We start from the raw sequence: 72,089 nt of genomic DNA on the forward strand, positions 1-72,089 counted from the left end.
GGGTTAGGTTGTTTATTTGAGATGTTTCTTGTTTCTTTAAGTAGGATTGTATTGCTGTAAAGTTCCCTCTTTGAACTGCGGTTGCTGCATCTGATTGGTTTTGGGCTGTTTTGTTTCATTGTCATTTGTTTCTAGGTATTTTTTGATTTCCTCTTTGATTTCTTCAGTGAGCTCTTGGTTATTTAGTTGTGTATTGTTTAGCCTCCATGTATTTTTCTTTTTTACAGATTTTTCCCTGTAATTGATATCTAGTCTCGTGGCGTTGGGGTCACAAAAGGTACTTGATACGATTTCAATTTTCTTAAATTTACCACAGCTTGATTTGTGACCCAAGATATGATCTATCCTGGAGAATATTTCATGGGCACTTGGTAAGAAAGTGTATTCTGTTGTTTTTGGATGGAATGTCCTATAAATATCAATTAAGTCAGTCTCATTTAATGTATCATTTAAAGCTTGTGTTTCCTTATTCATTTTCATTTTGGATGATCTGTCCATTCGTGAAAGTGGGGTGTTAAAATCTCCTACTATGATTGTGTTACTGTTGATTTCCCCTTTTATGGCTGTTAGCATTTGCCTTATGTATTGAGGTGCTCCTATGTTGGGTGCATAAATATTTACAGTTGTTATATCTTCTTCTTGGATTGATCCCTTGATCATTATGTAGTGTCCTTCTTTGTCTCTTGTATTAGTCTTTATATTAAATTCTATTTTGTCTGATATAAGAATTGCTAATCCAGCTTTCTTTCGATTTCCATTTGCATCGAATATCTTTTTCCATCCCCTCACATTCAGTCTGTATGTGTCCCTAGGTCTGAAGTGGGTCTCTTGTAGACAGCATATATACGGGTCTTGTTTTTGTATCCATTCAGCCAGTCTGTTTCTTTTTATTGGAGCATTTAATCCATTTACATTTAAGGTAGTTTTCAATATGTATGTTCCTGTTACCATTTTTTAAATTGTTTTGCGTTTGTTATTGTAGATCTTTTCCTTTTCTTGTGTTTCCTGCCTAGAGACATTCCTTTAGCGTTTGTTGTAAAGCTGGTTTGGTGTTGCTGAATTCTCTTAGCTTTTGCTTGTCTGTAAAGGTTTTAATTTCTCCATCAAATCTGAATGAGATCCTTGCTGTGTAGAGTAATCTTGGTTGTAGGTTTTTCCCTCTCATCACTTTAAATATGTCCTTACACTCCCTTCTGACTTGCAGAGTTTCTGCTGAAAGATCAGCTGTTAACCTTATGGGGATTCCCTTGTGTGTTATTTGTTGTTTTTCCCTTGCTGCTTTTAATATTTTTTGTTTGTATTTAATTTTTGATAGTTTGATTAATATGTGTGTTGTCGTGTTTCTCCTTGGATTTATCCTGTATGGGACTCTATGTGCTTCCTGGACTTGATAATAGTTTTTTCCTTTCCCATGTTAGGGAAGTTTTCAACTATAATCTCTTCAAATATTTTCTCAGTCCTTTCTTTTTCTCTTCTTCTTCTGGGACCCCTGTAATTTGAATGTTGGTGTGTTTAATGTTGTCCCAGAGGTCTCTGAGACTGTCCTCAATTCTTCTCATTCTTTTTTCTTTATTCTGCTCTGCTGTATTTATTTCCACTATTTTATCTTCCAGGTCACTTATCTGCTCTTCTGCCTCAGTTATTCTGCTATTGATTCCTTCTAGAGAATTTTTAATTTCATTTTTTGTGTTCATCATTGTTTGTTCGCTCTTTAGTTCTTCTAGGTTCTTATTAAACATTTCTTGTGTTTTCTTCATTACATTTCCAGGAGTTTGGATCATGTTTCCTCTCATTACTCTGAATTCTTTTTCAGGCAGACTGCCTATTTCCTCTTCATTTGATTGGTCTGGTGGGTTTCTACCTTGCTCCTTCATTTCCTGTGTGTTTCTCTGTCTTCTCATTTTGCTTAACTTACTGTGTTTGGGATCTCCTTTATGCAGGCTGCACGTTTGTAGTTCCCATTGTTTTTGGTGTCTGCCCACAGTGGCTAAGGTTGGTCAGTAGTTTGTGTAGGCTTCCTGGTGGAGGGGACTGGTGCCTGTGTTCTGGTGGATGTGGCTGGATCTTGTCTTTCTGGTGGGCAGGATTGTGTCTGGTGGTGTGTTTTGGGGTGTCTGTGACCTTATTATTATTTTAGGGAGCCTCTCTGCTAATCGGAGGAGTTGTGTTCCTGTCTTGCTTGTTGTTTGGCATGAGGTATCCAGCAGTGTAGCTTGCTGATCATTGAATGGAGATGCGTCTTAGCATTGAGGTGCAGATCTCTGGGAGAGCTTTCACCATTTGATATTATGTGGAACTGTGACGTCTGTGGTGGACCAGCGTCCTGAACTCTGCTCTCCAACCTCATAGGCACAGGCCTGACATCCAGTTGGAGCACAGAGACACTGTCAGCCACATGGCACAGAAGAAAAGTGAGAAAAAAAGAAAGCAGGAAAAAAATAAAATTAAATAATTAAAATAAAAAAATAATTAAAAATTTAAAAATTGAAAATAAAAAAAGAGAATTAAAAAAAAGAAAATAAAGAAGAGAGCATCCAATCCAAAAAACAAATCCACCTATGATAACAAGTGCTAAAAACTATACTTAAAAAGCAAACAAACAAAAAAAACCGGGCAGACAGGACCCTAGGAGAAATGGTAAAAGCAAAGCTGTGCAGACAAAATCACACAAAGAAGCACACACATACACACTCACAAAAAGAGAAAAAGGAAAAAATATATATATCTCTATATAAAAAAAAAAGAGAGAGCAACCAAATCAATTAACAAATCTACCAATGACAATGAACTCTAAATACTGAACTAAGATAAACATAAGACCAGAAATAAATCAGATGCAGAAAGCAAACCCCAGCTCTACATTTGCTCCCAAAGTCCACCGCCTCAATTTTGGGATGATTTGTTGTGTATTCAGGTATTCCACAGATGCAGGGTACATCAAATTGACTGTGGAGGTTTAATCCGCTGCTCCTGAGGCTGCTGGGAGAGATTTCCCTTTCTCTTCTTTGTTCGCACAGCTCCTGGGGTTCAGCTTTGGATTTGGCCCTGCCTCTGTGTTGTAGGTCGCCTGAGGGCGTCTGTTCTTCGCTCAGAGAGGACGGGGTTAAAGGAGCAGCTGATTCGGGGACTCTGGCTCACTCAGTCCGGGGGGAGGGAGGGGTACGGAGTGCGGGGCGAGCCTGCGGTGGCAGAAGCTGGTGTGACGTTGCACCAGCCTGATGTGCGCTGTGAGTTCTCCCGGGGAAGTTGTCCCTGGATCCTGGGACCCTGGCAGTGGCGGGCTGCACAGACTCCCGGGAGGGGAGGTGTGGATAGTGACCTGTGCTCACACACAGGCTTCTTGGTGGCTGCAGGAGCAGCCATGGAGTCTCATGCCCGTCTCTGGAATCTGCGCTGATAGCCGCGGCTCGCGCCTGTCCCTGCAGCTCGTTTAGGTGGTGCTCTGAATCCCCTCTCTTCGTGCACCCTGAAACAATGGTCTCTTGCCTCTTAGGCAGTTCCAGACTTTTTCCCGGACCCCTTACCGGCTAGCTGTGGCGCACTAGCCTCCTTCAGGCTGTGTTCTCGCAGCCAACCCCAGTCCTCTCCCTGGGATCCCACCGAAGCCCGAGCATCAGCTTCCAGCCCCCGCCCGTCCCGGCGGGTGAGCAGACAAGCCTCTCGTGCTGGTGAGTGCTGGTCGGCACCAATCCCTGTGCAGGAATCTTTCTGCTTTGCCCTCTGCAACCCTGTTGCTGCGCTCTCCTCTGTGTCTCCGAAGCCTCCCCCACTCTGCCACCCCCAGTCTCCGCCCACGAAGGGGCTTCCTAGTGTGTGGAAACCTTTCCTCCTTCACGGCTCCCTTCCAGAGGTTCAGGTCCCGTCCCTCTTCTTTGGTCTCTGTTTTTCCTTTTTTCTTTTGCCCTACCCAGGTACGTGGGGAGTTTCTTGCCTTTTGGGAGGTCTGAGGTCTTCTGCCAGCGTTCAGTAGGTGTTCTGTAGGAGTTGTTACACATGTAGATGTATTTCTGATGTATTTGTGGGGAGGAACGTGATCTCCATGTCTTACTCCTCCACCATCTTGAAGGTCTTGCCCAAGTTACTTTTAAGATATGTTACAACCAAGTGCTTGCTTGACTCCCTAACTCATCAACTGAATGATTTGCTATAGCGCGGAAGAAAGAACACAGGTTGATCAAACTTGATCAAAGTGGTTTCATGCTATTTTCTCATAGATGAGCTACAGAAAAAGACTGTAGAAATTTGTGAAAAATGTGTTCTGATGAAAACCTTTTATATCTAGCTACATAGATCGTGATAGTTTTAGAGATAATGAATACACATTTCTAGCATTAAATTTTAAGTCACAGGAAAACATGTGTCAAGCACCCAGTATTTGCAGAGCATGCTGCTGAGTGTAAATGGAAGATCATTGAGAATTAGTAGATAGAGACCTTGTTTTCAAAAATGTTTCCATCCCTCCCATGCTCCCTCCTTTCCCCTCTCCCCACCTGCTTGCTTTCTTTCTACCAGGCTCGGGAGTAAAGCTGTTGGCGCATCTTGTGGTTGCTGCTTTCACCTGGGTATAATCCTTGGATTTCCTTTTTTTCCACAAACCTTGCTACCCTTTGCTATTCTCCTACTGCTATTCCCCTTGCTTTAGGAAAGCAGAAAGGAAGTAATAGAAATAAACAGGGAGAAGTGACAAATGTTCCAGAATTTTTCAAAGTCCTTATGAACCCATTATAAAAGAGTAACTAGAAATCCTATTGAATGGCTACTCTTTTATTTATACGTGAGTGAGGGGACTAAATAACTTTTACTCCAGTTCCCCTGACTTAACGGTCAATACCACTGGGGATCCAGGCAGGGAGAAAAGAGATGAGCTTTCCTTTGAACACATTATTAAGCAGACTAGTAAGGGGTCCATTTTCATTAAGGGGACAGTTTTCCTTTCTGAGGACTTCTAGACCTGTGACTTCTATTCCTATGCTACTCACAGAATTCACAGTTTTGAGAAGTTCCTCATAGGACCTTGGTAGATTATATTAGTACCCTTGACTTATTCAATGGGCTTGACTCAAAGTATCTTTTGTCTGTTTTTAAAAATCAAATACAATATAGGATTGAGATTCATCACAAAAATGCCAATTAAAAGTATGCTATAACCTTAAAAAATGTGGTTTGAGTTCTGAACCCATTCTAGGAGGAGTAGTTCTATTCCATACCAGTTTTTGCTATATTAGAGGCACTGGAAGGAATGTAGCTTTCTACAGCCAAACAGCGAGAGGCACAGCACTGCTGCAGGCATATTTTTCCAGATGCTTGTCAAGCAAAAATGTGATGCTTATAGATAATGACAGAGGTCCAGAAAGTTCTCCTTTAAAGAGGGCATCTATATAAATTAAAATTAACTGTCTATTTATCGTTTCATTACATAAAAAGACTGAATGTTTTCACCACATTAGATATCATGCTGAAAGTGGTCTGACTCAAAATACTGAATAGATATATAGAGAGTACGCTCTGGCCAACATCGGGCAGGGGTGCGTCTGAGAGATGGGCAGATGTTGTCCAGATGGATGATGATCATCTGGCCTCACATATATGCAACCTTATGTTGTGCTCTGGGGTGATTTATATCTTTAAGAATGTTTAACGCTACCCAGAGCAATGCAGGAAAGTCAGTTTCAAAGATTCTCAAATTTAGTTCAGGGCCAACTCATTTTGATTTATCTGCTCCTTTTTGAAAAAAAGATTAACAATTCTAAGTGATGTTGATTTTGGTTATTATGTAATTATTTGGAATGAATTACTGGTCATTCTGAATGAATAAGTGGTCACTTCTGTTGTATAAATCATATTACTATTTTTTGGTTCACTGAAGTAGAAATAAGAATACTTGCCCTCAGATGACCCATACTTTAGTCCTGACTATTCTTACATAAATCTGGGTCACTTAACTCTTTTTCTGAAATGAGATAGAATATAAATAAATAATGTTTCTGTGTGCTTGGGAAATTACGAATATAAACTCTTTGAAACTGAGTTTTATCATTTACAAAGTGGGAATAACAGTAGCTTCTCATCCTACCTCCTGGAATTGTGATGAGAATGTCATGAAGTAACAAATGCTCTGTAAACGATAAAATACAAACTGTATGGTACTGTGGTCATCACATCGTTGCCTTTGTTGGATTCCTCAAGAAACAGACCTTTCTGCAAAACAGACCCTTGTGTGCAGAGTTTGTTGCAGAGTGCTTTTGGCAACAGGTTTTATGAGAGAAGGGAAAGAGCAAGGATTGAGCACAGGAAGAAATTGAACAACGATACAGTTGCAGACAAGACCTCAGCCAATTACAAGGGAGCATTGAATTTCTTTCAGAGTCCTGAAATGAGGCAAGGGGGCCAGACTCTTGAACCTCTGAATCTATATATCATTAGATGTCGGCTGCCCTGTGTGATGGGATAATCTTGGATGAGGCAGTTCCTATGAGTAGATAAAAATTCCTAAGGAAGGATTCATCTGTGAACCCTCAGTGGGAAACATTACCAGCTGCTGGGGAAGTGAGTGACTGGGTCCTGAGGGAGTATCTTGAGGGTGTACCATAGCATCCATCATGGTGCACCACTCAAATCCATTCGACCCGTATAATAAGTTCACACCATCTGAGAACAGCTCCTCCAGAGTTCTAGTTGGTCTCTTTTACTGGGAGAAATTGACAAAAGGAAGTTTAGAGATGTACTATATAGCCCCAGCTACTGCAGCTCGTCTCAGTTCTATGCAAACAAGCAAACAAAACAAAACAAAACCCCACCCCACCAAGATCCTCCTTTTCCACTAGTCATTCTAGATTCATTGTATCTTCAGCTAACACCTCTTCTGGTAAGTTGGCTTACACAGTAAAGTCACCCAGTCCATCCCTGGGGGTTGTTTTCTCAGAGTGCCTCCTTCACTTTTCCATTTACTTGTCAAAATTGGGCAAGGGAGTACTGACAAGCATCCTAGTGGATTTTTGCATGCCAAATGTGTTCTTCTCTGCCTCTATTATTCTGTAACTAACCTTGATGATCAGAATAAATTATTCCACCAGGCTAGTGACTCTTCTCCTTGCCTGTTAGTCTTTTTGGCACAAGAAACCCCAAAGACTAGGCAGAATACGTAGCTTAAAATTTAATGGAATTCTTGTTATATCCCCCGGTGGATGCAAGACCTATTAATGCACAGAATCTGGAGTTGTAGCACAGGAAGCACACATTTTCCCAAGTAAATCCCTGGCAATGATGGTAAGTGGGCCACTTCTGCTTTTATCCCTCGTTCCCCTGACCCACATTTTCTAAGAGCTGGGAACACAGCACCATAATGGTCATTTATTTATGGTATGCTTGCATCTTAGATGATGGATCTATGTCTTCTAGGATATCATCTTTAAGATGGTACCACAGGTATTCCTTCAAAAGGCTCTTTAGTTATATTATCAAGCCAGCAGTTTCTGGGTGGTATAGTATATGATAGGATCAGTAGATTTCTTGGCCATATGTCCACTGCCTCCCTTCTTTTTCCACAAAGTGGGTTCCTTGGTCTGAGGTGGTTATATGGCATAATGTGTCAGTGGACCAGGCTGGAAACCCTAGCATCACCATGGTAGATGATAGAAAAGGCTCAGAGAAAGTGGGCATGCAGGTGTGAGTATACTACAGAAAGTTATAAAAAAAAAAAAAAAAGTCACCAGCCAACTATGTTCCTGCAAGAGGCTCCAGAAGACACTTCATTCACCAAAGCAATTGGGAATATTCTGGTGAGAAGGGCGCCAGCATCCCTTGGAATCTTCCTTCTCTGTGGGCCAGAACTATTGGTAGGCAATGCTGTTTATAGAACTGGGCTTCTTGACAGCGGTGGAGATAATAGAATCCTGAAATAAGAGGCTGAGTAAATGGCAGTTGCTTTGGTGAGCTGTGGACGCAAATTTGTCTCAGGGAGGGGGCATGACCTTGGGCAAGGAAGCACCTTTTGGATGAGGGTAATGTCTAGGTAAAGACTTGGCTGTGAGCTATCAACAGTCAATAGAACAAATCCCAGCATCTGGGTAAATAAGTGCATTGATTGTTAAGGGTAGGGGGATTGTGCAACACAGCATAGCATCTGTTTCGGCCTTCAAAAACAGGTGGGCAATGCCACTTATTAATTTTTAAGTAAAATGTGATGATGGTACAGCTGGTACATAGAGAGCATAGGTTACTTGAGGTGCTTAGCACCAATATGGGAGCATTTAATATAATAAATTATTGTATTGCCTCTTGGAAACCTAATTAAAGCCTAAACCTAATTGTTTCATGTACAATTTAAGTGAGGAAATGCAATAAAGTAATTAAATGAAAATTATTTAAAGAATATAACCACTGATCCTAGAGTTCACCTGTCCACTGTGTTGGAGAACACTGGTTAAAATGAGTCTAAACCAACTGACTTCAATGTGGAACATGGTTTAAGAGAGGTTTGCAGAGAGGTCAGGTAAGAAAAAAAATCACTTCAGTAGTCCAGAGATATACAGACTAGCCATTTATTATTAAATTCCGTGAGATACAAGCATAAGCAACCCTTGCTTCTTTCTCTTTTCATGAATTAGAGGGGAAGGAGTATGAAGAATGGATAGGGCAGAGAATGTATTGCTTGCAAGATATTTGGCAAGGTGACATTTGATTTTTAAGAAGTAAATGATTTTCATTATTATAGATGTTGTTTAGCTGCTAATTAAATGTTTTCTGGGGCAAATACTTTTATTCCTGCCAGTGTTTTGAGCGCCTAGCATTTCTTCAGACTAGTGCATGTCTTCTGAATATTCCTGTTTGCCAACCTTTTGCTGCCACTAAGAAAGGTTTATTGGTTATCTCTGCCCTGGGTTTTCTAAAATTAGTGTCTCCCTTGTTTGAAGTTCAATGGTAAAGTTCGATGGTAAAGTAATGTGAGCAAAATATAGTCTTATAGGTGCTGGTATTAACTTGGAAAGGGATTCAATTCCAAATACTTGGAAGTATTTTGCCTCTGAGAGCATACCAATCTGACTCAAGTTATGACATTTTTATATTGATTTATTCATTCAACAAATATTAAAATATGAAACACTAGAGATGTGCCTGCAGTCTTTTTTTTAATATTCCCATTTGATTTAAGATGAACAAAATTTGAAAATTTTGGCACAGATGATTCCATTTTACAACGTTAGAGTGCATATATTCCTCCAAATATTCTGGTATTCACTCAGGGAGCAAACTTTTGACAGTCTTCCCTACTCTAATTTGATGTTTCTTTGGTGAGGGATCTGACATTTTCTCACAGCTCTTGTTTAATACTGACACTGTGCTTTTAATTATAGGAGAAGCCACAGGCAACAAAATGCAATTATAATAAAATGAATTACAGACCTTTAGACCACTTTACCTTTTGCTGCCTGGTGAAGATTGTATAGTCACAGCATCAAAGCATCTGATGCTTATTTCTAATCTCCCTATTTGGGTGAGGCGAGGAGAAAATCTGATTGAGAAATTACCTGTTGTGCTATCACAAGATGAATTTTGAGACTGACATTCTGTGAGATGTAGTGTGATGTGTTATCCTGCTTACTTCAAGGCGCAGTTACCTGCAGAGAAAGAGCTGCCTGCCTGGCTTTTTACGTACTACAGTCCTACCTTTTTTTTTTCTTGGTTGAAGAAAATTTAAGAAGAAAGATGTAAATGCTTACGTTCTTGTACGTAGTTTTGAGTAAACTTACTTATTCCAACAATTAAGTGGTTTTGGAAATTAGCAGTTAAATTGATATTTGGCTGCCACAACATAATTATTATCAGTGTTTGTGTGAAGTTCCACTAAATAGATCATTTGGACAAAAATGAGAGATAAAGGACTAATACTTAACAATTTCTTACTATAAAGAGCATTTACCCATTGTGAAGTACAGTTACCTCTTGGGTGAGGCAGTTCTGGAAATCGTGCAACTTCTTACCGTCTTTAGACAATTCTCATTTGGCAGGTTTTGGTGAGTGGAATTAGGCATATACTGAAGCTAATTAACTGCCAAGTTACTTAATAGAACAATTTGTTCTCCTGATTATTCTGTAGTCACTAATCCATTCTTGAAGGATTAAATTTCATTATCTCATATTTTTTGGAGAAGCTGTTTAAAAGGTCTTGTCCTTGCAAGGACATTGAATTGTTCATATACTTATAGCACTTATATTTTAGCATTTTACTTTCTCATCTTGGGACAAATTTCCTTGTGGAGTTATAATATATCAACAGCAAGGACAGAAGCTTCAATGGGAGAGGAAACTCCAGGAAAGTAGGTGATGTTTCTTAACTGATGAAATGACAGATCTCACTCATGAAAGAGTCACTGTCTGGGGAAAAAGTAAGGAAGGCAGGCAAAATATGGAATTTTTTTAAATCAAAAAGAGAGTAGGAGAAATTAGAGCAGAAAAGGAAAGAAGTTCTCTGGGGAAAATGCGAGGTGAAGGATAAGTTGGAAAGGGAGAAGAGGAGAACCACTACCAGGGAGTAATCACATAAACACTGTTTATTTCTGTAGTTTTTGAACCTTTTTCCTAGTTTACCTTCTAAAATAATTTAAAAACAAACTATGTATTCTCCCATCCAAATTTAAGTTGACGCCTAAATTTGTCATTGTAATTTTACATAGCTGCAAATGATAGAACTTCCAAATTTTGTAAATATTGACAATCCAAATTGTCAATTCAAACTCAAAATTTGTGTCCATACATGTTTATAAATATATCCAATAAATTTAAATACAGTAACTTATTGATAAACCATAATTTAAAAAATGTATAAACATTCATTTTTACTTCCATAGTCAATTTTTTATTTCTCTTCCTTTTTTGAACTTGTATTCCATTCCATTTGTCCCACAGTTTTTTTTCCCCCCCCAAGGTAATATATTTTTATGCTTGGAAGTGTTTCATTCATTACTCTTAATAATTTTCTGCAAACAAAATATGTATATAAGTTGAAATTAAATTTCCAGTGGCAATAGGGTTCTAAATGTTAAATTTTCTTTTTCTGGATGAAGTCATCATTAAATTATCAGTTCCCAATTGATCAAAGCAGCATAAAAAATGACCAATTTGGTAAATAATTGCTATTCTAAAATATTTATTGGAAACACATTTCTTAGTGAGTTAATTTCCCTAATTAGTTCATATACCTGTGAATAAATATTACTGATAAAAGAAGAAATGTTAATTTCTGATTTTTATTTCTGTAGATGTGACAACTGAGAACCTAGTTCATATTAAAAAGTAAACTGGAATAGAGTTTTGTTATAGCAGCAAGTGCTATTTATTTACTATTGTTTCTTATTCCTAAACTTGCTCTCCTCTATTCTTCTGTGGGATGCAGGGGATTCAATTCAGAATACATAAGTCCCCTACATATGAACTAGTTCCATTCCGAGAGCACATTCGTAAGTCCAATTTGTTCATAAGTCCAACAAAGTTAGCCTAGGTACCCAACTAACACAATCGGCTATATGGTACTGTACTGTAATAGGTTTATAAAACTTTTCACAAAAATAATATTGGGTCTGCCAAAAAGTTCATTCAGGTTTTTCATAACCTGTTATGGAAAAACCTGAACGAACTTTTTGGCCAACCCAATACATAAAAAACACACGCAAAATAAAGAAAACATTTAAAATCTTACAGTACAGTACCTTGAAAAGTACAGTAGTACAGTACAGCAGCTGGCATACAGGGGCTGACATCAAGTGAACAGGCAAGAAGAGTTAGTGACTGGAGGAAGTAGAGGAGGTGGGAGATGGTAGAGCTGAAGGATCATCAGCAATAGGAGACAGAGGGCAAGCTGCAATCTCACTCACGCCTGATGGTGATAGCACAGGTTCTGGTTCCTTGCTGGATTCAATTCTATCTACCCTCTTGAAAAAATGATCTAGTGATGACTGGGTAGTAGCTCTTTTTTTTATTGTCATAGATGACACAGTAGCACTGAATTGCATTCTGAACAGCTACTGCAACCTTCATGTTCCATTCTACACTCGGGTCCTGTGCCTCAAAAACTAACAGTGCCGCCTCAAAGAAAATCGCTTGCTTCCAGACATCTTGGGCTTGAAATAAAGATACTGTACTGTTGTACTCTATACAGTACTGCACATTAAAGTACACAAAAGCACAACCACTTGTAGGGGATGCACGCACGTGACAATGTACACCAGATATGTGAACTAATCTACTTGATTGGACATGCGAACGCACATTCGAATCTTTGAAAGTTCGCAACTTGAACGTTCATATATAGGGGACTTACTGTGCTGCATTTCCCAGACCCCTCTGCCTGCTGGATTCTAGGGGGAGACTAGAAGGCAGGAAGAGGGAAAAGGGTAATTTCTTCTTGTTTTCTCTGTACTTCTCAGTGATTCTCCAGCTGCGGCTGGTTGTTCTTTTAGTTTCTTTTGATCCTCTCAGAAGCAGCCCTGCTGTGCCCTTCTCCTCCTTGGAGATTCCACAGTGGTTGCATGGTAGCCCTTCCTCCTCAAAGATCTGTGCACCAGCTGTATGGGTCCCCTCTTTTGGGGGTTTGGTAAACCTACCTCTTCCCCTTTATTCCCCCAGCCCTTGAGGTTGTAGCTGCTTCCTGCAGTTATCTCTGAGTTACGTCAAGTTTTTTTTATTTTTTTTCCTAGTAGCTTTGACAACAGTGAAACGAATTCCCTGTATTAAATCTCCAATCTCCTATTTGAAATGTCTAGTTTGGTTTTTCTTTTTGACTGGACTCTGACTGACATAGTGGGTCATTCAGTTCTTTGAACTCCTTCCTGGTTATATGCTAAATATCACACAGTGATCCATCATTATAATTTATTTTTAAATTGACAATTGGCTGACAATTTGATGAGGTTCTGCTTCAGTTCATTTTTTCTTTTTGAAAGCCAAGAAGTGACGTACAAAATTATTAGTCACTCAGTCATTAGGAGTATTCATTTTCTGTTTCTGGAAGGTTTTCAAAATATAATTTATCAAGACTGATTAAACGGCTATTAAATATAGCTGTAACTAGTGGTACCTTGTTTATTGTACATGTTCATAAAGCATTGGGAACTATTGTTAATTTCAGTACACCTTTGCCCCTACCATATTTTTGATAAAATGCTTTTATCATATCATGTACTCTAAATATAATTTTGACCTTAGATGAACAAAATTAAATTAAAAATTTATGGAAGATGTTTGTTATTAACCTAATTGAGAAAGTCATTGTCTGCCAATGAATCAAATCTGACCCATGTCTATCAAAAAATGACTATTTTTCAGTTTCTGTAGGTAAAAAACTTGTTTTCAAAATTTTTCTCTATTAATAAGTAACATCAGGAAACACTTGTTTTCTCTAATATGTGGAATATTTTGTTTTGTTGAAGAAGATCTCCAAGGAATTATAATGAAAAATGAAATTAATTCTCACATTGATCGTTAAAAGTGTCAGAGAGGGTGGGGGAAGGAACAGAAGCAGCAAAACTATTTCAAGTTTCTTAAAGGGAGTAGAATAATTTTTCTCTCCATTTTCTACATCTACAATACTTAGGGATTTTCTCTCCTTTGATTGGAAGGATATTAAATTTTAAAAATTCTCAAAATAAGATTTTTTCACTTTGCAATGGTGTCCTTAATTTGTCACAACTACTCTATTCAAGAGAAGAAGTATACTTAATGGATTTTAAAATGTGGAAATGTAACATGTCACACTACTGTACAGGCAAAATATTGCTCTAGTGTTACTCTCTAGAGAGTAGCATGATATCCTGGGAGAATCCGGGATGTTGAAGTCAGTTAGATCACTGAGTCTAAGCGGTGGTAGCACTAGCTGATAGGAAATTCATTAAGTACTTCAAAACTTCACTGTCTTTTCTATAAAATGGGCTAAAAAATGCCAATGTTGCAGGATAGTTTTAAGGATAAAATGACGAAATGTATGTAAAACACTTAGGACAGTGTTGGGCACATGGTAGGCATTTTGTTAAATGGTGGCTATTATTAAAGGCTGCTCCTTGATCTTTCACACTGTGGACATAGAATATGGATCATAATAGTTTGGTAGGGTACACTCCATTCATTTTTTTTTTTATTCACTCATTTTTTTTTGGCCACACTGTGCAGCATCTGGGATTCTGGTACCCCGACCAGGGATGTAACCCAGGCCCCCTGCCATGGAAGTGTGGAGTCTTAATCACTGAACCACTAGGGAAGTCCCCACCCCGTTCGTCTTGATGTTCTGCTGATCATCACCTTTGTCCTTACTGTTTCTGCCCTCTTCCATTCTGCTTTGGGACATATTTTACTTCCATTTGTCAGGACAGTCTTCATACAGTTGGCTTTTGGTGGAAGTTTTTGTTTGCCTCCAGCACATCCTCAAATTGTCTTTCCCCTGTTGTGTGCTTCCACATGCCTCTTCTGTTCCTTGCTTGGGTGCCTGTATCATCTTCTGGATGCTGTTATATTTCCTATGTCTTACTGTTTAACCATTTCAAACCCACTAACCACTATGAAATATAGATATCATTAGATTATCTAATTTTAGAACTTGATATAATATGGCCTAGGGGGTCACTTTGATTAAGACCATGTCCTTTCCCTCTTAAAAGAAGCGATTTGCTCTCAGTCTCTTATGCAATAAAATATTAGGATGTTCTCCTATCTGTGGATCTTTACTTGTGTCATCACTTTTTCCATGTAAGCAGAAGAAAAGAAAAAATTAAAGAAGTTAACTTGAATATTTGGTGTCTAAAGACAAGTATAGTATTTTAAAACACAGTTGAAAAATGACTACAATTTTTTCAACTCCAGTTGCTTTCCTGGGTCTAGGGCATAGGGTGACTTTTAGCTCCCTTTTAATTGCATCTCAAAAGTGGATATTTTGGGAATTTAAAAAACTAATATACTTCAGATTTCGTCAACCCTCACTACTTTCAATCTTTGGTGTTAGAGTAACAGATGAAATTATCCTTCCGCTTCCTCACAAATCCCCTTATTCGTATTGTCATCCTCATGCTGCTTTTGGACAAAAGATTCCTTCTGATCTCCTTTTGCTTAGACAGACCTTTGCCAAAATGGACTGGCAGAAAGGACGGTGAAGAGCTTCACGTAATGTGATTGTCTCCGCTTCAAGTTAAAGCAGGAACCATGCCAGGAATACCCCTGACTTTTGACTGTGACTGTAGTACCCCAGTGGATTTGGTTGCTTTTAAGGAAAAAAAAAATCCCCATGAGCATCACTAAGAAATAAAGAGTAAAGGAAGAAAATTTGGGAGGAATTTATGTAAGCATTTATGCTGGTTATGAACATAGGAGTTTTTAAAATTTGAAGCCTACTCTTTAGAATTACATTTTCAGGGACATCAAAGAAAGCCTAGTTTTTCAGTTCTCGAAATAGCTCATGTGAATTTCTCGAACATCTTTCCAACTTGCACACTGATTTCCCTTCTCTCACATTTGCTAGGTGTACAGATAATGTTTCTCTTCACAATGCAGTACAGTAAAAGTGAAACTAATTACTATGAAAAGCCCTTCCTTTGTTTCAGTAGGATTACAAGGTTTCCATCTCCTTAGTTTCTATTTCAGTTTATCTTTTGAAATTAAATTAAATCAAATCTTTTTCTTTTGAAATGCCAGGCTCCATTTGTGTTAATAGTTTCTGATAGTTCTAAGCTTTCACCCAAACTTCTCAGTGAAAATGTGTTGGATGATTTCTTTGTTCTTAATAGTATAATTTAAAAATGAAAAACAAAGACAAGATAATATTTTATGAGAAAGTCAAACAGATCATTGGCATTTTCTAGTACGGAGAGTATAGTATCTTATCAATTTAATTAAGTTTATAAGACCTAAGTCTAAATAAGTTTTTGGTCATACTGTTAAAATTCATCTATTACTACAATCACACTGAAAAATTAAAATGAATACTTAAATGTGGATGGTCACAGTTAATTACAAGCCTTGTGTGTTTTCTTCTAAGAAAAGATTAGGAAGGGCATTTTTTTTTAACCTAAGACATTATAGCTATAACACAGTTATTTGTTCCCTTTATTTGTGAAAATGTTGGTACAGCTCTCTCTGTTGGCCCGGCACAAAGATTAAGGCATGAATAAGAATGAAATTTGGGGCATCTAATATGACCTACTAAGGTCTAGCACTCACAATTTAAAAAAAGATTTAATGTGGCAAAATATATATAATAAATTTACCATTTTAATAATTTTTGATTCTACAATTCAGTGGCATTAAGTACATTCACCTTGCACCACTATCCATCTCCAGAACATTTTCATCATCCCAGACCAAAACTCTGTGCCCATTAAACAGTAACTCCCTGTTTCCCCCTCCCTCCGGCCCCTTTTAACCATTATTGTACTTTGTCTCTATGAATTTGACTCTTCTATGTACCTTATATAAGTAGACTCATACGATATTTGTGTGTCTGGCTTATTTCACTAAGCATAATGTCTTCAAAGTTCATGTTTTAGCAGGTGTCAAAATTTCTTTCCTTTTAAGCCTGAATAATATTCCATTGTATATAGATAACGTGTTTTGTTTGTCCATTCCGTTGATGGACATTGGGTTGTTTCCATCTTCTGGCTATTATGAATAATGCCTCTATGAATAGTGGTATACAAATATCTTTTTGAATCCCTACTTCAATTCTTTGAGATATACACCCAGAAGTGAAATTGCTGGATCATATGGTAATTCTATGTTTATTTTTTTTGAGGAACCTCAGTACTGTTTTCTACAGTGACTGGACTATTTTACATTCCCACCAGCAAAGCAGAAGGGTTCCAATTTCCCCACATCCTCACCAACACTTATTTTCTATATATGTGCGTGTGTGTGCGTGTGTGTGTGTGTGTGTGTGTGTGTTTATAATAGCTATGCTAAAAGGTGTGAAGTGATAGCTTGTGGTTTTGATTTTCATTGCACTAATGATTAGTGATGTTGAGCATCTCTCATGTGCTTACTGATATTATCTTTGGAGAAATGTCTATCCAAGTCCTCTGCCCATTTTCAATCTGATAGTTTATTTTCATTGAGTTTTTTATATATAGTTGACCCTTGAATAACACAGGTTTGAACTGTGTGGGTCCACTTATCTGCTGATTTTTTCACTATATGTACTATAGTACCACATGATCTATGGTTAGTTGAATCGTGGATGCAGAACTGTGGATATGGAGAGCCAACTGTAAAGTTATATGCAGAGTTTTGACTGTGTGGATGGTTGGCACCCCTAACCCCACGTTGTTCAACAGTCAACTGTATTCCAGATATTAATCCCTTATCAGATATGATTTTCAGATATCTTCTTCTATTCTGTGGATTTTCTTTCCAGTCCGTTGATAGTGTCCCTTGAAGCACAAGAGTTCTTAATTTTGATGGTCTAACTTATCTATTTTTCTTTTGTTCGTGCTTTTGGTGTCATATTCAAGAAATCATTGCCAAATCCAATGTTATAAAGCTTTTCCCCTATATTTTCTTAGCAGTAATAATTTGAAGAAGTGGAACTTTATAAGTGCTCTGTAGTGTATGCCACTCAAAGATTTTTGGGCTTGGGCTGAGCCCAGTGAAAGTCACAAAAATATACTCCAGGCCAGAGAAGAAGCAATCGAAATGGGAGGGAAAGCAAGACTTTTCCACGAATCCTCGATACACTTCTGCTTCAGTCTATTGGCCAGAACAACAGGTCACATTGCCACTTCTGCCTATAAGGAGAGGGTGGTTGGGAAATATATAGGGGTTTTGTTATTGTATGTTTTTTAAGCTGGCCACATTGCCATCTAGAGTGAAGATGAAGAAAAAAATTAATAGGCAACATGGTGTCTGCAACAACTCTTAAATGTGTTGGTGTATCTGAAACTTTCTTAGCAGAACTGTTTAAAAGTTTGAGGCATGTAGGCAGTGTTTTTCTCTAGAGTCCAGTGTTGACATATAATTTCACCTGTTTCTATATTTAAGTCTATTTCTGGAGATGGGAAGTGGGGGCCAGGGCAGGGTCCAATGACACCTGGGGCAGGATGGGAACTTACACCCATATCATGTTCTTTCCTGAAAGTCTATAAAATACACCTTTGGACCACATTGATGAATGATGAATTTGTGTTCTTTTTTCTAAGAAGAACTTAAATATTCCATTTTTTCAAGTTTTACGTATTTGGCTGAGTTACTGTTATAACTGTGGGTGTTTTGTAGAACATCAAGCAACCTGCCTATGCTGCAACGAACACTTAAATACTATTCTCTGGGTGCTGGCCCCTTCTTCCGGGGACTCCCACACCAAACAGGGTACACCTAATCAGGCCAAGTGTAGAAAGCCTCTTTTTCTACATGTTGCCTTGGACCTTGCTCTCTGCCTTCTTCTCTTGGAAATCCATTCTATTCCTTCTTAATCTGGTTTGATGCTTAGGCATCAAGTATAGCTGCTCATTGGGAAAATGCTCGTCTGGCCCTATTTTTCTCTATAAAACCTTTGGATGTGAATTTCCTTTCTGAATCATAGAGCTTGTATTACCTCCTTGAAAATAATAGGTTTTTGATAACAAGATATTGCAGGAGTTGTGACTTTGTATGTTCAGTGTTTGTATATTGAGTTATGAAGAAGAAAAGTTAAACAGAAAAAAATTCAATGCAAAAGATAACAATACATGGAGAAAAATAACAAATATTTCTACTGCGGGAATTTTTTTTTAAAGGCTTGAAAGTGATTTATGTTTTTTGGGTTTTCCTAATATTAGGTCTTACATAAAATGTATGATATTACCTCTCTGTATAGAGAATTCTCACATATTTACAGTGAACTATTTTACAGCCTTCAATTTTTGTTCTATTTAATTTTCCCTTAAAGATCTTTTTGAATCTTTTTTGACTATTTTATATTACCCTGAAGTTATGGAAATAATCATGTGTTGTGTAGTTTCCCTTTCCTGCATGGCCCTCACAGCTGTGACCACTTACCTTTAAATGGAAATTTCAGTCTCTACAGCCTCTAGCCTTGGGAACAGTAGAGCCTTAATAAAGAGAAGCTCAAGAAATTTAAGTGTAAGTAGCTCAACATATTTATCATTTTGGCTTATTTTACTCTGATTTTGTACCTTAATCCTAAAGCCTGGAACTTGGCTTTTTTTTCTTTATGCACAATATCCCATTTAAAACTCTGTTTCAAAAAATGAGTCCCTGTTTCACATCTCTCTTCCCAGTCACTGACTTCTCTGGGATTAAGTTCCTGTACTTAATTTTTTGGGCCTCAGCAGCTGATTCTCTATATTTTGGCAGCCTTGCCTTAATTTCTATAAGTATTGTGGGAACTTGGAGAAAGCCTTAGACAGGTTAACCCCTTGGTGGTTTGAATTTTGAATTAGACATTCCTTGAGAAACTGATTTGGGAGAGGAACTCTTTTAATTTAGTGTTGCACATTCTGCAGAGGTTTGACCTGAGTACAGTAGAGTGATGAGTTAGTGCAGAGAAGTTTGAAATTAACAAATGAAGGTCTCATAAAGTATGCATACCCCTTGCCTGTTTTGTTGTTGTTGCTATATCCCAACAAAAACTGATGTGTATTCCTTTCACACAGTGCAGTGAAAAGTTAATGTTGCAGTAATGTTCTGTTTTGAAATTGAGTATGATTGAGTCTTCCCTATAAAATTACATATTTTGCTACACATTAACTCAGTACATGCTTGCATACAACTCCTGTGAATACTATGCTGTGGAGTTCTCACATCAATTTTTTCCTTCACTTAGGAACTTTTAACTAGGGTGACCAGAAGATGTTTTCTATTTTGCTTTGATCTAGAATCCTACTTTGTCTGCAAAGCAATTATTCAAAGTTTCAGCTCCTAAGCTTTTATTTGTTTCTATACTACAGCATTACATCTCCTCTGTTTTCTGTTATATTTAATAGCTATATTTAGTTTCATTCTGACTTTCTTTTTAAATCTTCAAGTGTTGAGTCTAGTTTTCTGGCTTCAAAATGTTGCTGTGATGATGAGGGAGTATTTCAAATATGTTTTGGTGAAAAAGTTCATGTCTACGTTGTGTTCTGAGGTGAAAACAGATTTCCCATTCGAGAGATGACAGATTTCCTCTGTTATCATAAAGCAAACTGTTTTTAAAGTAACTCAGGGGATTATTTTTCTTCTCATCGTTTTATTCATTATTCATTCAGTAAATATTAATGAGATGTCAACTAGTGCCAGACATTCTTCTAGGCACTTGGGATTCAGCAATGACCAAATGCCTACTTCTGTAGAGCTTACATTCTAGTTCAGTGGTGCTCAAACTTTGCTGCATATTATAATCTCCTGGAGAGACTTTAAAACTCCTATGTTTTGCCCCATGCCAATTAAATCAGAATCTCTGGGGGTGGATGCAGGCATATGTTTTCCGATGAGTCCAATGTACATTCTAAATTTGAGAACCATTAATCTACAGCAGGAGTTATCACATTATCCCATATGCCATACTGATCAGAAGGGCTTGTTACAATTCAGAATAAAGGTGTCCCTTGAATAAGGCTGGGTTTCGGGGTGCCAATCCAACAGGAAGTTAAAAATCAACATAAAATTTATACTTGGCCCTTGGAACCCACCGGTTCCACCAACTGCAGACCTTACTGTACATTCTATTGAAGAAAAATCCAAGTTTAAGTGGACCCAAGAGTTCAAACCCATGTTTTTCAAGAGTCAGCTGTAGTTTCTGATTCAGTAGTCTGGGGCTAGGCCTAGGAATTTACATTTCTAACAAGTTCCCTGGTGAAGTGGATGCTGCTGGTTTGGGGGGTTAACTTTGAGAATAACTGATATAGAGCCCTGATACTCAATCCATGGTAGCAGGTCAGCAGTATGGGCTTTTCTAACAGAACTTGTTAGAAGTGTGGAATCTCCCCAAGCCAGAAGGGCATGGCATGATATATTTAAGGTGATGAAAGGGAAGAACGTACAATCAAGATTACTCTACCTGGCAAGCATCTCATTCAGATTTGACAGAGAAATCAAAAGGTTTACAGACAAGCAAAAGCTAAGAGAATTCAGCACCACCAAACCAGCTTTACAACAAATGCTAAAGGAATTTCCCTAAGTGGGAAACACAACAGAAGAAAAGGACCTACAAAAACAAACCCCAAACAATTAAGACAATGGTAACAGGAACATACATATCTATAATTACTTAAATGTGAATGGATTAAATGCTCCAACCAAAAGACACAGGCTTGCTGAATGGATACAAAAACAAGACCCATATATATGCTGTCTACAGGAGACCCACTTCAGACCTAGGGACACATACAGACTGAAAGTGAGCAGATGGAAAAAGATATTCCAAGCAAATGGAAACCAAAAGAAAGCTGGAGTAGCAATACTCATATCAGATAAAATAGACTTTAAAATAAAGAATGTTACAAGAGACAAGGGAGGACACTACATAATGATCAAGGGATCAATCCAAGATGAAGATATAACAATTATAAATAAATATGCACCCAACATAGGAGCACCTCAATACATAAGGCAACTGCTAACAGCTATAAAAGACAGTAATATGATAATAGTGGGGGACTTTAACACCTCACTTACACGAATGGACAGATCCTCCAGTAGAAAATAAGGAAACACAAGCTTTAAATGACAAAATAGACCAGATAGATTTAATTGATATTTATAGGACATTCCATCCAAGAACAGCACATTACACTTTCTTCTCAAGTGCGCATGGAACATTCTCCAGGATAGATCACATCTTGCATCACAAATCAAGCTTCGGTAAATTTAAGAAAATTGAAATCATATCAAGCGTCTTTTCCAACCATAACGCTATGAGATTAGAAATAAATTACAGGGAATTAAATGTACAAAACACAAACACATGGAGGCTAAACAATACATTACTAAATAACTGAGAGGTCACTGAAGAAATCAAAGAGGAAATCAAAAAGTACCTAGAGATAAATGACAATGAAACATGATGATCCAAAATGTATGGGATGCAGCAAAAGCAGTTCTTAGAGGGAAGTTTATAGCAATACAATCCTACCTCAAGAGTCAAGAAAAATCTCAAATAAACAATCTAACTTAAAGGAACTAGAGAAAGAGGAACAAAGTTAGTGGAAGGAAAGAAATCATAAAGATTAGAGCAGAAATAAATGACATAGAAACAAAGAAAATAATAGCAAAGATCAATAAAACTAAAAGCTGTTTTTTTGGGAAGATAAACAAAACCGATAAACCTTTAGCCAGATTCATCAAGAAAAAGAGGGAGAGGACCCAAATCAGAAAAATTAGAAATGAAAAAGGAGAAGTTACAACTGACGCCACAGAAATACAAAGCATCATAAGAGACTACTACAAGCAACTCTATTACAATAAAATGGACAACCTGGAAGAAATGGACAAATTCTTAAAAAGGTACAACTTTCCAAGACTGAACAAGGAAGAAATAGAAAATATGAACAGACCAATGACAAGTAATGAAATTGAAACTGTGATTAAAAATCTTCCAAGAAACAAAAGTCCAGGACCAGATGGCTTCACAGGTGAATTCTATGAAACATTTAGGGACAGAGCTAACACCCATCCTTCTCAAACTCTTCCAAAAATTTGCAGAGGAAGGAACACTCTCCAACTCATTCTACAACGCCACCATCACCCTGATACCAAAACCAGACAAAGATACTACAAAAAAAGAAAATTACAGACCAATATCACTGATGAATATAGATGCAAAAATCCTCAACAAAATACTAGCAAACAGAATCCAACAACATGTTAAAAGGATCATACACCGTGATCAAGTGGGATTTATCCCAAGGATGAAAGGATTCTTCAATATATGCAGATCAATCAACATGATACACCTCATTAACAAATTGAAGAATAAAAACCATATGATCATCTCAGCAGATGCAGAAAAAGCTTTTGACAAAATTCAACACCCATTTATGATAAAAAGTCTCCAGTAAGTGGGCATAGAGGGAACCTACCTCAACATAATAAAGGCCATATATGACAAACCCATAGCGAACATCATTCTCAATGGGGAAAAACTGAAAGCATTTCCTCTAAGATCAGGAACAAGACAAGGATGTCCACTCTCGCCACTATTATTCAATATAGTTTTGGAAGTCCTAGCCACGGCAATCAGAGAAGAAAAAGAAATTAAAAGAACACAAATTGGAAAAAAGAAGTAAAACTGTCATTGTTTGCAGATGACATGATAATAGACACAGATAATCCTAGATATGCCACTACTAGAAACTACTTGAGGTAAGCAATGAATTTGGTAAGGTAGCAGGATACAAAATTAATGCACAGAAATCTCTTGCATTCCTATACACTAACAATGAAAGATCAGAAAGAGAAATTAAGGAAACAATCCCATTCACCATTGCAACAAAAAGAATAAAACACCTAGGAATAAACCTACCTAAGGAGGTCAGAGACCTGTAGTTGGAAAACTATAAGATACTGATGAAAGAAATCAAAGAGGACACAAACAGATGGACAGATATACCATGTTCTTGGGTTGGAACAATCAATATTGTGAAAATGACTGTACTACCCAAAGCAATCTAGAGATTCAATGCAATCCTTGTCAAATTACCATGGCATTTTTTACAGAACTAGAACAAAAAAATCTTAAAATTTGTATGGAGACACAAAAGACCCCGAGTAGCCAAAGCAGTCTTGAGGGAAAAAAATGGAGCTGGAGGAATCAGATTCCCTGACTTCACACTATACTACAAAGGTACAGTAATCAAGACTGTATGGTACTGGCACAAAAACAGAAATATGGATCAATGGAACAGGATAGAAAGCCCAGAGATAAACCCATGCACCTGTGGTCAACTAAACTATGACCAAGGAGGCAAGGATATACGATGGAGAAAAGACAGCCTCTTCAATAAGTGGTGCTGGGAAAACTGGACAGCTACATGTAAAAGAATGAAATTAGAACACTCCCTAACACCATACACAAAAATAAACTCAAAATGGATTAAAGACCTAAATGTAAGACTGGACACTATAATCTTAGAGGAAAGAACACATAGGCAGGACACTCTTTGACATAAATCACAGCAAGATCTTTTTTGACCCACCCCTTAGAGTAATGGAAATAAAACCAAAAATAAACAAATGGAACGTAATGAAACTTAAAACCTTTTGCACAGCAATGGAAACCATAAAGAAAATGAAAAGACAACCCTCAGAAAGGGAGAAAATATTTGCAAATGAATCAATGGACAAAGGATTACTCTGCAAAATATATGAACAGCTCATGCAGCTCAGTATTAAAAAAACAAACAACCCAATCCAAAAATGAGCAGACCATTAATAGACATTTCTTCAAAGAAGAAATACAAATGGCCAAGAGGCACGTGAAAAGCTGCTCAATATCACTGATTATTAGAGAAATGCAAATCAAAACTACAATGAGGTATCACCTCACACCAGTTAGAATGGGCATCATCAGAAAATCTACAAACATCAAATGCCTCAGAGGGTGTGGAGAAAAGGGAACCCTCTTGCACTGTTGGTGGGAATGTAAATTGATAACAGCCACTATAGAGAACAGTATGGAGGTTGCTTAAAAAACGAAAAATAGAATTACCATATGACCCAGAAATCCCACTACTGGGCATACACTGAGAAAACCGTAATTCAAAAAGACATATACACCCCAATGTTCATTGCAGCACTATTTACAATAGCCAGGTCATGGAAGCAATCTAAATGCCCATGGAGAGAATAATGGATAAAGATGTGGTTCATATATACAATGGAATGTTACTTAGCCATAAAAAGGAACGAATTTGGGTCATTTGTAGAGACGTGGATAGACCTAGACACTGTCATACAGAGTGAAGTAAGTCAGAAAGAGAAAAACAAATATCGTATATTAACGCATATATGTGGGATCTAGAAAAATGGTACAGATGAACTGGTTTTCAGGGCAGAAGTTGAGACACAGATGTAGAGAAAAAACGTATGGACACCAATGAGGGAAAGTGGTGCCGGTGGGATGGATTTGGAGATTGGGATTGACATATATACTCTAATTTGTGTAAAATAGATAACTAATAAGAACCTGCTGTATAAAAAAAAAATGTAGAATCTGTGGCTCACCCTAGACCTAATGAGTCAGTATCTGTGTTTTGACAGAATCTCCAGGTGATTCAAGTGTATACCAATATTTGAGATCTGCTCCATTGCACTTTGTCACCTGCATGTCATGTAAACTATAGACTTATTACTTGATTTGAATATATTCATTTATATAAGGTGATATTACATATAATTTGGGAATAAAGCACATAGTGGTGATTTATAATGAGATATTCTGCTTTTTTTTAATGTCTTTTTCTACTACAAAGGGCTTGTAGTAGTAAATACAAATGAAAAATAACAGGCTTAATTCTCCCTGTTGAAAATAAAGAAGTAACCCCCACCCCCAGTTTTTTCTTAGAACATTTACTTTAGAAAACTTGTAACTTCATTCTCCATCTCTTTAAAATGTATGTAAACTTTAAAAAAAAAGCTAAATAAGCCTCTAACCAGGGACTGGGAACTATATCTTTGAAATACAATCCAGAAAGATATCACCCTATCTTCCAGTCTCTGTGAGAGGGTAGGAGCTTAACTTTGGTGGCCTCTTCCTCCAAGTGGCAAAACTTCCTCTCGTCATAAAGATATGAGAAGTTATCTTTTCTTTTGGATTAAGCCAATTAACTAACACAGATGGTCACCCCAACTACCAAGTGAATTTGAGATGAACTATTGTATGACAATGGGGCTGTCAAATCAACTTACTTGAGGACTAGTTACTGCTTCTCTTGAGCATGTATGAATCATATGTGCTTGACTCTATGAAGGGTGAGACTTATATATATCTTTGTAATCTCTTAGTGGATTGCCTGTGATGTACATCACATTCTGGCTTAATGCTTATTCAATGATAATTTTTTTTTTCCTACCTTTGAGGAGAGTTTTTCTGCATGGAGAAGAAATTATTTTTAATCTTATTTTCTCAGTGGGCTTTAGTCAGTATTAACTTTCCAGACTACTTTCCTCCCCTAGCCAGCCATGGCACTCATTAGGCATGCGACATTTTTTGAGGGGAATGGGGATGAGAGGGAGTACTCTTAGAATATATTATAAAAACAAAAGAGTTTGGGCTTCCCTGGTGGCGCAGTGGTTGAGAGTTCGCCTGCCGATGCAGGGGACGTGGGTTCGTGCCCCGGTCCGGGAGGATCCCGCATGCTGCGGAGTGGCTGGGCCCGTGAGCCATGGCCGCTGAGCCTGCACGTCCGGAGCCTGTGCTCCGCGACGGGAGAGGCCACAGCAGTGAGAGGCCCGCGGCGTACCGCAAAAAAAAAAAAAACAAAAAAACCCCAAAAGAGTCTAATTCAGATTCTGTTTTCCAAACTTAAAAAAACCCACTCAATTATGGAGTTTTTCAACCATATATAAAAGTAGAGAAATTAGTATAATGAACCCCTCTGTACTCTTCTCCCAGCTTCAGTAATTTTCAAAATTTTTTTCAGTCTTGTTTCATCTATATCCAGTTTTGGTTTTTTGGCCGAGGTATTTTAAAGCAAAATCTAGACATCATTTAACTTCAAAATACTTCAGTATGTGTCTCTAATATATTTCTTTAAAAATTACATAACCATAACTATTCACAATAGCCAGAAGATGGACACAGTAAAATGTCCATCTTGGACATGTATAGAGTAATGGAAAAACAATTTGTGGTATACACATACATAAAATGGAATATTATTTATAATATGAACAAAGACTGCATGCCCAATGTGGATGAACTTCCAAAACATTCTAAGTGAAAGAAGCTAGATATAAAAAGTCACATATTGTATGACTCCAATTATATGAACTATCTGTAATAAATAGATCTGCAGAGACATAATGAAGATTGGTGGTTGCCAGGGACTAGGGAGAAGGAGGAATGAGGAGAAACTGCTTAATGGGAAAGGGGTTTAATGTGAAGTGTTGGAACTGTTTAAGAACTAGATGGAGGTGGTTATACAACACGTGGAATAGAAAATTTTTAGTCCTTCAGGATCTCTTATAATAACAGGTGAATATTTGAAGCAATTACAAATTTGGAAAGGTTACAATGAGAACATTGTTTTGAGAGAAAATAACTGGGAGATTCTTTACATGGCAAGGTTGGGGAAGACCTTTCCTAGTTTAGTTTCTAAACTAAGGTCTAGACGTTGAAGAGAGGCTTCTAGCAGACAAGAGTCTCGAGGCAAGAAAGGGGTTGGCATGTTTGAGGAACTGAATGCAGGTGTAGGTCATGGATGTGTTGGTGCAGACTTTCCCTGTAGGTGGATTGGGCCTGTATCGGGCTTAATAAATGGGACTTAAGTATTCAGTTCATGAAAGAATGATGGGTCATCATCTACTCTTCCCTCAAATCATGGTGGAAAGAGGATGTTTATGTAGCCTGGGGTAAGAACAATTGCATTTTATTTTCCTTATCACTCTGTGCATCCCTAATTGGATGAAACAAAGAAGTATGAAGAATGCTGATAATACTGGATACGTGTTAGGTGTGTATATACTAGGTATATCTCTATATATCTACTATATAACGTGGATATATACTAGGCATATATTTAGTATATAATGTAGATAATACTAGGATATGGTAATAAAACAACTTCTGAAGAGGATAGGATGAAGAAACTGTGCAAAGCCAGAACACCATAGGAATCCAGGGTCAGAGAAGAAAATAAGGGACTGGAGGGAGAGGCATGGGGATGGCAGGGGAATGAAACCATCTTCTCTCGTGTGTAATAGATAGAAATAGGTAGAGTATCCACTCTGCTCACTCTTATTGTGTGTGTATAAACAAATCATTTTACCTCTGGAAGCATCAGCTGTGAAATGGGAATTATAATCATACTTATCTTACAGGGATTATGTGGGATTTAAATGAGATCATGATTGAAACTGGCTCAGTGGGATGACTTACACAAAGCAAACTATTAAATGTTTACTTGCAGTATGGATATTACAGTTTTTTCTGCTCCTAACTTTTCTAGACCTTCTCAAATTTATGTTTTGTTCTCATGTTTTTATACCTTGGATTCATATTTTGGCTTTCTCCTTTCTAGGCTTTAAAAAAATGCCCCTATAGAGAAAATTGTGTAAGTTTCTGAATGACCCAGGTTTTTGTTTCAACCTCTTGGTACATTTAAATGAGAAGCTTCTTTGTTACTAGAGCCTACGTCACTGACTGTAGTCAGTACATTCATATGGTCATTCAAAGAGCAAAGTTGTAACTGAATTTAACCATTATTCAAAATATCTAGTTGTTTGCATAAAATAGCATAGATACTTTTGTGTGTAAAAACTCTGGAATACTTAGAAGCATTAATTAAGTGATAATTGCAAGCAAAGCATGTTATTAGATGCTTTTGAAGATATGGAGATGAATTACAAATAATGTAGGTTTAATATTTCTAACACTTTTCCAGCATATTTAAGTTATTATCTTATTAGACTCATAGCACATTTTATAAGTTATTACATTTTATGAATTTTTCTTATATATGCAGAAACAGAAGTTTGGAAAGGCAAAGTGAGTTACCCATGAGTAGTAAATGGTGGTAATAGGGTATAAATTTAATTTTTTTGACTCCCAAACCCAGTGCTCTTTTCACCATGTAAAAATCCAGGTAGATAAGCCATATTCACTTAGCAACTGAGGCTAAGCATAACTTCTCAAGTAACAGATCTATAAGTTCTAAGCCATAGGAGATATTGATAGTCACCAAGATTTGATAGTCCAAAGATATATGCTCAAGTCTCAGCTCTGCCGTTTACTATCTTTGGGGCCTTGAATGAGTCTCTTGACCTTGCTGAGGTTTAATTCCCTCATCTTGTTGTGAAGATAAAATTATATAGTATATTGAAGCCACTGATATAACTAAATTGCTCTAGAAATAGAACAATATCCCATTGGTTACAAGATGTTGACTTGATACTTCTAATTTGAAAAATTTCATGATTTTTCTATATATTACATTTAAAATATGTAGGAAGTGTTTCATATAACTGATGTAGGATACATTAAACACTTTCATATAGGACAGTTTTCCCACAAAATACTTCTCTAGTGTGCACATGACTAATTTTAAGGAACATTATTTATCCTACTGTTTATCCAAACCCATGTAATAAGAAGGCATGTTATAGTTCTACCCTACCCCATGTATTGTTCTTTAGAAGATCTTTTAAAACTTCTCTTATTCCACCTCTTCTCTGGATTCTCTGAGCTAATTGGTACTCAATATGCTAAGTGCTTTCAAAAGACTATTTTTGTTAGGTCCTCAAATACTTGTAATAAAGTATTATTTCCCTCTGCCATTTGGGTACTTTAGTTGCCAGAAAGAGTCATAGAACTTCTAAAAGTGCTTGTTAGGGAATATCCTGCTAATTGCTTTTGATCTGCCTTAAAGAGAGCCATTAGCAACAACTCAAATTTTATGTTTGGAGATATGAACATTCTCATGACCAAACGTGAGTTTTTAGTCCTAAAAGTTTATCATAGAGAAAATGATGTTTCTGATCCCATGAACATGTTTGAAGAGTTAGGCTGATGTTTTTCTCAGATCTTTTTTCCTTTGAATCACACGGTATAGCATTCCTTCATGAGGGGTTAGGTTTCACACATGTTTATATTTAGTACCTATGGGAATCTAAACTGACAATTGATAGTTGAGAATCATTTTAAAAAATACATGAAGGCAGAAAATCAAGTGCTGACTGGTTCATTAAGCAATTCAATCCCAAACTGTAAAAAGTTTGTCTAATCCTGCCTGAAGCCTGACTGATCCTGTCATAAACACTTTTCATAAACCTTACACTTGAACCTGGTCTTGCAGTTTTATTAATCTAGCAATAATTCAACATGACATCCCATGTAGCAATATAAATCTATAAGATGGATATCATAAAACTTACACCATTACATAGCCATGGGTAATCATGTAAAAGTGCAGTTTCTTTTAGTTAGGTATTCTCTCTGAATTGCTGCTTCTGCCTTGGTTGAACAGATGTATTGACTGTAACACAGTCCCACTGTGTTGGTATGCCTGAAGGAAAAGAAAGAAATTCAGATAGACACTGATGATAAAAAGTTCTGGAGTTTGGAGAGCCTATTTGCAAAACTCATGGAGCAGTTTAGCAAAGACATATTTGTGAAGCTTATATTCTTTGGGAAGATTCCTTTTCTGTGTTGCTATGTGGAATTTTTAGCTCTTGGATTTCATGGCTGCATTGATATTCTATAGATGTATGAGGGGCCCTGGGCAATAGGTACACTTTCAGAAACTCAAATGAAGTCCCACCTGTCAGACTTTTGGTTTTCTTCTCAGTCTAGGGGTTGGATAAACTCTCAAACTAGACCATAGCAGACTCAATCTTAGAAATATTACATTACTACAATCCTGTTATTTGGAACAGAAGACTGCATTTCTATTTTATATGGGGCAGAGAGACATTTCCAAGAATAAGCTTAGAAGAAGGAGTCCGTAAAAGCTGGAGGGTTTGTTTTCATATGCTTGCCATAGTTGCTCGCCAGCAGCAATCTGCTGTCAAATAAAAGTGAGTCTTGAAGGAATGTTCATATAGCTATTATTGAACCCATGGGACACTTATGCTTCTATAAGATAGGTGTTGGAAAAATATCTGAAGCCATAGGATGTTTTCCCCCTGCACATGCTTTGTGGATCTATTGACTATACATGAGAAAAAAAAAAATTCCACTTTGATGTGACAGGGAATAAAAACCAAGCTTGTGTTACACATAGTGCTTTAACATTGTCACAGCTATAATTCAATAAGATGTGTGTGTAATTATTTGAGGATTTTCTCTGCTAGATTTGGAACTCCTCTAGTGCTTAATACAGTGCTTTAGCGCATGGTAAGTGCTCACTTTGCACGTTTAATGATTTAACCACTAAGGTGATATCTATACAATGGAAAGAGAAACAGAAAATTTTGAGTGTTGTCTACTTCACTGACCAACAACTGACATTCAAACTTCATTCCTAAGTAGTTACTTTTTAAGGAGTGTGTGGTATGTATGCATATGTGTGTGTTTGGGGGACACTTGTGTAGACTTTGTAGGGGCGATTAGTTGAAAGACAATAAGCACTGCATATTTTATTTAGTAATTCATTAAAAATGTAGTAAATGTCAAATTTGACACTCTTACCTAGAAGCTTAAGACATCCACATTAGCTCCTATGTATTATGTGTTTTCCTTATCAGATGTGTGTCTCAATAAAAGCTTGCATTCCTTTAGTCTTCCAAATATAGGAAAACACAGCAATAATGTGAATTTGAATACCACAAACTGTTCGCAATTGGCTGCAATTTTCTTCCCAGCCCTTGATCTTAGACAAAGCAGATAGTGGGTGTGGGTAATAGGCTAACATTATTCATCTGTGGTGGTGGTGAGCTTAGGGAAACATGGAGGAGGGTGAGACCCTGTGGGGAATCTTCAGGCATTAGGCTATCCCTTTCCTCAAAAGTACCAAAGTAGAAGTTAGGAATCTATGTTCCTCTTTTCCCAGTAGTCTTCTGACCCATTCTCCTCGGTTCAGGCTGAAATCCACCCCCACCCCTCCCTGTCCCTAAACTGCCATATTCTTGGAATTCCTGCTTCTGTTTCTGAAAACTCCTTGATATTTACATTGGAACAGGAAATTGTTACAAGAGGTGCCAAACTGCAGCCAAAACAGGTGAATTTGGGTAAATCTCTCATTTCATTAACTTTGCAATGGTGGAGACCTATATTTTATCCACAGTTTTTGTTTTTGCTTTTTTTTTTTTTTTTTGGTGGTACACGGGCCTCTCACTGTTGTGGCCTCTCCCGTTGCGGAGCACAGGCCCCGGACGCGCAGGCTCAGCGGCCATGGCTCACGGGCCCAGCCGCTCTGCGGCATGTGGGATCTTCCCAGACCGGGGCACGAACCCGTGTCCCCTGCATCGGCAGGCGGACTCTCAACCTCTGCGCCACCAGGGAAGCCCTTTTTTTTTTTTTTTTTGCGTTACGTGGGCCTGTCACTGTTGTGCCCTCTCCCGTTGCAGAGTACAGGCTCCGGACGCGCAGGCTCAGCGGCCATGGCTCACGGGCCCAGCCTCTCCGCGGCATGTGGGATCTTCCCGCGCCGGGGCACGAACCTGCGTCTCCTGAATCGGCAGGCAGACTCTCAACCACTGCGTCACCAGGGAAGCCCCTGTTTTTTTTTTTTTTTTTTAAACTCCATTTATAGCCTTATGTCAGGGCTTTACTGGAGTACCAGTAGTTTCATTTCTATAGCAACGACAAACATTAAGTTTCAATAACTACTGACTATATAGCCGCTTTTCAGTTGAAATTATGTGGTCTATTATCATTAAGAAGCAATTTTATAGTAAGTAAAAACGTAAGCTTTGCCTAATGCAGTATTACTAGAGCTTTATGATCAGATACCAAAACAAATATAGGTATTTACTATTTTCCTTCTTCCATCTTCATGTGATAGAATGAGATTATTTTTAATTTAATATTCTTGTTGGAGTATAGTTGATTTACAGTGTTGTTAGTTTCTGCTGTACAGCAAAGTGAATTAGCTATACGTATACATATGTCCACTCTCTTCTAGACTATAGAGTGAGCTTCTTGAATTCAACTTCCAGGTAGTGCAAATGATTCTCTTATTTACATTCACTTATCATATTTAAAGCTCTTTAGATCAGCATTGAACTACCAGAGAACCAGCAAATATCAAAGCCAGAATCACAACTGAATATATTATCCTAATTTGCTTTCCCAGTAGAGATACTTTTATTTTATTCAAATGAGAGAACAGTTATAATACACAATAGTAAGCACTCATTGTAGTAAACACTGGCTGCAACTATGTACATAACCATTTGCAAAGAGCTGAATAAAATAATTGATTAACATTGGCTATTTTCCTTTAACCTTTAAAATACGACTGCTTGAATTTGTGTTTTTATTTGTATGTGGAGCCTGCATATCTACCGTTTGCCCTTTTCCTTTGTCATTTTCATGTCAAGGGGGTAGGAGAGGGAGAAGATAGACTCATCCTTAGGGCAAGAAAAACTCACCATTCCTTTTTTTAGTGCTTTTGCTAAAACAGTACTAATTAGGAGAGAAGAGAAAGTTAACAGTTGGGAAATTCTTTAGAACTTTTGAATGAATAGGGACAAGCAGAAAGAACTTTCATTTAGAAATAGAGTGGGACTTTTATAGTTCTGTTTTCATTATTGCTTTTGGATAAGAACACAAGAGTTTTGCAGCTCTAGAATTTGCCACCTGTTTTTTTCAAACAGTATTAAGGTAGGGAAGAGCAGTACTTATTCACAAAAATAGATTTGACTTGCTGTCAACATTTAATATAAAAAAGCTTATTTAAATTAAAAAATCTCAAAGGGGCTTAATATATTTTTTCCTGTTCTGAGGTCATAAGTGTTTGTAGAGATTTTTTGTCAGTATCCTATTAATTCCATCTGTCACTCATCTTCTGAGAACAATAGAAAATTCTGAAATTTTAATTTTAACATGTTTTAAAAATTTATATTTACCCACAAACTTCAGTCTTATTGGTGTACAGTTCTAAGAATTTTTGAACAGTCCTATAACAACTACCATCATCAAGATATAGAAGAGTCCCATCACCCCAAATTATTTCCTTATGCTGCCTCTATTTAGTCAATCCTTTCTCCTACCTTAATCCCTGGCAACAGCGATCTATTGTCTATCTTTATAGTTTTACATTGTCCAGAATGTCATATAAATGAAATCATACAGTATGTAGCTTTTTGAGTCTGGTTTTTCTCACTTAATATATTTCAGATTTTATGCTATTGTATGGCAATAATTTGTTCATTTTTATTGCTAATATGTCATATTCACTGGTTGAAAGATATTAGTGTTCTTTTTCCCAGTTTTGAATGATTATGAAGAAATTCTCTATAAACTTCTTGTGTTGTAAATGGTGGGGGTAAGTTCCCCTTGTGGGGACTTTAAGGATCACTCCAACACGGTTGCAGAATTTACACTGAGACATATGACATTAAAGGATTTATTATACTCACAGGTACTAGAAGAGGGAAGCAGGGGGCCATATGGGAGGAGCTCCTAGGGAGAAGGCTTAGCCAAGCAAATGGGAGCCAAGAGAGGGAGGATCTGTGGGCAAGTGCCTTTATTGGGGGTCAGGGTGGAGTACACAGCAAAAGGTGTGAGGGATTTCTTTGGTGCATTGAATGTCACTAGGTCATAGTCAATGGAGGGCAAGAAGGGGACCTAGTAGCAAGGACAGGCTTATCATCCTGGTTACCTGCGTCGGGTGCTCACACAGCAGGTTTGTGGGGCTGTTGAGGCATCAGGAAAATATGACGTTTTAAAAATTTACAATATGCTTCTGCATACAAGTTCTGATGTGACCACTTTATAGGAAATTGACAAATTATATATATAATATATAGACAGGTGTATGTGTGTATATATATATATAATATATATATACATATATATAGACACATACACATTTTTTCAGATTGTTTTCCATTATAGATTATTACAAGATATTGAATATAGTTCCCTGTGCTATAAATTCTTGTTGCTTATCTGTTTTATATATACAGGTTTGTATCTTTAATTCCATACTCCTAATTTATCCCTCCATTCTTTTTCCATTTAGTAACCATAAGTTTGTTTTCTATGTTTATGAATCTGTTTCTGTTTTGTATATAGATTTATTTGTATTATTTTTTAGATTCTATGTATAAGTGATATCATATAATCTTTCTCTGATTTAGTATAATATTCTCTAGATACACCTATGTTGTTGCAAATGGCAATATTTCATTCATTTTTATGGCTGAGTAATATTCCATTGTGTATATATGCCACATATTCTTAAACCAATTGTTTGTTTATGGGCACTTGTGTTGTTTCCATGTCATGGTTATTGTAAATAGCACTGCTATGAACATTGAGGGACCCCTTTTTTTTAAAAAAAAAACAAATCAAGTCCCTCTTTATTCTAATATACTTTCCTTTGAACTCTACTTTGTCTAGTATTAATATGAACTTTGTCTAGTATTTTCCCTTCTTTTACTTTTAACCTATTTATGTCATTATATTTGAGTGGGTTTCTTGTAGATATAATTAAAAAAAATTAATCCAGTCTCACATGCTATTTTTTTTTTTTTTTGCTGTACACGGGCCTCTCACTGTTGCAGTCTCTCCCATTGCGGAGCACAGGCTCTGAACACGCAGTGTCAGTGGCCATGGCTCACGGGCCCAGCCCCTCCGCGGCATGTGGAATCTTCCCGGACCGGGGCACGATTCCATGTCCCCTGCATTGGCAGGCGGACTCTCAACCACTGCGCCACCAGGGAAGCCCCACGTGCTATCTCTTAATTGGCGTGTTTAAGACCATTTCTATTCAATGTAATTATAGATATGGTTGTATATAGATGCATCATTTTAATATTTATTCATCTTCTCTGTTTTATTTTTCTTCTTCCTTTTTGCCACCTTTTGGATGATTTCAATGTTTTTTGGTATACCATTTTAATTTATCTACCTTTTGGTTTAATTGCTTCATATTTTTAATAGATTGTGCTAGGGAATAAAGTGTACAGAACTAATCTTTTACAGTATACATAGAATTAATATTTTATTATTTAAATGTAGAAGGCTTAATGGATCTAGAGATTATCATACTAAGTGAAGTAAGCCAGACAGAGAAAGACAAATATCATGTGATATCGCTTATATGTGGAACCTGAAAAAAAAAAAGATACAAATGAACTTATTTACAAAATATAAATAGATCCACAGACATAGAAAACGAACTTATGGTTACCAAAGGAGAAAGGAGGTGGGAGATAAATTAGGAGGTTGGGATTAATATATACACACCACTATTTATAAAATAGATGACTAATAAGATTTTATATATATATATACATATATATACACATATATATAATCTGAAACACATTGCTGTACACCTGAAACTAACACAGCATTGTAATTATCAACTATACTTCAATAAAAAATATATATATTTTAAAAATTAACGTAGAAGGCTTGAAATCATATAGACCCCTTTACGCTCCCCCATTTCTTAGAATTATACATATTACAGCTACATATTGAAAACCCACCAGAAAATGTTACAATTTTGTTTTTGTCAAAAATACATATTTTAAAGAACTTAAGAAGATAAAAATATTGCCCAAATATTTACCATTTCTGTTGCTTCTCATTTCTCAAATTCTAAATTTCTCTCTGATAACATTTTATGAACAGTTATAGTGGGTGCTTTAAAGTGTTGGGCTGATGATTTTAATATCTAAGTCATCTTGGGATTGCAATTAGTTGATTGTCTTTTCCACTGAGAGTTAATCAATTTTGTAGTTATATTTATGTTGAGCAATTTTTGGCTGTAGTAATATTTATCATAATATTTTAAATGTTACATCATGTTTTCCTTAGTCCTCCAGATAATGTTGTTTTTTTGTACCCCCTCCCCTCCCCCTTAACTGCTGTAGGCAATCAACCTACACCAGAATAAGTTCAGACCGTCAGTTTTATCTCACTTTCAGTTGGTGGAATTTACAATATCAGTTCAGTTTTCAAACCTTTGCTATGCTGCTTTCACTAAGTTCTGTGCATGTGCCACTCATGGCTTATTTTGGTAAGTGGATCATGTTTTGTACTATTCGGTTCTTATAGCCTATGCTCTGCTAATCTGGGTTTGTGTTGTGCATGTAAACATACATGTTAAGGGGTGAGCCTGAAAATTGTGCTGGATCATAGACAGAATTAGAGAATTCCCTTCTCCATCTCTCTACTTCACAGGAATCCCCCCTACAGTCTTTGACTTCCAGGTTCCCCTTTTCTTTGTTCTCTTTTCAGAAAGAAAAGAATTCTCTTTGACATTTTTGTTGTTTGTGTCCACTGCAGAGTTCGTAACTGGGCCATCCTCCGGTCAAAACTAGGAGAGGAAAGATGGCGTCTTAGTTTGCAGGGCTGCCATAACAAATTACCGCAAAGTGAGTGCCTTAAAAAAACAGACATTTATTGTTTCACAGTTCTGGAGGTTTCAACTTAACTTAATCTCTTAACGTTGAGATTAAGGTGTTGGCAGGGCCATGCTCCCTCTGGTGCCAGGGAAGGATCTGTTCCTAGCCTCTCTCCTAGCTTCTGGTAGCTCCTTGGTCGCGGCAGTATAATGCTGATCTTCACATGGCATTCTTCCTGTGTACATGTTTCTCTGCGACCACATTTTCTCCTTTCTCTAAGAACATCAGTACTATTGGATCAGGGTCTACCCTAATGACCTCATTTTACTCGATTATCTCTGAAAAGACACTTCATCCAAATACGGTCACATTCTGAGGTACTAGGGATTAGGACCCCAACGTATCTTTTGGGGGGATAGACTTCAACCCGTAACAGATGAGGGGGAAAAAAACCTCCAGGGAATTAACCAAGTGGTCACTTTCAAGTTTTGACCACGCTTTTCAATCAACTTACCTGCTTTTCAGAGTTCTCAGGTTTTGTCCAGAGATTATATTTGTAATCAGTGGATAGATAGGTTGTCATTGACTTACTTCCAACTGAAAGGTGTAACTTTTAAAAACAAGGAAAAGATCCTTTAGTTTTAGGGTCATACCAGTACTTCTAAGGATCAATCCGGTGTGGCAGTCAAAATTTGAACCAAAGTTGAAATGAGTGGCAGGCTGCAAGTTTATTTGGAGGAGAGTTTTGAGGCCAATACACAGGAAACTAGCTCAGGGTTGAGATGAAGTTTATTCCAATCTCTGAAATGTTATGATTTAGAGCAAATCAGATTCATACTCCCAGTTCTCTTTCAGTGGTGCTCCTCTTGATTGATCTTGGGGTAAGAATTTGGCAGTAGGATTAGGACTAGAAAAATAAGTTGCATGTTATTTCAAATGGTTGCTATTTATGATAAATGTCACTTCAATTTATCATATACATATTCATTTACTGCTTTCTGGGATTACAAAGATACATTAGAAATAGTTTCTGAGTTTAAGGAGTCACAGTCTAGGAAGGGAGTGAGAAATGTGGATAGATAAATGTAGTATTGTGGGCTTCCCTGGTGGCGCAGTGGTTGAGAGTCCGCCTGCCAATGCAGGGGACACGGGTTCGTGCCCCGGTCCAGGAAGATCCCACATGCCGCGGAGCGGCTAGGCCCGTGAGCCATGGCCACTGAGACTGCGCGACTCCGGAGCCTGTGCTCCGCAACGGGAGAGGCCACAACAGTGAGAGGCCCGCGTACCACAAGAAAAAAAAAAAATGTAGTATTGTTGTGCTAAGTGCTGTAACTGACAGAGGTACTAAGGCACACAGGAGGTGGGGTTGGAGGGCTAGGAAAACAGGTAATATCTAAATCAAGAATTGAAGCAAGAGAAGGATCTCACTATGTGGAAGCAAAAAAGGGGAGTAGAGAAAAGCTGCTAAGCAAACAATGCAAATGAGCTTTAAGAGTGTGAAGGGTGCTCTGGTGCATATTTCTTGAAAATATTGTTTATCTAAAAGCATTATGTGTTGGCCCTAAGACTTTGTTATTTTGTGGCCAAGACAGAGATGAACAGGAGCCTTAAAAAAACCCCTTGGTTGGAGGAAGTATATTTTAGGGAAAGGACTGAAGCATTTGCTACTATTTTTGAAATTTTCTTTCAAGGATTGATCTGAGAAAGATCACACAAGATAGAAATATAGAAGGAGCTCAGGAGAAAGAACTTTTATGCCCCACACGCACATTTCTATTTATTTGATTCATTACATTCAATAATTCACAACGGTTTATTCACAGTTTGATCAGATCATAATTGGGCAGGGAAGGGGAAGTAATTTATAAATGTCACCCCAAGTTAGGTTGTGCCCTGAAGTCTTTTATTGGAAATCTTATTTTGTTTCAAAGTTAATTGGAGAAGTGTTGAACAAGGCATTGGAGAAAGAATTAACTTAAGGTTCCATGAAAATTGGCACTCAGGACTTATGTGAACCATATAGGGCAGAATTTGCATAGTTTTGCTCTTGCCAGTTATTATCTAGTGAACCACAGTGATAGCTATTTATCATAAAGTAAGTCTACTCGTAGAGAATGGACTTGACACGGGGAGTGGGAAGGGTAAGCTGGGATGAAGACTTGAGGACACAGGGAGTGGGAAGGGTAAGCTGGGATGAGGTGAGAGAGTGGCATGGACATATATATACACTACCAAATGGAAAAGAGCTAGTGGGAAGCAGCCGCATAGCACAGGGAGATCAGCTCCGTGCTTTGTGACCACCTAGAGCGGTGCGATAGGGAGGGTGGGAGGGAGACGCAAGAGGAAGGGGATATGGGGATATATGTATATGTATAGCTGATTCAGTTTGTTATATAGCAGAAACTAACACACCATTGTAAAGCAATCATACTCCAATAAAGATGTTAAAAAAAATAAAAAAGTAAGTCTGCTGATGGAACTGTTTGGGCTGTCCTTTTCTAGCAGGCTCTCTTATACTGTTTGAATAGCCACAATTTCAGATAGTACATCCTAAAATTATATCAAATAGATTATGTGGCAATCATCTGGAAAACAAAAAAGTTGTCCTCTACAGTATCAGAGCAACACGTAGCCTCAGAACAGTGGGATGGAATAAGTAAAACTGATTTGGGATTGGGGCGCAGAGCCATTATTATCCTATCTATAGTCCAGGCAGACACTGATCTCTAATTTCTTACTTAAAATAGCATTTAAAAAAATGTTTTTAGGTGTAGAATAAATTCCAGAGTCCTAGAATTACTACAAGACTGTAATAGTGCTTCCGGTTTTACCTACCACAGCTCCGTGACATGACCCGCACAATCAACAATATAGAACCTCTTACCAATCCCTGCAAAAAATATGCCTTTTTTACACATCCCTGCCTTTGCATATATTATTCCTTCTGCTAGAGATGCATTCCCTGACTTTATCAGCCACCCTGCCTGGAAAATCTTCTATTCATCCTTCATTACTCAGTTTAAGCAAATGTCACTTCTTTTCTGGTGGCCATTTGGCTTTCCCAGGCAGAGTTACTTTATCTTCCCTGTAAACTTACAGCAATTTAGTTATCCTTCTATTATAGCCCTAATTAAATTGCATTTTAGTTTATATTTTTACCTTTCTCTTGTGCCTTCTTGTCTGTCAGCTCCTTTGGGATCTTGTGTCTGTGTTTTCCTACTGTAGTAGAAGCCAAATAAATACTGACAAACATTTCAACAAAGTAATCTCTTTGTTGGAAAAAAATGAATGAATAAATTAATATATACCATACCAAAGAGAGAAAAAAAATCCTATTGAATAGACCTCAGATGTATTATTAGTGTGCCGGGTATTTGCCAGTCCAGATCCACTCTTTACCTTTTTATATCCTGCTCTGTGCCCAAGGAGGCCACGCTTTATATACAGAATTAATGTGGTCTCTTGCTCTCTGGATTTGATTGAATTTGACCAATGGGTGCCAATGGTAGGTTATCAGATGATGAGAAGAGAGTGGAGCTGGTTATTTGTTGCCTCGGCTTCCTCTTTGCTATGTCTCATTAGGTTAGCTAGGTCCTTCTACCAAAGGTCACAGCTCCAAATAATAGTCACCCTCTCTGTTCAGTTTCCAGTCCTTCCTTGGTCCCTGGTAATGGTCCCTTGATGTTTGCTAGACCCTGGAAAATACACCACATCTTATTTCCTTAATCTTATCTACACCTTTGTAAATAGTCCTTTTACTAGATCCTCCCCGGTTGTCCAGTTTGAATGTGACTATTAGTATAAAAATCTTTAGGTCAGATTTTTAAGAACAAATGTTTCATGGACTAACTACTCTCAGGTTATTAGTGACTGAGTATATGATTAAAAAAAATTTCTTATGTGTTTAAGAAATATTGAGTTCAATAGGTTTTGTTTTGGACTCACAGACATAGAAAACAAACATGGTTACTGCAGGGGAAAGGAGGGGGATAAATTAGGAGTTTGTGATTAGCAGATACAAACTACTATATATAAAATAAACAACAAGGTCCTACTGTATAGCACAGGGAACTATATTCAATATTTTGTAATAAACTGTAATGGAAAAGAATATGAAAAAAATACATACATGTATAACTGAATCACTTTTCTCTACACTAGAAACTAACACAACATTGTAAATCAACTATACATGAATTAAAAAAAAAAAGAATCAGAGACCTAGGATGGAAATGAAGTGAAGAGAAAATATGTTAAATAACATCTTTACAGATTTAGGACATAAAGACAAAAGATCTTGAATGTTAAAAAAAGAATTTTTTTTGTTTTTGGTTTGGTATTACAGTACTTTGAAGAGCTTTATTTAATGTTCTAAGTGTGAGATATAGCCTGTAGTGTTCCATGTACACACACACATACATATTTACCACTTTGAAGTTTTCTTTGGTTGTCTTATTTTGTTTTGTAGCATAGCCATTAATGTCTTTCAAAACTAGGTGTTTTTATTTTTTGCAAAGTGAAGTTTCAAAAAATGCTGCCTTAACTCACCAGGGACAAACTGTTGTAAAATATCAACTTATACTCCTTATCAGTTTTCCTGTTTGTTGTGAAGACTATTTATTTTATCCTAGTAAAATTCTGGGACTTTATATCACCAGTTGGATACTGAATTATCTGCTTTTGTCTTTAGCTTTAAAGAATGACTTAAACTACTTCTACTACATAACTGTAAGGCCCAGAGAGAAAATGATCACAGTAAGAATTATAGGGATATAAATATAGTCTCTTATAAGTTATTCCTTTTTGAAAGCAAAATAAATGGAGTACTATAAACTCCTTGTTAGCAGATGTGAAATTGAGAGACTGCTAATTTGTTTTACTGCTGAACTCATAACTATATATATCAAGACTGACAATATTTGCAAGGACATTTATTACTTAGATTTTCTTAGCAGGAATTAAAAATCCACCTATATAATAAATTACCTCCTCTAGGACGGATAAAATAATTTATTTTATAATAAGAGATTTATCAAACCTAACTAGATCATAAATTACAGATTTTGATCAAAGTGTCAAATTGTTCTATGTTTGATAACCTAAGTGGCCATTAATAGTGACAGTGATATTAAGCCATTTAATTTAGAAACTTTAACATACTGAGAAGTAATAGTAAATCTCATATTTATCAACATTACTTAAATGAACTCTTAGTGAACTTGCTGTGTGCTCAGAAATTCCAAGTCCAAGCTTTTCAGTTACTTTAACTCTTTTGAAATTTTAATGCTTATATTACAACATTTCTAAATTTTTAAAACTGGAGTTATAAAAGGAACACTGATCCCTTTTTTTTGGTGGTCCAAGAAGTACTTGTTTTGAAAGTTTGTCAGCTATAGTAGAGCTAAAAGATGATAGATACTTAGAGCAAAGAACACAAAAATCTTTTCTAGAATTATACATTGTTCCTGATATGAGTAAGAGCAATATGATAGAAGTGATGAAGAAAACATAAAGGAAGAAAACTTTTCAGCCAAAAAATAGTTGAATGAAACAAACTTGACTTGCATATTAAAGTGCTCATCATATTTTAGGCAAAATCTAAGTGACATCTAGTATAGCAAAATACTTATGATATAAGATTATAGAGGCAATTCTATAACTATCGATATTAAGAAATGTGTACCAAGCAACAAAAATCAGGTTGCTTCAGACTTCTCCATCCTGGTAATTTTGGACTTTTATATGCAGTCATTCAAGGGCTCAGGAAAGAAATTACTTAAGTACTTTTCTTAGAACTATTTCCTGAATAAGTTTCTCAGTCAAGTGAGAGATGACTCAAAATTAAGAATCAAGATGAGAACAGGGCTCTAAAATTTGTGACTAAAAGTATTCTACTGCATGTATTCAGTAATAGCCATGTGGCCCAGTTGGTTGAGCATTTCAGAAGGAGATAGGTAGCACAGAATTTACCATTACCTTGGGGTTAACTGTCAGTGTCGACGCACTGCACAGTATCACAAGGCTTGGATTGTGTCATTGGGAATTACGTGCCCAACTCTGCAGAAAAAAAGGAAAGCTCAAGGAGATTAGATAGTTGGCTGTCTTCTAGGATAGTGAACCAAATCAGCAGCAGCCTGCAAACTGAGCTGAGCTCAGTGCCTCAGTTTTATCGCAAGATGTATTGGGTATTAGTCTGTATTTGATTAGACCTCTAACTTAGTTTGGATGCCAAACTAAGTGTGCCATCTCCTTTCAGATATGTATTATAAAATAGAATCACTTTGAGTGGAGTATACAGGCTCCACTTCTACAATAGTTGGAGACGTGTGTGTGTGTGTGTGTCTGTGTGTGTGTACTCCAGAAGGAACATGTTGTTCTTGATAAAAACAACTTCTCTCCTGAGAAATTCAATCGTAGTAGAAAAGGCTGGTGAGGGAAGTTTCTGTGATCACTGCTTTGGTTGTAAAACACTTTTAATCTTGAGAAGAAAATCAAACAGGCAGCCACACTAAGTAGATAAAACTAAAGAGCTTAGGTAGAAGCCAACTGAACTTGAAACTATTTGGGGAGTTGAGCTAAAAGACATTATGATGGAGACTACACTAGGAGGATTGCAGTACAATTGGACCATGTTGTATGCGTATCAGGTGGAAGCAGTAAACTAATTCATTTTCTCCCGTTGGATGACCTTCATTAGAAGATCTCTTTAACCTAATCTATGTAAGACTCTAATGCACTTATGCATGGTACAAAGTGACTGAAACAAAAGGAATGATGTCAATATGTTATTGGTTATAGTTAGATGAGGCAAATCTAGCAGTATTCCAAAGAGGCAATAGTTCTTACATTTCAGTAGAGCAGAAAAATCACTTAGGGTGGTAGTTGAATTTGTATATTTTATGAGATTTTGATTCAGAGGGTTTGGAATAGAAGTACATAAATTTGCATTTTTTGATAAGCACCCCAGTTAATTTTTTTCACAGAATGTGTTTCAAAAAACATTAGCAGGATGGTAATACCTCTATGCTGTAGCTTCTCTATTTGTAAAACTAGGTCAATAATTACCTTACATTTTTAAAGTGAGGACAATAATTACCTTTAGTTTTTAAAAATTAGGATGATAATTACCTTAAAAGGTGGTTGTGGTGATTAAATGAACTACTAATGTGAATCTCTTAGCATTGAACCTGGAACATTGTAAATATTTCATTTCATTTTAATAAAATTATATTCAAAATGGAGTAATACTTATGCTACAATTTAAATGAAAAAGGTTATAGACCTGGATATATAGCAAATCAATTATGTAACTATTTATTGAAAAAGGACTAGAAAAATAATTACTAACATGTTAGAAGTCGTCATTAGCCATTTTGATCGTTTTCTTCAACTTTTTTCAGTATTGTGAGTATATAACAACATATTACTTTCATAATAAAAGGTAAACTTAAAAAAATGAAGGCAGGCAATAACTATGCTATATTCTTTATATTACAGATCCCTGCCTTGCTATGTATTTTCATGATCTTAAGTGACTGTGAATAAGGTTAATTACTGTATTACTAACTTGCAAAGAATGTTTCTGGGTCTTGCAAACTTTTATTTTAAACTATTCTATAGACTCTAAACTAAGGAGAGCGAGAATTTATAGTAGGGAACATTTTGAAGACAATGAAGTCTGAATTCTTTGTAAATTTTATTTTTATTCCTTTCGAGACAGAAATAAAAAACCTCCATCCTTTAAAAAACAAAGATTAATCCATGAGAAACTTTACGTAAAGGGAGCCCATTCCTCATGGGAGAAATGGGTGCTGTACTGCTTGTATGGTTTGTATCACTTGCTACCGTGGGAGATGCAGGTAGTTTGAAGGGGACAAGTGGTAAATTATCCAAGACTTTGAAAGTAATAAAAGAAACCATGGTCTGAAAAAAGTGTTCTAGACATGATTCACAGATTTATTGCAGTCATTTTGGAAGCACTGAAACAGACCAAATGTGTGGAGAAATTATTTCTGATGCGTACTGAAATTTTAAAGGCAATCAGATGGCTGAGGTTTGTGTTCCATGTAAAAACTGAATACTAGGTTTGGGAATTGGATAGGAAAATGAGAGTCACGTTTTGAGCAACTTGAGTGGCATACAGGCTGGAGAAACTTATAAAGAGAAGGGGAAAACCTAAGGAAATTAAAGTGAGAATTGGCCTGGGCAGAACAGTAAGATAGACCTTTTTTCATTCAATCTCTATCTGAGAACAGGAAGGGCTTAAAAAGCATTCATTACAATGTAGGTAAAGGCTAAGTTATTATTTCTTAAAATGAAAAAACAAAAACCAAAAAACATAGCTAAGCATAGAGTATTGAAGCAGGAAGTAGGCATAGATATTTAATGGGGAAAAGATCATACTGAAGACCTTGTTCTGTTTTCTTATTTGTTTATTATTGTGACTCATTGGGAGTCACATATTCTGAGTTTTCTGTAATATGTGATCAATGGTGTTTTATCTATAAATCTTAGTGTTGTTCTCTATGGTATACATAGGCTTATAGATTGGTTTCCATAATTCATGTCCTGCTTGTTTCAGAGAACAAAGGTAGTCTTCTAAATTTGATGGCGGCAGTAGTGGTAGGAAATTATAAACAAACCAGTGTACTGCAGTTCCAAATACTCTAGCTCTCCTTCCCAACAGAACCCCAGAAGAGTTGAAATGGAACTTAGAAGCTATCTTCCCATTCACTAAAGAAGTCACCTTCATACCATCTCCAAAAGATGGCCATCTGACTTCTGCCTGAATCAAGATATAGTATGTGTGTTATCAACCCTGATTTCACCATTTTAGTAATTCTATCAAAAATGAAAGAATGAAAGGTTAATTGGGAATAAAATGGTCTTAGGAAATTTAATAGTTTTCTGGAATTTTTTGGGGGGGCATATCAGTATTACCCTTAGATCATAATTTGTAAAATCTTTTTTCCCATTAAAACTTGAATCTTTTCATAGCTCTTAGCTCTGTGATTTGGCAATAGTAGCCAGTGTCATCTCTGACATTATTCTCTTCATCTCTCCAATTGCACCTTCAAGCTTGCCCCATTCTGACCTCTCTGTCACACTGCTGCCAGAATAATTTTTCTCAAAAAAAACCCTGTTCCTAAATGTCTCCTGCTAATTCAATGGCTCCTCACTAGCTTCAAGATAAAAATTCAAACTCCATTAATGTATGGTATATAATATGTCCATAATCTGGATATTTCTGTATCAGTTATTGATTGCTGCAAGAATGCTGCATAATAACACCCAAACTCAGTGGCTTAAAACAAACATTTACCCTTTATGAGTCTACAGGTCAGCTGGGGAGTTTTGCTGATCCAGCTCAGGCTTAGCTGACCTCACCTAGATCTCATGCATCTGTGGTTAGCTGACAGGTGCCTGGTGGCTGGCTCTCGGCTGGTATGATGAAGCGATTAGGCCACGAGTCTCCTCATCCAGCAGACTTGCCAGAGCTTGTTTTCTGGCTGTTGAGCAAGGTTCCAGGAGAGGGAGTAAAAGTTCACGGACCTCTTAAGGCCTAGGCTTGGTCCTGGCACACTGTCAGTTCTGTTGGATTGCATTGGCCAAAGTAACTCATAAAGTTAGCTCAGATACAAGGAGTAGGGAAATAGAATTTTGATGGGAGAAACTACAAATCTGCGGAGCAAAGGATGTGGGTACAGGTGAGGGTGAAAACTGGGGAGATTTTGCCTTCAGCCTATTATTACTTGCCCACCTCTCCGCCTTCGATTCTTTTTTTTTTTTTTGCGGTACGCGAGCCTCTCACTGCTGCGGCCTCTCCTGCTGCGGAGCACAGGCTCCGGACGCACAGGCTCAGCAGCCATGGCCCACGCATCTGCAAGTGGATCCTCAACCAGTGCTCCACCAGGGAAGCCCTGTCTTCGATTCTTGCTAAGCACCAACCTACTCATTATATCTAATGTAGTGAACTCTGTATAGTTCTCTAAAATAGAGTGTCACTGCTTTCTTTTATTTTTTCCCCCAATATTCCATTTGCCTGGAATTACCTTTTGCACTTGACTAACTTCTATACTTCCTTCAATTAAAAATGTAATAACAACTACAACAGTGATAGCTAAAGTATTAAGTACCTACGGTACGTACTGGGCACCCTTCTAAGTCCTTAACATGTAGTAACTCATTCAATTCCCATTTTTGAGACAAGTACTATTTTCTAGATTTTACAAATGAGAAAACTGAGGCACAGTGGTTCTATAAGTTGTCTGAAGACACAGCTATTTTGTATGGTAAAGTTAAGATTTGAACCAGAATATCTGAGTGCAGCCATCACTGTCACAGTTACTGCCAATAGCTGATGCTGAGGGGGAATGCCCTTTTAGGGGGAAGACTTCCTTCACCCTCCCAACAAGCTTAGGCATTGCTCGCCTTGTTTTACATATTCCCCTGTGATCACCTTGAGCTGGGTTTTTATCATGTCATACACACTGTCCTTTGGTTATTATCGCCCTTGCTTGTGGATGGTAATTCTGGAGGACAGAGTCTTGTCCTTCATGTCTGGGTTCCCAGAACCTAGCACAGTGTCTGGCACAGATTCGGGTTCTGTGGCTCTTATTTCTTGAATGAATGAATGAGTGTTTCTCAGCCTTGGCACTATTGACATTTTCAATGTGATAATGCTTTGTTGTTGGGACTGTCCTGTGCATTATAGGATGTTCACCAGCATTTCTGGTCTCTACTCAGTGGATGCCAGTAACACTTCCCTAGTTGTAACAGCCAAAAATATCTCCAGATGTTGCCAAATGTACCCTGGGGGCAAAATCACCCCCGGTTGAGAACCACTGACATAGATAAAGGAACTAAGGCAATCATTTTTAAAGTTGTCTGAATAGTAAAATAATCTGGTCAACTTTTAAAAGTTCCCTAACCCCTTAGACTAATTAATCAGGAATTCTGGGCATGGAACCCAGGCCTCAGTATTTTTTTGGAGCTCTCCAGATGATTCCAATGTACAGACATTTGAGAATGTTTAAACCTTTGGACCAGAGACTTAAACTCTTTGAAGAGTTGCTGTCTTACCTGGGAAGAATTCCCTTAGAGTTGCAGCCAGAAGTGAAATCTCTTGCCCATTTACCTTTTTGAAGTCAGGAACTATATTTGATGTTTCTTTGAATTTTCCTAAGAAGCTAACGTACTGCTTCATATAGATGGAATTTTTTTTTTAATCTTTCAGATGAGATTGAATTAGATAAAAGTTAGCCATCCCCAAAGCCAAGGGAAGGGGCATAGCAAGCATGTCTGAGGGCATTTTTGTCCTTGGCAATTGTTTGGCTAAGAGTGATTACCCAAATTTCTGAGTTTATATTCACCAAACTAATAGAGTGTGCTGTGCACAGCACCTCTGACCCCCACGTGCTGTTTGCATGGTACATGGTTTAAGAATATTGCTGTTGCTTGCTTTTACATTGCTCAGCATTTCAAATGTTTCTCTTGAATTGAAAGGGATCTATGTTACAGGTGATACTTTGAAGGCAATTGTAAAAACTTTCTGCATCTCAAATAGACTCAGCCATAGAAGTCTGTACACAGACATATTATACTTCTCTATGTCCCGGTATAATTTAAGTCCTTTTAATTTTACAAAAGTCGTTTTACTTTCAAGCAGCTTTCCAAGTGTGTTTATTAAGTTTGTTGTGTTATGAACTAAATAATTATATCCTGGGAATCTGGGTTCTTTAGTTCTTTTATACAGTGGAATATTGATTAGTACCATATTATAAAATAGCTTCCAAGTAAACCACACAGTATATAAGGAGTGCAATTCCTGGAAGGAATTTATGATCATCTGATTTTATTACAATGACTCAATGACTATCACTCTTAAAAAGAAACATAAATTGAAATCAGTCTTTTTTGAGTACAAAGAAAGCAGTAAAGTTGTAAATATTGACCATAACGTTACTATAAAGGAAACAGACTAAAAAACCCACCAAAATATGCTTATTATTATTTAGTTTCAAATACTACTTTAGGTTTGATTTAGTTAAAAATCTTGACTTTTTATTGGATAAAACTTCATCTTAAAAATAGTAAAATATTATGCTACTGCCTAGATATAATAAAGCTGGTTTTAAAAATTGGTCACTGTGTCTCAAACTGAAGGGTTTGACATGCCATGACATTCTGTCTTATTTATGTTAAGTCACCTTGGACTTTTGTGCCTTGATAAATTGTGGTTTTGACTTCACATAACTCAGTGAAAAGAGGACCATATTTTAAACCCTAGCTGTAAATTTAAAAATTTATTTTCAGCAGAAAAATCTACCTACAATCATAGTATTCTGTTAACTAGTGATGACAGTCATGAGTGAGCCTTCTTTTATGGCTATACATGACTGTGCCATAATTAGGGCACATAAATGCAGATTTCATTCAGTGGGAACTCCCTAATTTCCTTGCTTATGTTTGATAACTCTATTGCCTATGCTTGTTTTGTTGGGTAATGTACTACTCTATGTTCCCAATTTTCATTGAAATCTATTATATGAAAATAATTTACCTTGGAAGTAGAACCCCTCTTTTACATTAATAAATGGACATATACAATCCAGCAAACCAGATCTTATTAACACATTAGTGTGACATTTATAGGCAGTGTGGTTCCTCAACTGATGAAGACCACTTTTAATCTGAAGCTAATAAAGAGATGAATGAGATGATCGGAAATGTAGCGTTATTTGCTCATGGGACAATTAGAGTACATAAAATCACCTGAATCAGACATAGCTCTGGAGAATGATTAGAAATTGGTTGGTGTCCATAAATCAACCTATGACAGAAAGGTGACTTAATCAATGGACAGATGACTAGTTCTCAAGCTTTTGATGCCCACTGAGCAGTCGCTTTTGGAATCCTTTTAGCACCCAGCTAGAAATCTCTATCAACTTCAAAAGAAAAGCCTGTCTTATAATTGAACAAACTGTTTTCCTACCTTAGAAGTGGTATATGTTTGTTTAATGGCAAAGTGGCAAGTAAAGCTCTGAGAGAATTGATATACGCTAAAATATCTAAATAGGAAGAACTGTCCAACTCTTAAATGGTCAACAACACTTTAGTCATGTCGTTTTGACCCTCTTTTACCAAAGACAGCCTCTGTCTTTATAGCACAAATTGGCCCACAGTGATCCCTAGAGAACATGCCATCACTACCACCCAAGAACATTAGCAAATAATTAAAAATTTTTTATATGGCATGAATTATTTAAATGGACACTCATTATTATTTTCTATACACAGAAACTTTTTAGAACAATTTGTTTCTTAATGCTTCCAGTAAGACTTCAGGATAGATAATTTTATGATCTTATAAACAGGAAAAGCACAGTAGATGAACCATCCTCAAGTTTCTTCTTAACCTTTAACTAAGTTAAGGTAACTTGGGTTGCTTCCATGTCTTGGCTATTGTAAATAGTGTTGCTGTGAGCACTGGGTGCATGTATCTTTTCTAATTAGGGGTTTAGTTTTTCCCGGATATATACCCAGGAATAGGACTGCTGGATCACATGGTAGTTCTAGTTTTAGTTTTTTAAGGAACTTCCGTACTGTTTTCCATAGTGGCTGCACAAATTTACATCCCTACCAACAGTGTACAAGCATATGCAACGGACTATAACTCAGCCATAGAAAAGAATGAAACATTGCCATTCGCAGCATCATGGACAGACCTAGAGAATATTACACTTAGTGAAATAAGTCAGACAAAGACAAATACTATATATCACTTATATATGGAGTCTGAAAAGTAATACAAAGGAATGTGTATACAAAACAGAAACAGACTCACAGGTATAGAAAACAAACTTGTGGTTACCAAAGGGGAAAGGAAAAGGGGGTGGAACAAATTAGGGGTATGGGATTAACAGATACAAATTATTATATATAAAACAGATAAGCAACAAGGATATACTGTATAGCACAAGAAATTATACCCATTATCTTCTAATAATCTATAATGGAATATCTGCCAAAATACTGAATCACTATGCTGTACACCTGAAACTAACATAATATTGTAAATCCAACTATACTTCAGGAGAAAAGATAAAGTAACTTACTTCAATTTTATTAACAAAAGGACAGTTAAAATGTTCACAGAAAGATCCAGATTCCTACTTTATTTCTGCCACAAGACAGAGCATTACAAATACTCCTGTACCTGCACAAATTGTCTGCATCCTCAGCCTGCCTTGCCATTGTTGAACTATCACTGAATTATTGGGCAGGTCCAGACTTGCTCTTTTTGTGTAGACTTGCCCTCAAATTGATTTTTAATTACTTTGAAAGGTCTGGTAAAATTTTGAAGGTGACAAGATTTGGATTAAAATGAAGTATAAGTTGGCTTCCAATTCCTTGTCCAACAGAACCAATGAATAGGGTAATGAAAGAACAAATGGGGTACAGCAGGAATTCTGAGTTCATCAGCCACCCCAGTGAATTGCTAAAAGACTGCATGTTTTCACAGTGCGACTGGCTGCTGCAAGAAATAAGAAAGCACCAAGAAACAAGATATTTTCTAAGCTTTATACTTTCAGGAAATATGCAGATAACCCAGTTGAAATGATTACTAGTTTATGATGCAAATCAAAAGCACTCTATAGGATTCTTCCATATTGCAGCATGTTTGATACTTCCAAATATCAAATAATTTCTTCTAGGTAGATCCCTTTCTTTATCAAAAGATATTCTTCCCTTGGGAGAGGGTCACAGAAGAGAAGTTAAGTGGTTTATAAATTATATAGTTGTCTGGTATCTTCAGACAATTGTTCTTAACTATGTATTTATTTTCAAATATTTAATTACCGTATTGCCGGTTACAAAAGTCCTTCTTTTTAAATTTCCTCCTTTCTGTTGACTCACTGTTCATAGTGCTTTGTTACCACCTCTGAGGTCGGACAGTGGAGGAATATTAATGCGGGGGCCATTTCTCTGATTGTTAGTAGCTCTGCTGTGTCTGGATGAAATAATCTATTCCACCACTGCCAACTGTTAAATGCTTAATCTTCTCCAGGCATCATGCGAGTGGTACATATCTATTCTCTTTAGTCCTTACCAAAATCCCCGCAAACTAGGTACTGCTATACCAATTTCTTTTTTAAAAGAAAAACAACTGAACATTATGAAGTTCATATAATTTTCCCAATGCCCCCCGCTAACAAGTGGCAAATCCACGTCTGACTAATTCTGAAGCCCTCATTTCCCCCAACCTGGCACATTGTGTCTTTGAGTGTAATTAGAGTTGACTGTACCATGGAATTTACTTATTGGAATTAAATTGGAATATGAATTGGGGAAGCATGGCAAAGCCTTTGGAATCAAATGACTGGTTTTAAATCTCAGAACTTTATCTGACATCACAGAGACTCAGTTTCCTAGTGGAGATAAAATACCTAACTTTATGGGGTTGTTCCAATAATTAAAGGAGGTAAAAATTTATAGCACTCAACACAGATTTGTTCAATAATTTTGGGGGGAGTTTCTGTCCTTCCCATAAGTTGTTTAACCATATTTATTGAGCACCAGGTACTTTTCTAAGTGTGGGGAGGATACAGATGAAAAAAAAAAAGCCTTGAATTTTTTGCTCAAAAATGGGAGAAACTCAGTCTTTTGGAGGATTGAGATACAAATATTTATAATGTAATCTAGAAGGCACATGGGTTTTTTTTTTAAAGATTTTTTTTGATGTGGACCAGTTTTAAAGTCTTTATTGAATTTGTTACAACATTATTTCTGTTTTATGTTTTGGTTTTTTGGCCGCAAGGCATGTGGAATCTTAGCTCCCTGACCAGGGATTGAACCCGCACCCCCTGCATTGGAAGGTGAAGTCTTAACCACTGGACTGCCAGGGAGGTACCCTTAAAGAATGAACATTCCTGGGAGTGAGTCAGGCATGGAGAGTTGAGAAAAGGAATACTAGGCAGAAAGGAATGTGAGAGCTAAGGCATGGGGGTGCAAAACAGCATTTAGTGTTTCTGAATCATAGAGGAAGAGATGGAGGTAATGTTGGAGAGAAAGGCGGGAGTCATATTCTCTGGGGATCTCATACATCCTGGTAAGAGTGTGCATGAATATTTTTGTTGGAAATGGGGAGGTATAGAAGTGTTTTAAGTTTATAGGTATCTCTGGCAGACCAATGTGTAGGGTGGATTTTAGGGGAACAAAATGAGTAAGGGAGTTAGACTCTATTGCAGTTGTGTAGGCAGGAGGGGATGGGAGCATGACCAGGGCCAACTGGAGTAGGGGACAGAGAGGAGAGGATGGATTTGAGAAATGCTTAGAAAGTAAATTTAATGGATTTAGGAGATAGAAGGAGAGAAAGGAGTTTAGAATGATTGGTTCCTAATTTAGGTAAATTGGAAGGATGGTAGGACAATAAACTGAGAGAAAATAAGGAGCAGTGTGAGTGCAGTGGAGATGCGTCACACAGATGTCCTTTCAAGAGTACCTGTTACAGGAAATGTAGTGACCGGTAACTATAACTGTAGCACCTTTGGATCTGCCATGACAAAGGACTGCTGAGCTATCAGCCAATGCCTGATCACTGTGGTAATTCCAGAGCTGGGCCATTCCCGTCTGGTATAAGACATTTCCACTGCTCTGGCCAATACTCTCAGAACTACTCTGCAGTATGAGGCTCTTCCTACCCAATTCTGCCTCCAGTCTCTTTCACAGTATCAGACCTGCACTGTGGTCTGAAGGGTCTCTCTGCCTATTCCAGTGCTCTCTACCCATCACAGGTGTGTCTCCTAATAAAGCTCTTTCATCTCTAATCCCAATGTGACAATTTGGAGGATCCGTGTAGACATAGGTGGGGTGAAAGGGATGAAACGAGATCAATTACAGACACACTAAGTCTGATATGACAGAGAAATCTGGCTGGAAATCTTAGACAGTTGGATAAGCAAATTAGAAAATCAGACATAGAATGTGTAGAATTGGGACTATTCAGCACACTGTAGTGTGTAATCAAAACTATGAGAGTGGATGGAATCACTTGGGCAATAGGACTAATGTGAAAGCGGGTGTTTTTATATTCAGGCAAATTAAAGTGCATTAGAGCACACACAGATCAACCCGTTCTCCATTCCTTTCATCCTGTCTGTGCTTCTCCTCTTTCCTGCTGGACATATTGCCTGTGCCAACCATCTCCTCTGAGCACATAGCACATCTAAGGCTCTTCATGGCCAGGATTAGCACTCACTCTTGTATTAGTTGTGCCTTATATCTCCATCTTTTCCAGAAAAGGGGTAATTCTTAGCTCTCCTCTTAAGGTCACTGCCGTCAGGCTCAAGTTCCAGGCCATCTGGGGTCTGATGCTCTTACCCTTGAAGACAGTTGAAGGCCCAAGACACTGCCGTAGGGCAGCAGGTTTCTACTGTGAATTCTCTGATTTTAGTCCCCACTTCTTGGTTTTACTCCGTAGATTTTCAGAATTTCTAGCTTTGTTTTCACCTGATATGGAAGAGATTTCCATCTGTTCACTTCTGGTGATTACTCTAGTTTTGTAATTAGTCATTTCTGGCAGGGCAATTCCCTCTATCTCCAGAGCTCTACCTCTAGTCTGAAGTTCCAGCTTCTCTGTAATCTTATAAATGGGGAGCCTCTTACAGTTCTTCTTTTAGCCAGGTGACACTGCTTTGTGGCTCTTCATGCTTTCAGAAGGCTCTGGCATTCCAAGGAGTCTTGTTTTGTCCAAGTGGCTCTAAATGTGAAGTGAATCCTGTAGTATTATTGTGAAGGCATTCCCTACACATGTCTGGATCCACTTGTCTTTTGCCCTGGCCTCATGTTCTTGGCATATCTTACCACATAACAAAAACGTGGATAAGGATGCCCTAGAGGTGGGGTGGGGTAGAAACATGCAGTGTCATTCTATATGACCTTGTGCAACGTGCAACCAGCTTTCGAGATTTCACCTTGTGAACAAAGTAGATTCTGGAAGAGAATAAATAAAGATAACATTCCCACAATACACTTGATGTGGTGACTGCCTTTTAAGTGGATGAGGCTTGGGTATTTCAGAAGGATTATTTAGTCCCTAATAAGATATTACACATGTATCTTTGATGCCCAGGGACAGGAGCTACACATATACCGATTCCAGATGTGTCTTGCCACTTTCTCCAGGTGAACTGATTTAGTTGGTAATACATTCAGTTGTACACATCTGGCACCAATCTCAATTTTGTTCATATATCTGTTTTCCTTATAGGCCAGTAGAATGTGTTCTACACAAGTCTTATGTCAAAGTCACCCTATGCAATTGCCCCCAAATGCAGTGTCCCCAAACTTGCAAAATTTTATGAACTTCCTCATATCAGTATAATCAGTTTCATGGAACATTGATGGGCCCTTAATTTCTCATTACATGCTCTTCTGACAATATTTAAAACACAAGGTGAGCACTCATACCACAATGTCATATCGAGAAGACTAATTAATAGAGAAAACTATACCATATCAATGTCAAGTATTAACTGGGTAATAGGAAGCCAAGGAAAGATTTGAGAAAAGGTGAGCAGATTAGGGAGAGTAGGATGAATTTGAGGAAGTAAAAGTCATGGAATTTTGATGAGTGAGGATGATCTGAGGTAGTGTGAAGAGACTGAAGCTTTAGGTGATCTGATATAAAAGCAATTTGAAAACAAGTTTCAGGCAAATAACTGACATTCGGCAGTCAGAAATGATGTGACTTTGGCAGTCTCAGATACAACGCAGTTTCACAAACAATAACATATTCTGCCAATACTGGTGAAAGTATAGGGCCATAGATTTTTGATGCATCTGTGTACATAAGTAATGGTCATAGTGTGTTTTTTTCTGGGGTTGATTAATAATTATAAACCTCTCTATGCTAAAATCTTTTATCAAAATTTGGGTATATTTTAACCTGTGCTGATGGTTTGTTTTAAGCTTAACTGTTAACTGATGGTTACTGCTCTTAGGTCTCTGTTAGTACATTAGAATACTCTCTCAACATGAAAAATTGATCTAGTATTTACTTTCCATTTGACTGCTTCCCTCTCCTTTCCTGCTTCCTCTGAAGATAATCGCTAGGTTTTTAAATACCCCACTGATGGAACAGTATCAATCAGTGGAAATAGTTAAACAGAACTTCAGGTTAGAAAAAGAAATGTTAGCATTCAAAAAAAATGTTAGCATATATAATTTAATAATTTGCTCACTATTGATGGTCAGATAATCAGCTTTACATTATATGCTCTAAATATATAATTATTTTAAAATTATCTAAGTGTTCACCCACTTTCAAATTTTTCTCTGTGAGAATGATGCTCTATGACTCCTAATTAAATCACCTTTTAACCTGGATTAGTTTAATCGTCTCTTTGTCCCAAATCACCTTTCGGTAAATTAAACTAATGGAAAATAACAGAGAATTTGGAATGTGAATTTAGGCATGAGAGGTAAAAGGATTAAACACATCTGTTCTAGGGGTCCTTTTAAATATTTTCTGTAATTGTAACGGTAGCTTTGGCATAAGCAACTGTTGAAGCTGTTTGAAACCACAGAGAAAATGGATAGTAGGACAACATTTGAGTTCTATGAAATTTAGTTGTGATCTTGGGTTTAAACCTTTGAATATTTGTTTCCACATAAACACAATGAATATTAACTAGGGTTATGTAGGTACCTTCTTGCAATCCCGAGAGGGATGGAGGATCTTTTGCAGATATGCAGATTTAGTAGTTTAAAAAATGTGTACAGGAGAACCTTTCCTACTTCATCCTTATCTCTTTCCCATGGGAAAATAAGAGCATTTTTCTTTGAAATTACCTCTTTTATATGCCCAATTCTGGAGTCATAGATTGAGGACATGTCCTAAGGATGTAGATAATGAAGCTTTTCTTTCTGAGAGATAACATTATGGTTTAGCTTACTTGACACTTGCTTTGCTGAAGTAATCTTGTTGATAAGGCTTTAATCTTGTACTTATGCCTGCAAGTTAGGTATTTTTCACATAATAAACATCATATCTTAAGCTCTAGAGCCAGGTGTCATTTGTCTTCTGCATGGATAACTAGAATATCCATGAAATATAGATGCTACAAATTTCTATCACCACAAACTCACTGAAAATGATCTAGAAAAGGGATTATTATCAACTCTCCCTAGAATTGTGTGAAACATTGTGATAAATGTTTATAGGTAATGTATTTGTTTCTGTATATTTTAAAGAGAGGGTTCATAGCTTTCCTCTGATATTTAAATGAGGTTTGTGGTGATCCCAGATATTTAGAATTACTGCTGTAGAATAGAAGAAATATTAAGAGCAAGAAAGAAAACAGAGAAAAATCATAGTGAAATTTGGTTCTTTATTTAATCAGTAGTATTATAAATCATAAATTCCAATGTTTAATCCAAATTTTATTTTACTCTAAATTTCTGTTTCTGTGCATATGTGTAACACTTAATGGCATGAAATAATTTCATTACATAAAATTTCAAAACAAATAATGATATTCAAGGTTACTGTGTAAAGGATATCAATTTTATACATTCGAATTGAATGGACAGCATTATTTTATTGAAATTTCTGGGGGGAAGATCAACATAATCACTGAATTGAATACCGCCTTCTTCCTACAAATAAGGAACATAAATTGTTTCATTAGACTGATCCTAAACTCTAAAATTCTATAAGTGAGTAAAATATTGACTTAGTTTTAAACAAACAAAACTAGATTGAATTTTTTTTTTGATAGAAGTTTTGGAAATATTGTCTTACTATACATTATGGATAAAAGTATGATATTTGGAATCATTTAATTTCAGCTTTTGTCCTTATTGACAATGTAACCCTTAGGCAAATAGTGTAAATTATCATTCCAATAAGTAAAGCAAAGAACACAAAGCCTTTGTTCAGTGCCTGATAAATGAAAATGCTTCATAAGTAGTAAAGTAATAGCAGTAGTAGTGGTATCCCTTCATGGGGGAAACACAAAGAGACAATGTATACAGTAAGAGATTAGTGAGGGAGGTTAGAAAGGAGTGCTGGGGAGAGTGAGCCACCTAGGAATGCAGATAGGGTTTTAATTTATCAAATTAGCGATACTGCCCGAAGAATCACTCCTGGTTAGAGATAGTTATCAAATATGCCAACATTTTGATATATCTTTATAGGCCTGAATAAAGAACATAGGATGATGAAATACTGAGATAACAGAAATGGTGATAGTTGATACATGAATTTAAGTTAAAGATAGATCGTTAGTGAACAGCCATAAAGAGATCCCAGGTATGGCATAGACCCAATGAATAAGATAGAAAATATCACGTTAGACTGTGATACAAGATAATGTACAAAACTGAGGATAATGTAATTGATGATCCACGTAGGCACAAATTTAGTGAGACAATTCAAAGTTGTCAGTGTTGTGTAACTACTGTCATTGATTGTATTATGTCTAAAGTGACTCTCTGTACTATTTTATATATGTGAGAAAATTTCCCCTGTAAAATCTCTATACATGTACACCAGGGAGTAGTTATATTTACTTACTCTATTTTTGTTTGGTTTTGGTTGTACATGTTGAAAAAGTAGCCTTATTTTAAATGTAATTATAATTTCATAATACCTCAAAGTAAAGTCTTTTCCTTACTCTTCTTTTCCCAATTTCTAAGTCTAAGTGTAGCGAGACCCCTATTGCATATTTTGGGTCCACTTAATCTAGCTCCTGGGGAGCTAATATTAATTAGAGCTAATGTTTATTTAGGGCTTTCTATATGTAGGCACCAAGAGTTTGGTCTACGTTAGCTTGTCTAATCCCCATCATAGTCCTGCAAGATAGGAATTAACATCTCTATACCGCAGATGCAGAAATTAGGTTTTAGAGAGGGTAGTTATTTTGCTTAAGGTCACATAGTTCATGAGTAGTAAGGCCAGAATTCAACCCCTTGTGTGATTCCAGAACCAATATGCTGTAACATGATATTAACTGGCCTCTCATAAGGGAAGGTGAGGTGACCCACTAGATATAGAATTTGTTATCAGTAAAAAAAAAAAAAAAAAAAAATCAGCTGTACCTGTGTTCCCTGGAGCCACTTCAAGATGATTTTGTCAAAAGTCAGGGAGAATACTGTCTGATCCCTATGTTCATACTACGCCATGTGCTTTATCTCCGAACTCTTGAATATTTGTAAACCACATCGATTTTCCCCCTAAACACAGAAGAAGTAAGATTCACTCATTTTTCACCTTTGTTAAATATCTTTTAGAGCCAGACAATGCTCTAGGCACTTGGGATTCATTCATCCCTGAGCAAAACACACAAAACAAAGAAAGAAACTCTAATTTCTTGCAGTAATCTGGTGGGTTTCAATGTAAAGGAAATTGACAGCACATAAAAAAGTGTGAACTTACAACAACTGAACAAAAATGGGGTAATTGTTTAGTAGGGCTTAAATCAGAGCTCATTTCTTAAATATCAGGGTCTCTGAAGTCAAATATGCCTGGATTAGAATTTCTTCATTTTTATTTTCACAGATTAGACTATTATCATTCTTTCTCAGCCTTCATTTCCCTAACTATTAAATAGGACTACTGAGAGAGGAATTGTGCTTCCTCTGTCTTGGAATCTTGGAGTCTTTATCTTTTCCAAATTCCGACATGTTGTCTTTCGGTAGCAGAAATGGGAAAGATAAATAATATTGTTGGTTCCAAGATGTCAAGTAAAGCTTTTGTCTATCTGGACTCTGCTCTTTGTTCACAAGTAAGTGCTAGATGCTACAAGATATTGAAAACTCATTAGAAGGCAAACTGGGAGTCTTCCAAGCTAGAGTGGCCTGGGAAAAGGGAAGATATTTTCTTGCAATACTCTTGATAATGTCCCAGATAGTTGTCATAGTATGAATTTTAGGGTGAAGGGATTGGAGGACTAAAACATGAAGAGGATTGTGAAACTTCTTAATGGGAGAACTTCTTTCCCCAATATAATGTAGCCTAGAAGTACACCTTTTATAGATGTTTGGAGTCCTCCATAACTTTGCATAGGAATGTACAGAATACATATTAGTACAATCTCCTACATGTAGGTCAATCAAAGTGGTCCTGTCTTTCCTGTATTCTCTAGAACTCCCTAAAGTTTCTATCTAAAAAGGGAGGTCTTACTCACAATAACATATTGAAGGACAATAATCTTCATGCGCATTGGGAAGAGAAAAATAACCTCATTTAAATAACTTTATTTCTTTCTGTGGAGGTCCAATTTGGTGGGAATTTCCTGATGATACACCTGAACTTTTGAAGAACTTACTGTACACTTAAAAAGTGATTCATTCTACTTTGTTGAGCTCTTAAATGCTTGTTCACAAAGCATGGTTAAAGCCCATGACTGCATTCAGTTATTATTAGGGACCTGAAACAGTAAGTAACTTCTCTGCCTTCTGTTTAACAAAATCTTTGTCCTGTTGAGACTGTATGAGCTGGAATTTTAAATTTAAAAGCATTTTAACTTGGAAATCTGAAAGCTAAGGGAAAATACAGGAAAGTAAGCTCCTGAGATACTGGTAAAAGCCAAAAGAAAAGTCTTAAGGTTGGAAACTATAGAGTTTGCAGTGAGTAAGATCATTAACTGGTGTAGGTTTATGTTCTGTTGAAAACTTTGCTAAGTATATGCTATTTTCTAAAACACTGTCACAATTAAAATAGTTACTTAACACATTAAGCACTTACTATTAATCAAGTAGTGTACTGTGCACTTTGTGTGTGTGTATATATGTGTATATAAACTGATTTAATCCTTGTAACAACTCTAACCTGTTTTATTACTATCCCTTGTTTACAGTTGGGGAAACTGAGGCACAGAGAGGTGAGGTAGCTTGGTCAATGTCATATTTATGATGGGTAGTTACTGTTTATGATCTGAATGTTTGTGTTCTCCAAAATTCATATGTTGAAATCCTAACCCCCAAAGGTGATATTAGTAGGTGGGGACTTTGGGAGGTGATTAGGTAATAAGGGTGGAGCTGTCATGAGTGGTATTAGTGCTTTCATAAAAGAGATGCCATCAATCTCCCTAGCCCCTTCTACCATGTGTGGATATGAGAAGGAGTTTGCAACCAAGAAGAGGGCCCTCAACTGACCATTCTGGCACCCTGATCTTTGACTACCAGCCTCTAGAGCTGTGAAAAATTTCTGTTGTTTATAAGCTACACAGCCTGTGGTATTTTTGTGATAGCAGCCTGAATGGACTAAGCCAGTAGTATAACTAAAAATTTGAATCCAGGTGGCCTTGCCCTAGAGTTCATACTCTTTTTTTTTTTTTTGCGGTACGCGGGCCTCTCACTGTTGTGGCCTCTCCCGTTGCGGAGCAAGGCTCCGGACGCGTAGGCTCAGTGGCCATGGCTTACGGGCCTAGCCGCTCCGCGGCATGTGGTATCTTCCCGGACCAGGGCATGAACCCATGTCCCCTGCATCGGCAGGCGGACTCTCAACCACTGCGCCACCAGAGAAGCCCCAAGAGTTCATCCTCTTAATCTCTAAGCTATACTGTCCCTCAGTAAGTTACCTACTTTTGTTGTATGTTAGACTGGTCAGTAATAGTTTACATCACTATCTATATGGTTATGCATACTGTATTGTTACTTTGAAAAGAGCTGTTTTCTAGTCTTTCATAAAATGATTCAAGAAGAAGCTGGCAGGTTAATTATCCGTATTTAGGTTTAGAGGAGTAGGTAAGGAGATTGGTTAATAGCTGTGCCATTTAACTGGAAACCAAAAACCCAGTTTCGTTGTTCTGAGAGTTGGCTACTTTCTGTGCCATCAATTATTCTGGAAAATAGTTCCTTTAGGAGGGAGTATAGTCTAGTGGTTAAACTTGTAAACGTAAGCGCACATTTTTAACGGGGCAAGGGAGAAGAAATTTTGAGTAGATCTCCATCAAAACATGGCATTTAGGAAGAATCTACAAGAAAACAGCAGAAATCTTGGTCTACTCAGCTATACATCGAAGAGCTGCCAGCCTAGAGATAGAAGACCTGGATTCTGGTCTACATGTCTAGTCCTTATTAGACATGTAATGATATGCAAAGGAGAGAGGAGAGACCTTGCCTTATAGAACCCTGCTACTCCGTGTGGCCCAGCAGTGTTGGCGTTACCAGGGAGTTCGTTAGAAATATAGAATCTCAGGCCTCACCTAGACCTACTGAATCAGGACCTGCATTTTAACAGAATCCCAGGGTGATTCTATTGAGCATTAAAATTTGATAACTATTGTAATAAAAAAGATACAATTTTCAGGATTTTGGTCTGTCTTGAAAGACAAGAAATGACCTCAAGAACATTTTGGCATAAATCTCATGTCTCTTTAAGAACCTTCTGTCTAGCTGGCAGATTTCATTTTTATGAAAAAGTTCTCTTTTCCTTTCCCAATTAATAATAACAACACTAAATGATGATTATGATGATAATAGTAGTTAAGATTTATTGAGTGCATTCTATGTGCCAGCCACTGTCCTAACTGCTTTTAATCATTTAATCTTCACAGTTTACCAAAGAAGTTGGTATTTTTTACTTATCTTCATTTTATAGATGAGGAAATTGAGGCATAAAATAGGTAACTTGCCCACAGTCACGCAGCTAGCAGACTCCAAACCCAAATCTGAGTCGAGAGCCAAGTGGCATCTTTCGCAGCCTAAGCTAATGAGAAATACTTCACATTTCCTGCAATAACTTAATTTCTTATCACATCCTCACATTATAGAGGAAAATGTAGGGAGATCCTGTATGACATCCATCCCTGATATAAACTGGGGGCAGCCTTTAGAGATATTTCTGAGCAATATAAGATTGCTTACAGCCAAACTTTAAAGAAAATGTCTCATTGATAAATGGCATATTTGCTCAGCAGAGATACAGACACACATCTGTATTGTAGAACACACTTCCAAAAAGGAAAAAAAAAAGACTTTTACACCTAAGCCCAGACATTGACACTTTGTTTTGGCATTAGAAGGTATTACTTTAAACATTTCTTTGATATAATTTGGACCATCTGAAGTATGGAAGCACTGTCCTGGAGTGCTGATGGAGGCTCCTGGAGGAAGTGTGTTAAGAGCTTGATGGGAGGGCTTCTCTGGTGGCGCAGTGGTTAAGAATCCGCCTGTCAATGCAGGGGACACAGGTTCGAGTGCTGGTCTGGGAAGATCCCACATGCCGCAGAGCCACTAAGCCCCGTGTGCCACAACTACTGAGCCTGTGCTTTATAGCCCACAAGCCACAAATACTGAGCCCTCATGCTACAGCTACTGAAGCCCACGCGCCTAGAGCCTGTGCTCCACAACAAGAGAAGCCACTGCAATGAGAAGTCTGTGCGCCACAACAAAGTGTAGCTCCCGCTCGCCACAACTAGAGAAAGCTGCAGGCAGCAATGAAAACCCAACACAGCCCAAAATAAAATAAATAAATTTATAAAAAAAGAAAAAGAGCTTGATGGGATACAGAAGAATCATTTTGAATGAAACATAGCAGTTCTTACCTGTTAACCTGAGAGCGTGAGTCTGTTGAACCTTTGAAGGCAAGGCATACTAGGGCATGCCATCTGTGATTCTTCCCAAGGAAACTAAAATGGAAAATATTTCCCGAATGACTTTCCGTATGTGCTTTGATCTGAAGCTTTAATCATGGAGGAGGGAGTGTTCTCCAAGTTACTAAAGTTCAGTGAAAGATGTTTCTAAGGTTCTTTGAATAGTGGAATTTAAAAAATTTTTATTTATTTATTTATTTTTACAAAAGACAAGGCAAGTTAGCAGCTGCTCTCCTTTTCTTGTTACAGTTTTCCCTGTTCAGTGTTTCATCATGTGTGTTTTACTAGTAAGGTCCTAACTCAAAAGTATTCAAGCTCTTTAGCCTTGGACATTAAAGACTATCATCAATAAATTCAAATGGGGTTAACCTTGGAGTGACATCTTCATTTCTATGATAATATACAGTCTGCAAATCCTTTCATATCATTGGCCACAGCATGATCAGGCTCTCATATGTAAAGACCTTGAAACTTTAAATAAGTTACTTCATCTTCAGCTAGTTCAATTCATTTATTTATAAATGGTTTATTTCAAATTCTTTTATTTGGCTCAAGCTGTTGATTGATGTTTCATGTGACCATTTTTCCTTTTCAAAAAGCAGGAAGATAGCTGGGACATAACTTCTCAATAGCCTTTTAATATGAAAGCCTATTTTGTGTATAGCTATTGCTGTAATCACCTGTGCATGACTGAGCTTAAATGGTTTGCAGACCTTGCTGATGGATTACAGAACAAGCAATGACCTGACAATTTTTTTCTGGAGGGATTAGATGACTTTCCACTGTGGCAAATTATACATTTTGCCCCTTGTTTCACTCTTCCTTGGGTGCTGTTTGGTGATTAATTTTATGGGATGTAATTGGAAATCCCCTAGATGAGCTGCATATGGTGGCTGGTACCTTCTGGTAAAAATGATATTCTTTTCCAGTAATGATGGACATGGGATAGGAGCTGATGGTCTGGTAGTAATGTATCTATTTCTAAAAGGAAGGCTGAAGAACTCAGTTAAGAAGTAACTCCAGGCCCTTTCGTCCTTTAATTGTCCTGTTTGCAGGTCCATGGAATTATGTAGAGACCCCCTCAGGCTGTATTGATGTCTACCAGCCAAGCTAGGGCAAGCTCTGCACCTTTTTGTTTCACCAACTCATCTTATTGACAGTTTTTTGCTTTATGTTTTTTGGCCAGTCTATTAGGGCAAAGCTACTGTTAGAAGTTTGTCTAACACAGGATTTATGATAATCTGAGTCCAATATCTTAAAACTATGTGCAGAAAACAACTTACAACCTTTTATCTTGTTGCCATAAAAGATAAAATTTCATATATATATATATATATATAGTAAATATATAAAATATTTGATTTGATCTGATTTTCTTCTAAGGAGCCAGTCTTTGAATTCAAAATTTAACACTCTTACAGCTTCCTAAAATGTATGAGGAAGGAAAAAATTGGGTAATGAAGGGAGACAGAGATTAGCAATATAACAAATAATGAACAAAGTTTGGCTTTCTTTCTTTCTTTTTTTTGGTGAAAGCAGTGTATTCACAGGATCCAGAGTCAGGCTACGTGCTGTGAAAGCTGAGGCAATTAACAAGATCCTTGAAAGCCCTTGTAAAATGAAAATAATAATGTACCTACCTCAAAAGCTTATGGAACTTGTGGTGAGGTTTGAATGAAATGATCCATGTAACTTGCTAAGTGTAGTGCAGAGTAAATTTTCTAGAAATTTGGGCTACTATTATATGTTCTTGAGACCATACAAAGCACACTGTATGAAGGAACTCATTTCCCATTTTGTATGAAGAAACAGATACTTTGTAAAGTTAAGTGAAATTTACAAGGTCACAGCTAATGAGCTCAGTCTGTCTCATATCAAAATAATATACTTTAACTATAATTTTATATTTAATGCTTTACATAGTTGTTAGATAACTTTTTCCCACAGTTTTATCAGGAAATTGAGATCAGAGGGTTTTTATAAAATGTTAAAGATTCTCAAGTTACTAAGTCACAAAGCTGAGACTTTAATGTTGTTCTCCCCAGACTCCACAGGTCCATCACCTTGCTTCTCTGTATATCATGTGGGATTACATGTTTCAGGAAAGGGTTTATGTACGTAAACAATGCTTTTCCATTAGTTTTCTATTCTCTCTTCTTCTAAAATCTATATTTACTTAACAGTCAAGTGACGGTTGAAAGAAACAACCTTAAAAATAAATAAGCAAAAATAGTCAGAGGGCAGAGAACAGAAGCAAGAACTACAACCCTGCAGCCTGTGGAACAAAAACCACATTCACAGAAAGATAGACAAGATGAAAAGGCAGAGGGCTATGTATCAGATGAAGGAACAAGATAAAACCCCAGAAAAACAACTAAATGAAATGGAGATAGGCAATATTCCAGAAAAAGAATTCAGAATAATGATAGTGAAGATGATCCAGGACCTCGGAAAAAGAATGGAGGCAAAGATCGAGAAGATGCAAGAAATGTTTAACAAAGACCTAGAAGAATTAAAGAACAAACAAACAGAGGTGAACAATACAGTAACTGAAATGAAAACTACACTAGAAGGAATCAATAGCAGAATAACTGAGGCAGAAGAATGGATAAGTGACCTGGAAGACAGAATGGTGGAATTCACTGCTGCTGAACAGAATAAAGAAAGAAGAATGAAAAGAAATGAAGACAGCCTAAGAGACCTCTGGGACAACATTAAACGCAACAACATTCGCATTATAGGGGTCCCAGAAGAAGAGAGAGAGAAAGGACCCGAGAAAATATTTGAAGAGATTATAGTTGAAAACTTCCCTCACATGGAAAAGGCAATAGCCACCCAAGTCCAGGAAGCAGAGAGTCCCATATAGGATAAAACCAAGGAGAACCACACTGAGACACATAGTAATCAAATTGGCAAAAATTAAAGACAAAGAAAAAATATTGAAGCAGCAAGGGAAAAATGACAAATAACATACAAGGGAACTCCCATAAACTTAACAGCTGATTTCTCAACAGAAATTCTATAAGCCAGAAGAGAGTGACTTGATATACTTAAAGTGATGAAAGAGAAGAACCTACAACCAAGATTACTGTACCCGGCAAGGATCGCATTCAGATTCAATGGAGAAATCAAAAGCTTTACAGACAAGCAAAAGCTAAGAGAATTCAGCACCACCAAACAAGCTCTACAACAAATGCTAAAGGAACTTCTCTAAGTGGGAAGCACAAGAGAAGAAAAGGACCTACAAAAACAAACCCAAAACAATTAAGAAAATGGTCATAGAAACATACATATTGATAATTACCCTAAAAGTAAATGGATTAAATGCTCCAACCAAAAGACACAGGCTTGCTGAATGGATACAAAAACAAGACCCATATATATGCTGTCTACAAGAGACCCACTTCAGACCTAGGGACACATACAGACTGAAAGTGAGGGGATGGAAAAAGATATTCCATGCAAATGGAAATCAAAAGGAAGCTGGAGTAGCAATACTCATATCAGATAAAATAGAATTTAAAATAAAGACTGTTGTAAGAGACAAGGAAGGACACAATGTAATGATCAAGGGATCAATCCAAGAAGGAGATATAACAATTATGAATATATATGTACCTAACATAGGAGCACCTCAATACATAAGGCAACTGCTAACAGCTATAAAAGAGGAAATTGACAGTAACACAATAATAGTGGGGAAATTTTAACACCTCACTTACACCAATGGACAGATCATCCAAACAGAAAATTAATAAGGAAACACAAGCTTTAAATGACAAAATAGACCAGATAGATTTAGTTGATATTTATAGAACATTCCCTCCAAAAACAGCAGACTACACTTTCTCCACAAGTGCGCATGGAACATTCTCCAGAATAGATCACATCTTGGGTCACAAATCAAGCCTTGGTAATTTTAAGAAAATTGAAATCATATCAAGCATCTTTTCTGGCCACAGTGCTATGAGATTATAAATCAATTACAGGGGAAAAAACCGTAAAAAAACACAAACACATGAAGGCTAAATAATACGTTACTAAATAACCAAGAGATCACTGAAGAAATCAAAGAGCAAATCCAAAACTACCTAGAGACAAATGGCAATGAAAACACAATGATCCAAAACCTATGGGATGCCGCAAAAGCAGTTCTAAGAGGGAATTTTATACCTATACAAGCCTACCTCAAGAAACAAGAAACATCTCAAATAAACAATCTAACCTTACACCTAAAGGAACTAGAGAAAGAAGAACAAACAAAACCCAAAGTTAGCAGAAGGAAAGAAATTATAAAGATCAGAGCAGAAATAAATGAAATAGAAACAAAGAAAACAATAGCAAAGATCAATAAAACTAAAAGCTGGTTCTTTGAGAAGATAAACAAAATTGGTAAACCATTAGCCAGGCTCATCAAGAAGAAGAAGGAGAGGACTCCAATCAATAAAATTAGAAATGAAAAAGGAGAAGTTACAACATACACCGCAGAAATAAAAGCATCCTAAGAGACTACTACAAGCAACTCTATGCCAATAAAATGGAAAACCTGGAAGAAATAGACAAATACTTAAAAAGGTATAACCTTCCAAGACTGAACCAGGAAGAAATAGAAAATATGAACAGACCAATCACAAGTAATGAAATGGAAACTGTGATGAAAAATTTTCCAACAAACAAATTTCCAGGACCAGATAGCTTCACAGGTGAATTCTACCAAACATTTAGAGAAGAGCTAACACCCATCCTTCTCAAACTCTTCCAAAAAATTGCAGAGGAAGGAACACTCCCAACCTCATTCTATGAGGCCACCATCACCCTGATACCAAAGCCAGACAAAGATACTACAAAAAAAAGAAATTACAGACCAATATCACTGATGAATATAGGTGCAAAAATCCTCAACAAAATAGTGGCAAACAGCATCCAACAACACATTAAAAGGATCATTTACCATGATCCAGTGGGATTTATCCCAGGGATGCAACGATTCTTCAATTCACGCAAATCAAACAATGTGATACATCATATTAAAAAATTGAAGAATAAAAACCATATGATCATCTCAATAGATGCAGAAAAAGCTTTTGACAAAATTAAACACTGATTTATGATAAAAACTCTCCAGAAAGTGGGCATAGAGGGAACCTGCCTCAACATAGTAAAGGTTATATATGACAAACCCGCAGCAAACATCGTTCTCAATGGTGAAAAGCTGAAAGCATTTCCTCTAAGATCAGGAACAAGACAAGGATGTCCACTCTCACCACTATTATTCAACATAGTTTTGGAAGTTCTAGCCATGGCAATCAGAGAAAAAAATGAAATAAAAGGTATACAAATTGGAAAAGAAGAAGTAAAACGGTCACTGTTTGCAGATGACATGATACTATATAGAGAGAATCCTAAAGATGCCACCAGAAAACTACTAGAGCCCATCAATGAATTTGGTGAAGTTGCAGGATAGGAAATTAATGCACAGAAATCTCTTGCATTCCTATACATTAATGATGAAAAATCTGAAAGAGAAATTAAGTAAACACTCCCATTTACCATTGCAACAAAAAGAATAAAATACCTAGGAATAAACCTACCTGGGGAGACAAAAGACCTGTATGCAGAAAACTATAATGCACTGATGAAAGAAATTAAAGATGATATCAACAGATGGAGAGATATACCATGTTCTTGGATGGGAAGAATCAATATTGTGAAAATGACTATACTACCCAAGGCAATCTACAGATTCAATGCAATCCTTGTGAAATTACCATGGCATTTTTTATAGAACTAGAACAAAAAAATCTAAAAATTTGTATGGAGACACAAAAGACCCCATAGCCAAAGCAGTCTTGAGGGAAAGAAATGGAGCTGGAGGAATCAGACTCCCTGACTTCAGACTATACTACAAAGCTACAGTAATCAAGACAATATGATACTGGTACAAAAACAGCAATATGGATCAATGGACCAGGATAGAAAGCCCAGAGATAAACCCACAGCCCTATGTCAACTAATCTATGACAAAGGAGGCAAGGATATACAATGGAGAAAAGACCGTCTCTTCAATAAGTGGTGCTAGAAAAACTGGACAGCTACATGTAAAAGAATGAAATTAGAACATTCCCTAATACCATACAGAAAAATAAACTTAAAATGCATTAGAGACCTAAATGTAAGACCGAGGACTATAAAACTCATAGAGGAGAACATAGAAAGAACACTCTTTGACATAAATCACAGCAAGATATTTTTTGATCCACTCCCACAGTAATGGAAATAAAAACAAAAATAAACAAATGGGACCTAATGGAACTTCAAAGCTTTTGCACAGCAAAGGAAACCATAAACAAGATGAAAAGACAACCTTCAGAATGGGAGAAAATATTTGCAAATGAATCATTGGACAAAGGATTAATCTCCAAAATATATAAACAGCTCATGCAACTCAATATTAAAAAAATAACCCAATCCAAAAATGGGCAGAAGACCTAAATAGACATTTCTCCAAAGAAGCCATACAGATGGCCAAGAAGCACATGAAAAGTTGCTCAACATCACTAATTATTAGAGAAATGCAAATCAAACTACAGTGAGGTATCACCTCCCACCAGTTAGAATGGGCATCATCAGAAAATCTACAAATATCAAATGCCTCAGAGGGTGTGGAGAAAAGGGAACCCTCTTGCACTGTTGGTGGGAATGTAAATTGATACAGCCACTATGGAGAACAGTATGGAGGTTCCTTAAAAACTAAAAATAGAATTACCATATGACCCAGCAATCCCACTACTGGGCATATACCCAGAGAAAACCATAATTCAAAAAGACACATGCACCCCAATGTTTATTGCAGCACTATTTACAATAACGAGGTCATGGAAGCAACCTAAATGCCCATCGACAGATGAATGGATAAAGAAGATGTGGTACATATATACAATGGAATATTAATGAGCCATGAAAAAGAACTAAAGTGGATCATTTGTAGAGACATGGATGCATCTAGAGTCTGTCATACAGAGTGAAGTAAGAAAGAGAAAAACAAATATTGAATATTAATGCACATATGTGGAACCTAGAAAATGGTACAGATGAACTGATTTGCAGAGCACAAATTGAGACACAGAAGTGGACAACAAATGTATGGACACCAAGGGAGGACAGTGGTGGGGGGTGTGGTGGTGGTGGTGGGATGAATGGGGAGATTGGGATTGACATGTATACACCGATTTGTGTAAAATGGATAACTAATGAGAAAATAAATAAATAAACATTAATAAAACATAAATAAGCAAAAGTACTAATGAGATGCTACTGCACGATTACCAGATTAGCTACAAACTAGAAAGACTGACAATACCAAATGTTGGCAAGGATGTGGAGTAACCAGAACTCTCACACATCGTTCGTGGGAGTGGAAATGGTACAACTGTTTTGGAATAAGATCTGATAGTTTCTCTTAAATCTAAATATATACCTACCCTTTGACCTGGCAGTCCTAATCCTGGGTATTTACCTGAGATAAATAGAAACTTATGTCCAGAAAAAGACTTTATAAAAATATTCGTAGCTGCTTTATCCATAATGGCCGCAAACTGGAAAAAGCATAAGCGTTCATGAATAGAGACTAGATGAACAAACTGAAGTATAGTCATAACAGAATGCTACTTAGCAATAAGAAGGAAAAAGTTACTGTTATATGTGACAACACGGGTAAATATCACACATCATGCTGAGTGAAAGAAGCTTTACACAAGAGTACATATTGCTTGATTACATTATATGATGTTCTAGGACAAGCAAAATAAATCTATGTTGGTGCTTCCCTCCCCCAAACACAGTGACCTGCTTCTCAGGGGTGTTAATGCGAGAGACCTGCAATTGTTAAAGGAAACACCTGTGTATCATGTAGACAACTGTGAAGGTGTCTCTTTAAGAGACCTTGGTTTCTCTAGGGAGCTTTTTGGTGGAGGAATGAATGACTTATTATTTATGTCCACTCTGTGGGAAATTCTCCCTGCAACTTGAGTTATCTAATTAGAAAAGCCAGTAGGAAATTTGCTCCAGCGTTAGCTGAAGTGATCCATGACACCACTTCAGACTTGGAATGCATTCAGGCCAGCTTGAACTCACTGGCCTGGGTTGTTTTGGATGATGAAATTGCCCTTGATTTCTTCCTTGTGGGCCAAGGCAGAGTCTGTGCAGTCACTAGTACATCCTGCTGTATATGGATTAATGCTTTAGGAAAAGCAGAAAGGGCAAGACAGAGACTTAATGAGAAAGAAAGTTACGTGGCTATGTAATGTAAACTCTGGTGGTTTATCAGCGTCGTTTGTCTGCCTGGGTCTGGGACTC

The sequence above is a fragment of the Globicephala melas genome, chromosome 2 (genome assembly GCF_963455315.2).
Source record: "Globicephala melas chromosome 2, mGloMel1.2, whole genome shotgun sequence".
In the NCBI taxonomy this organism is placed as follows: Eukaryota; Metazoa; Chordata; class Mammalia; order Artiodactyla; family Delphinidae; genus Globicephala; species Globicephala melas.